Source organism: Helicoverpa zea, chromosome 1 (assembly GCF_022581195.2).
Source record: "Helicoverpa zea isolate HzStark_Cry1AcR chromosome 1, ilHelZeax1.1, whole genome shotgun sequence".
Lineage (NCBI taxonomy): Eukaryota > Metazoa > Arthropoda > Insecta > Lepidoptera > Noctuidae > Helicoverpa > Helicoverpa zea.
Genome location: NC_061452.1, coordinates 6641053 through 6692258, shown reverse-complemented (window position 1 = coordinate 6692258; position 51206 = coordinate 6641053). Strand labels below are relative to the sequence as shown.

General features: G+C 33.6%; 1 protein-coding gene and 1 non-coding gene across 3 annotated transcripts; one reads left to right on the top strand and one right to left on the bottom strand.

The window, feature by feature from the left end:
• Positions 1–12565: 12565 nt before the first annotated feature.
• Positions 12566–29176, bottom strand: LOC124630263 (monocarboxylate transporter 2-like). 2 transcript variants are annotated; one of them, XM_047164061.1, is made up of 8 exons: positions 29019–29176; positions 18801–18989; positions 17433–17703; positions 16936–17138; positions 16384–16633; positions 15437–15603; positions 13809–13974; positions 12566–13620 (listed from the first exon to the last, which is right to left on the bottom strand). In XM_047164061.1, the coding sequence occupies exons 2-8, from the start codon at positions 18915–18917 to the stop codon at positions 13271–13273; spliced, it is 1524 nt and encodes a 507-aa protein (XP_047020017.1). In that variant the 5' UTR covers positions 18918–18989; positions 29019–29176; the 3' UTR covers positions 12566–13270. The 2 variants fall into 2 exon arrangements, with proteins under 2 accessions (XP_047020017.1, XP_047020024.1); XM_047164068.1 differs by having other exon boundaries at positions 29023–29169.
• A 12822-nt stretch (positions 29177–41998) lies between these two features.
• On the top strand, positions 41999–42072 carry Trnai-aau. The gene has a single exon. It is a non-coding gene; the product is annotated as a tRNA-Ile (tRNA).
• Positions 42073–51206: the final 9134 nt, after the last annotated feature.

Genomic DNA, 51206 nt, shown 5'->3' with positions numbered 1-51206 from the left:
AACTTTAAAGGGATCCAAATGGGCCTTATTTTAAACTTTATCTGCGTATAAAATGACGAAAAAGACATGACGCGACGCTTTTTATTTCTTGAGGCTTGTTAGCAGACATACAAAACTTTGTGCTGAAATGGGTCACGTTGTACTTAACCTATATTGCCGCTAATGAATTTATTATTATTATTAAAAGCAGTTCCAATTAGTTCGAACCTAATGGTGCGAATAGAATTATTAGTTACCTATAAAGCTACGATTCCACCATTACATAATTTTGTGAGCTTGCACAATTGAATGGAGATACATTTTATTCACATGTGTTTATTTTAAAACGAAAACATATTTTATTTTCATTTTAATAATGCCAGTTCGTACGTCACTTGTGAACTTGATCTTGCTTCTACTGAAGTTTAGCTTATTAACAACTGAAGACGGAGGATTTTGACCAGTACACATACACACTACTGGGGAGCAGCATAGAATGTATGTAAATATACGTTGCGCACAATACCATGTTGGTGGAATCGTACCGTAACTTACTTAGTAACTCCATTTCATATTCTGGCCGAAAATCAATGTCAAATTTAATATATTTAGTAAATAAATTAAATGAGAAATTCTTCAGGAGCCTCTGACAAGGAGTTAATTTATATTATCTACTTATTAGATATCACCTTTATTTATATTTCGTAATATATAACTGAAGGCTTATTTCGTTTACAAATCCCAGCTTTAAATTAAACCTTCTATTTGCTAGCTTGGAAATACGGCACTAACAGTTATCACTTTTTACCTACCTGAACGAATTTGCATAAGTTAGGGCTATCATTTTAAAGTCACTTTTTAAGCTTAGTACTTGCTTAAAATAATATTCTCACAGCAAGGAAGATGAGCTATTCTTAGCCAGAAACACGGTGCGCTCGATAATAATTAATAGTTAGATTCTAAATGGGATTGTGGAGATAAGGCTTTAAATTATAAATTAAGCTTCCACACCCACGATGGTAATGCTGGCTCGAATAAGTACTTACTGACAGCCGTTTCGCAAAATTATGATGCTGCAGTTCCGGATAGAAAAGAGTTTCTATTGTTTAAATAATCTAAATCGGATAAAAAGGATTTCCTTAAAATACCTTTTGGTAATGTAGGTTACCTATTTTCTAAACATAAATAAATTGAAACAAACGTGGATCAATAAACAGCTTTTAGAAATAACTCCATTAATTACTTAAAGACGTTTCAAATGGAAGTGGAAATTTTAAAATGTAACAACATTTTCTGTTGCATCTGGAATGTTTGCGTCTGATTGGATTTGTTTCGCTTTCCATTCAGAAGCTCCTGAGTTCCAATGGTTGGCGAATACTCGTTCTCAGTAAAACACTACGGTTAACCATTGACTGCGAACGTTTCACAATATGCAGCTCTTTTTATTTCCTTCCTTTTATTTGTTCCTTTTAAGCACTCATTTATTTAGGGCCGTGCTGGATCCACGTTTCTTTTTGGCGTAGTAATTAATTTTTATCTTTTCTCAATTTGCGCGAGTTTCGTGGTTAATGAACGGTGGGGGGTTGATTATGTAAACGGTTACTGATTTATTGCTGGGTAATAAATGTTTGGTTGTTGTACTCGGCAACTAATTCCCTGTAGATATAAAGCAATGATATATACCTCGTTTAATTACTCAGCCCTTAGCGCAACAGGGAGGAGCCGTAAAAAATAAAAATAACCTGACCTACATTTTAAAATGCCTCCTATTCGCAAAGATACAAACATCTAAGATGTTTATAAAATACTGCATTGCATTCAAGCAGTTTATTTTTAGTTAGGTAGGTGATGATAGGTGTAAAATGTTACATTTCTACATCCTTACGCCGAGTAAATTACTATGCTTTTGTGATTAACGGAAAATCTATATTTAATTTTAATTATTTCTATTTCATCTCGCAAAAAATACTTTTCAACCCTTATTAAAAAGAAAGTGAATTAATGATCCATACTGGAATGTAATTAAAACATATCTCAGCAGCTAGTACGATAAATAATTAATTTCATCGCACGCCAGTGTCCGTCCACAAAAATCGTATCTCTAAGCATTTCAATTAAATCTTGTAAGGTTTCTTTAGGAATGCTCCCCGTTTAGACAAAGGAGTTACAAAGCCGTTTCAGGTAATTAATCCTGGTGGAATTCTTTCAGCGGCAACCAGTCAAGGAAAATAATCACAATTCACTACTTACTTTGACAAAAGATTAAACATTTCTCGTCTCGTTAAGAAATTGCGTAATATTAATTACTTGCCTTTGTTATTATTTATTTTTAGGTATTTTAGCAAATGCTCTCTGCTTGATTGGCTATTTATTTTTAAATCTTCTTATTAAATAATATTTGTGCTGGTTGGACATAAAACCATAGTTAAACCATAGACAACTAGGTAGGGTAAACCGAGGTATAACTGGCCACTTTCAATTATTAGCCACTATTCACTTTGACTGTATAAATTAAGAACTATTCTCATAGAACGCCATCTATTATTTATTTTTAGTATTACCTACTCAACTAGCTTTCATTATAGTGACAGTTTTTTCCTCTATGAACACTAGCGCCAAAAATATCGGTCATTTTGTGACAGCACGCGTACGAGTTCCGACGTGAACGGTAAATCCTTAAATTTTTTTTAAGGTAATGATTGAATTTAAAAGTGAATTTTGTAATACTTCGTGTAGTAAACGTGAGTTGATTGTGTGTGTTGTATTGTATAGATGGTAAACGATCGTTTTTTAAGGTTTTATTCTGTCAGTATCTATAATAAAGCGAGATTAGTTGGGTGGCCAGTTATTGATTTTCATTTTTGTGTATTTTCATTTATTGGCCACTCATGCCAGTTACTGAATTATACGCTAATGTCCGAATTTTACGAAAAAATAAACATATTTAGAATGAGTATAAGGCACACTATCGTGTAAAAAAAATCCAGATAAAAATATACACGTTTATCAGTAACTGGCATGGGTGGCCAATTACTGATAGTTGTATGGCCAGTTACTGACGGATTTTTTTTTGTTGGACAGATTTTCTGAAATGTCTCTAAAAAAACGCCAATACTCTAAAGAGGCAATAGAAAATGCTATCAAATTTATTGAAAACAATGAAGGTATCCAATCCAAATAAAACAATTTCTGTTGTCTCAAATATACCTTTCTCGGAATACCTGAAACAAAATCATCATAATCCTGCCCTTATCCCAATTTTATTTGGGGTCGGCGCAGCATGTTTTCTCCTTCTATACTCTTCTATCTGCCGTCATCTCACAAGTAACATTCTTTCTACTTTCACACAATCCATCCATCGTTTCTTTGGTCTTCCTTTTCCACTATATCCGTCCACATTCATACTCATCATGTTCCTCACAACATGATTCCCATTCCTCCGCATCACATGCCCATACCATGACAGCCGGTTTCCACGCAGTTTTTCTGATACCGGCGCTACTTTCAAACTTCCTCTTATATACTCATTCCTCACTCTATCCATTTGCGTAACACCACACATATGTACCTCTTAACATTCTCATCTCTGCCGCATGCAATTGTCTTTCATTCGTCGCTTTTGTGGGCCAGCACTCTGATCCATACAAGACAGCAGGTCTGACAATACTCTTGTAAATTTTCCCCTACCTGAAACAAAATACCTGAATACCTGAAACAAAAGTTGCCCGATTTTCCCAAACGACAACGAAAGCGCCAAATTGAGCGAAACATCCAATCAATATGTTGACAAGATAAGAGAAAAACAATTAAAAAAAGCAAGAAGAAGATGCCGCAAAAGAAGAAAGGAAGAGATTACGAGAAGAGAAAAAAAGTCAAAAAGAGAATGATGTACCAAATAAAAAACTAAAGAATAAAACAAAAAAGACTGCTACTAACAAAATTATAAATAGTCAAGACGAGTCCAAGAAACTGTTGGAAAATAAGAAAAACTAGACTATTGTTTGAATCTAATAACAAGAAGGGTGATCCTATGTAGGCTCTGTAACAAACAATTTCATGAGAATACCATTGTCTCACAGGATTCATATTCCTGAGGCTGAATGTGCCATAATTGTTACAAAGAGAGAGATTACTCTACATCTGATGATGATGATGATGATGTAATTAATTAATTTAAGCACGTCAATAACTACAAATGATAAGTTCCTCGTTACCATACTATGATTTAAGTGCAAACGAACTGTGGTATACTGATCTCATTAAATTAAGCTAAGTTGTAGTTTTTTTTTACGAATTAAGAACCACCTTGTTAGAATTTGTTTTATTATGTTTTTTAAGTTTTTAATTTCTAATATAGTTGCTTTATTCTATATATTTTAATTGATTTTAAATATTATTTTTGCATGGCCAGTTATTGGTATTATGGTGGCTAATATCTAATTTTAAATGGCCAGTTACTACTAAAAAATACTACTTTTTCATTCTGTTAAAATATTACTACATAATTCTATGTTGTTTCATTTTTTACTCACTAATAACGATAAATGGATACTTGCTTTAACTAAAGTTGATACAAGAATATTAATTTCTGGACACATTTCTCCATGGCACTTAAATGAACAACTCGCTGTCCTTAAGTGGCCAGTTACTGGTGAGTTTACCCTATAATATAATTAAAAAGTTTGATAAGAGTAATGAAGCTCGCAAACTTTATGGTTCTAGTCTCTGGACAGTCGTAAACTTTAGAATGGAATACGGTAATGGCACACATTTGAAATAGTTCTGCAAACATAAGATTGTGTTATCTTATAGATATTGTTTACTATCTCTTTATTGCCATATTGTTCGAGTGTTTGTAGCAGGACTTTCTAAAAATGAATTGTTTCATTGCTTTTCCGTGCAGTGTTAAATTTTAATGTTGTCAGTTGATGTTAACCAGCCCACTTTGTACTTCTTTTAAATTCGCTTTTATTCAATGTAGGTACATATTAGATCTATTACTCGAAGAAGAAAAGAACACTATAAAAATCAAGTGGGGCTTACGTCGAAAGAAGTATAAAGTTCGCAAGGACCGCACGATACCCCGCCTGTGCAAATTTAAACAGACAACTACGATAGTCGACTGGACGAGCAAGAGAATTCCATTTACCTGACCAAAACGTCTAGGTCTTAGCCTTTAAACACTGTGGTCACAAAACAAAAGCTATATTTTTCTGCTAGAAGACTTAGTAAGGCGGAGCTTACAAGTATGATGTTGCGAGTGGGTGCTTGGAAATTAATATTGTATTTCCTGAGTTATTTGCTGAGGAAGTAATTGAAGCTAACATTATTTATTTGATATAGTTTTATTTTATGTCGGCTTGTAGGTGTTATGTAATAAGAACTGTTGGACAGTCGTTATTCAATCAAGCTAAGATTAGATATCGGATACTTAAATAAAATTATGTGCTTCTAGCTTACGCCAGTTGCTTCACGAAATTAAAAATACACTGATAAAAAGTTACTTCTTTTTAATTTGCTATCTAACACTCAGTATTTCAAACGGTCCAATAGTTACTGAGGTTAACACATTTAAGTAAACAAATGTAGCTTTATAACATTATTGGCAATGTTTTTCATCAAAACGGCTCAAACAAATAAGTAGTAGGTATCCAAAAAGAGTTTCCAATCCTCACAGCACACAATACATTCGGCACCTATCTCCCACGGCTATAACTCGCCAAGTATTTTACGTCCGAGTACTAACATCGAGTAATACCAACTGTTTTCACGTCGCCACTCAGTAGCTACCTTTTAAACCAGAAAATGGATGGCACAGAGAAGTTATAAAAAGAAATACGACATTCCTCCGTCTCTGTTTATTACTGTACATTAGTTATACAGCTTCCGTAGTGTCGTCGCGGCATGAAATGGAACTAATGAGATTTTGATGTTTTTTTGACTATGCTTTTATTTTTCTTGGTAACGTTAAGATGTTGTTTGGGGCCACGTGAGGACACTAGTTGCGAATTTAACTTTTTGAAATGTTGGCTATTGTTTGGGAATGATTTGTTGTTGCATTTGCAAGTTGCAAGAGCTGTTTGATGTCTTAAGTATTTCTACCCTCAATGGATGGCAGAAAGTAGATTGTGAAGTCAATTAGCAAGTTAATAATATTATTTTGGAAAATCTTTTTCTTTGACTTTTTATAAGATTCATATAAATACTACAAATAAATATAATAAGGAAGTATAATAGCTCTCCAATTATACTGAAGTCTCCTTAATCCAAACTTTTTTTTTATTATACATGTAGCTTTTATTAGTACCTACTAATATATTTTAACAAATAGGTCATTGACCCAGAAAGTACTTACAAAATATCTAGTGCATGTAAGCAGAGGGTAATAACACTAATAACCCACATACAAGCCAATATAGTAATTCTGAGTATTCTACTTTCATTGTTCAAAATTATTTTCAAAACAGATTTCGCTTTGTTTCTCATTTATTACAAGAGAATTTACCGTCATAATGTTCCTGAAATTTTCTTATAATATTTTTATGAATTAACTATACTTTTTGATTAAAAACTGGGTCATACTCAATATTATTATATCGATAAAGTACTAAAATATCTAAAAGGTATTGAAAATCTTAATTATAAAATTATAATTTTAACCCTACTTCTGAAGGCGGATTTTGTTGTAAATTTTGTAAATCCAAAATAACACTAAATTCGCAATTCAGCTACAGTTTCATTTGATAAATGATTGATTGACTGATCTCAATTACTGCGTGCCAGATAGCCAAATATTTTTTTCGATATGAATAAATAATGTTATAGGGGATTTAAATAGCACGGCATTTGAAAGATTTTATTTTTTGTAAATTAGTTTTAAAACACCATCACTCCTTTATCATACACAGATACTTATAGGTTATATTCATAGTTAAGCAATCAATAGTTACTAAGTTGAATGGATATATGTATAGTGCATACTTTAGTTTGAAGCAGTGTTAATGGCCTAATAATTACAAATTAAAGTAAGTAATTAAAGTCAAACATATGCATAGAAAATCCATTACTACATACTCTCAAATATTTGTAGAATATTATCATGCATATTTTTAGTGCGACACTACAGGTAATTACTTTCAAACTTGCATATAATATAGCAATTTATATTCTGTTGCACTCGACGTGTTTTGTTTTAGTCAGTGCAAAAGCTTTAAATAATTTAGAACTCTCAATGAAATTATTAAAATGCTGCACAGTGCTTGGAAATATGTTAGTTTCGTACCCACGTGTCAGCGCTCCGAACTAATATTATGCTTTTTAATCAAAAACTTTTTACTTCTGTTTATTTTTCATTGTTTTTAAATTTTGCTTTACATATTTGTAAATTGCATCGAAATAAAGCTGTTTTTAATTCGCTATATTTATAAAAAGCGTCATTTCTTCATAAAAGTCAACACAATCAAAGATTTTGTGACAAATACAAAATAAATGAGTATTTATTTGAAGAGTAACCTTTTTACATCAAAGTACACAATTATTCAGAATACTATAATAAAATAGATTGCAGTTTGTGAAACCTGTTTGTTTTAGGAAAAGTTAATGTATGCAGGTATCTAACAGCGAAAGTTTGGGGCAGACAACAACAGAATATCATGCAATTATCATACAACTTGGATTTCTCGGATTGTTTATATTTTGATGTTTGTAACTCACATGTTGCGGTTAAATTATGTAACATCATAAAAGTCAAAAACATACTAGAAGGAATACTTAGTACAAATAGACGTTGGATGAAAACAATTGAGGAAAAATAAAATTCTAAGCAAAAACAACTTGCCATAAAAATCTCTTCTGACTTACTGAGACAGTGTTCTTTGATAACGCTATTAATTATGATTACTGAAATCATAAAAAATAGTAGCACAGTGGTCACTAACATCTTTATTTAAAGAAAAAAATACTTATTAACAATTAAACAAAACAACACTCTAGTCGAATCTATCCACTTATTCCCACAATTTTCTATACGTTTCAACTGTCTAACGTAACCTAAAGCTGCCTGAGCGTATTCTAGCATTGTGGACGAAGAAACAATATACCCGTTGTTTGCAAACCGCCGGCTTATTTCGTGTGATCCACCCTATGTCTAACACAATACTTTACTGGGGAAACAGTTACGTCATGTGCACGAATATGTTCTACATGAGTGCATGTTGTACATAATATGTTATTCTGTAACTAGATCGATAGTTTTGTGTTTTGTCGCGTGAATTATTTATTGTTAATGTTCTTTAATTTTTTTACAGCTAAGCAACAAATCATCTTGTGCGTCGGCGAACATAAAGAAAACAAACGCAACGAAAGAAAAAATATGTGTCACTAATTAAACTAATAACTAATTATTACTATTTTCCAAGCCTTTTTTCAAATACCTATTTACGATTGAGTGTCGGCTTCTCTCCATTTGAGTAATAAATAATGTATTACATGGACAGACTGCATATCTGATTCCCTCATGAAAGTAACCTGGGCAGAATAGTAAGACCGTCAAAGATATAAACCAAATAATACAAATTAAAACCAGCATTTGAACGAAAACATCACAAGGCATGTAGTAACAAAGAGCAAAATACATAAAATTCTTTACGTTGAGAGTAATCCCAGTATCTTAGCGGTAAATAGGAAAAGGACCCTCCTGATTCACGGTAGCACGAAATGAATTTATTTTCCCACGGCAAAATTAAACACAAATATATTCATAATGCACACTGAAAGTAAGCGGGTTTTGCTGTTACTGTTCATAAGTTTTTTTTTTTATGAGGTCGGAATGCACGATTGTGGAATGCTGAACAAAAAAAAAAAACATTAAAGACAAAGGTTTTTACGTTCGTTTAGAACAATTATAGGTTCTTATAAAACATGAAAAGCTAGTTGCACTTTTTCAAATATTTAGGAACTTACATAACCGGCATTTAAGTTTATTGTCAAAAAGGCGAAACTGCTGTTTTATTATGCATGGTCTACCTTTTCCATAGGACAAATGATATTTTATAAAACAGTGCCATTGTTCTAACTTCGCATAAAAGCTTGTGAAGGCCTAGTTAAAAAATGTATACCTATATTATTTGTCTAAATCTTTGTTAATTACTTCATGTTACGGGTCAACCAGTAGTCAAACTTGAGTGGCCTAGAGTTATATGCCTTGATTAAAGCCCCCACTTTGATTACACACGCTTAGCCAAACGTCAAAAGGTAACCAATGAAGATACGCGTATTCAAGTTTCTATACGGTTGACCTAAAATTGATCTTAGTACTATATGAACAATATTATTTAAAGTGAAATTGAAAAGCCAAACAACCATTATTTTTAATTAACCTAATAAACTAAAAATCGTTTAACCGTCACATAAGTACGTAATAATAAATAGTTTGTTACATAATTCGAACGCTTATCATAAACTGTTTAGGAATAGTTTTATCGTACTTTGACGTTGATAGCTCTAATGTAATCTCAAGGATTTCTACTATCTAACGATTAACAAATTAGATAAATATTTACCATGCAAGCGATTACGCTAGATCAGATACTAATTTGGTAAAATATCTTTAGATATGTGCTACTGTAATAGGCGATGTTTGAATCATTTACAGTGGATTGTACCAATTAAAACCGTAACCGAAGCATTTTCAGCTGTCAAATTGTCGATTTGACCAATGCGCGGCCAGTATACGGCTGGTTTTGGTTTGGTTATCGTTATAGTTGAATGGTGTAACTCATCTTTAGAGTTCATTGATTGTTAATACTTACAAAAATGCAAAACCGACAAAAGGTTATTGCTTATTTGTAATCCCTACGGAAGTAACTCAGTCTATCTGTCCATTTTTTACCATTAAGTTAATAACTTACTTTTTTGAGAGGTGAAAAAATTATGACATTACTAAGATCCATCCAAAAGACTTGATTCACTAGTATTATGTGAGCGTGAACTAAAACCCGTCGTTACCCATTAACAAGAGGCAACTGAGCAAAATGGGTTGTTATGCTTCTCGAGGAGCAATAGAACTCGGGAATTATCGTGACTTTACTCTATATGGGGCTGTGTCGCCATAAGGAATTGGTACCTCGTTTAGTACGTATCATTAAATATTGGAATGACCTAGCGTTTATGATTATTGACGAAATAGAGTTAAGTAAATGGCAGCAGAAAATCGGGTTTTAACATTTTCTTTTTTAATCCCCAATTTCTAGCAAAAAAACATCTTTATTTTATTAAAAATCTCTATTAAAAAGAAACCAAAGTCACTATGGCAGAATCAAAAATTCCTAGAACATTTATGAAAAATTGCTTCAAAAAATCCTTTTCAAATATTATGAAATTCTTTGTAAAAGGCTGAGGTGTTTACAAGACAAATCTTTTCATCGCGTATGCGTGTCGGTGACCGTCTGGCTGCGACGCGAAGGGACGCGGCGTGACGCACGCACGATGCTGTATTTGCATTATGCATGACGTGGTTTTGGGATGTCGCAGGTATCTACTACATTTTGGCAAAAAAGGTACTTACAATATTATACGTCTCTACTGACAGGTTAAAAACAGAAGTAAAATTGCATTTATTGAAAAAAATATTAAGCAAAAAGTTTTTATCTAAATCATATAATACAAGTAAGTTGAATGATGATTTGAAGATGGAAAAATCAACTTTACTTTAAATCCAAAATTTTTAGCCAGGACGTATTTTTTTTTTAAATAATAATCTCACGTATGTAAACGATCTACGCAATTATGACGTACACAATCATCTTAATATACGTTTCATATTTTTACAGCTGTATGGAAAAGAATTTCCTTATTTCGAAGATTAATTTAATCTAATCCCCGTCTTAACAGCTCCTATCTACTTACTTTATATCTGTTTCAAATAAGCCGACATTTTTCCTCATTTCTAATTCACTTAATTTAATATATCATTCAAACACGGAACATAGCACTGTAGACAAGGATTTTGTTTACAATACAAGGTGTTGATTTGCATTTGTGCCATAGTTCAGGAGGAGGGCATACAATACGTAAATAATCGATTGGAATTACAGTAGATGGGAAATAACTAATATGCACTGCTTTTTTTGTCATTGTAATGTCGTGGTATTTCCAAAGTAATCCAATTTTATGAATGAAATTTATGAGTGATTGTTGCGTATGCTTTGTGTTTGCGTTTGTGTGAGGGTGCAGCACGGTTTTAATGCCAGTAACATACGCGCCAAGTTTAAATAAGGCTAGATGACATTTACGGAATTCCGAAAAAAATTAAAGAAAAAAAATTACGTACCAAATTTTTTATTGATTTGGGTCGAGAATCATTAGCATAATTATCTCCTTGAATATGGCACGGATGCAAATCAACAGCTTGTATAATTACGTTTATTGCATTTCTGCTTGAAAATCCAACGACAAGATGGTACATTTTTGTTTATTTTTTTCCGTCGAACGTGTCTGTTCTGTGTCATCATCATCATAATCATCTCATCCATAGGACGTCCACTGCTGAACATAAGCCTTCCCCTTAGATCTCCACAGTGTTCTGTGTACATCCGATCAAGTTTGAACGCTTTTCAGAATTATAGTGACCTTGTATACCTTTCATAATAATGTATACCTAATAAAGATTGATATGCATATTTAAGTCTGATTTTAAATCCATAAAATCATTTGGAACATTAGGAACTGGCAACTAACTGGTATTACCAGAATATTCGAACACCAAATCTATCGATACCCAATAAATGCCTCTCCATTTAGGCTATAATACGCATTGTATTTAAGCTCTTTTGTTACCATCGACGTCAGAATTCATCGCTTTTCAGGATATATCTGCCATGGGAGTATGGGAGGTTCGCTAATTAGCACTTGTATTATCTTACATTAGTCGCACCACGTATATAAGCTATTAATTATATGTCGCTTAGTATTGGATAGGCAACTAGAAACAGATTAAAAACTGTAATTTCAGTTACCTAGTTAGGTATTTCTATATTCATTATACAGTTAACTGTGAAGCTTTATACTTGCATCCGCTAGAATATGAGGTCTGCAGTCACTTGTTTAAAGTATGAAATTAAGCTAAAGTTTGAAAGGCTATTTAAATACCTTAGCTATGTCTACAAATGAGGATCTCTGTGCTATCAACCTAGCCGCGAACAGTTGTCGATTCTTAAATTGAAAACTCACATTATAGTAGTTTTTACGGGATCTCGCAAGAGTATATTCGTAATACAATGTCAGTCTTAAATACGAACTCAACGTGTAAAAGGTTCACTGAAACGAACAGAATATGTCAGCTCACTAAAACTCAGTTTAAATTATCACACCAGCGCCAGTTATTTTTGTACCTTCAGTTTGCTGAAACTGCGGTCAGTGCCGTAAGCGTAATGTCTGCTGTAGACTCGTCTCATGTTCTCATTTGCATAGACGTCGTCTGAAATACGTGAAATTTAAGGAACATCGCCAAAGCGCCTCTTGTCACTGCGGCTACCTCCATCTGAACCCAACCTTACAAAGTGCCATTTTAATTTAATTACAACAAAACTTTAAACATAACGATATTTATTTGTTAGACTAGAAATTTAAATGTACCTATCTATACAAAACTTACAATGATGATCTAAAATTAAGTCTTATTTTAAGCATGGCTAGTTAAGGTATTCATATTCATTTTGCATTTATTTTCTCTTACAAACTAACTCTTCACAATTTGTTGTCACATAATTCACTGTCAAAATAGTCATTGGAATGTAAATCGTAACTTTATTAACATAATAACCTAAGTGTTCCACTCTTCTTTCATCACTAAGTACAAATTGATCAACTTCAAGCATTCTCTATAAATATAAACGTGTTTTCACAGCCGTTACACTAAATTCTTCAGGTACTTTGGTCATATTATCAAAAGAAAAATGTCCTATGACCACTGAACTTTGAAGCTCCTATTCGAAATCAGAATCACTATTAAAAGGCCTCAGTTTTGTTCACGTTTCCTTGTCTGTTTAGTAAATACATTCTTTGTAGAAGGCACAACTCATAGTATTATTATAAGTAGGAACTATTTCTGTCATACGTCAATCAATTGTGTCTTTATCTTATACTGTATGCTTATCTTGACTACGGAACTCTTGATCGTTTCTGCTCATCTTATGAAACTAAACTCCTGTCTGTCATGACAGAATAGTGCACTGCACTAGAGAGTATTTCCAAATATTAAGTAATTTAACTCCAACTATACAATAGTCAGTTCCTATGTTTGGGCTTGTTCCGCTTCTAACTTCTTTTGTCTTCTCTCTTTCATTACTAAGTACAACATATCAGGGATCCATGTTACCAGGAGTATTACAAGAAGAACGTTTTGTGCTGTTATGCACGTTATGTAGCTTCCCGAGTAGTCTCGTACCCAACCTAGGAAGTAGCCAACTGGGGGTACTATAATGCCCATTGTCAACATTCCAAGGCCGACGGCAGCGGGCACTTGATCCATCCTCACTTGCTCCGATATCGCGATGTTCCTCGCAACAATGATCATACTCCTACCAACACCATAAAGGCAGGACATGAAGATCAACACTTCAATGTTAGTCTGATACGCCAAAACTGAAACAAATAAGATTTATTTTAAGTAATCGATCAACTATTCGATAATACGACGACCTTAAAGGTGAACGCTTATCGAGTAACAAATTCCAATCGATAATAGTTTTATCATGGTCGTATAATTTTTCCATTATTCTTCGTATCCTAAGTGCTAAAGATTATGGATTGACAGTGAATATGTTACGTACTTTGCCTGACGACGATGAGCCAGGTGCTTGTCATGATGAGCATCCACCTGGCCTTGATTTTGTACTTGTCTTGGAAGATTGGCAGGATCAGTCGGCCGGCTATGTCGGCGCCAGCGACTGCTGACATACAGTTGGCAGTTTGCTGTTTGTCCATGGATGCTACATGCTGTAACATTCGAAAAGTCATTTTAAAGACATTAATCTACATGTTTTTTTTCTAGTTTGTTTTCAAATTGTACGTGTGTATTTTGTAAAGTGAATCACACAATGCTTGCTATCTGTAGACTTTGAATTATGATATCAAATACTTAGGAACCCACTTCTACTTTACCCTACTGGACTTTGCTCCAGTTATTGAGATGACTGAATTTTAGAGTTTTATCATGATGATGATGATGATGATGATGATTGGTCTATCATTAAACGCGTGTATGTTGTAAAGAAAACGAGTTGGATAAATAATACTATCAAAACAAGCATCAAGTATATAAATTATAGTTTATTTACGGCAATTGTCTCACGGCCGATAACGCATAAAACAACTATGTTATCAACTACAGCTGAACTAGTGAGTTTCTTATTGCATGTGCTAAACGACCAGGAAGCGTGGTTTTGTATGTTTCTTGTGTCTTTGGTAGATTTAAATGAAAACATGCCCTATAGATTTAATAAATTACGGAAAAATTACGGAGATATAATTTTATTTTGTGAAAATAAATAGTATCAGCGTGTGGTACCAGTGCGTTCAAGGTGTTTCTTCTGCGAGTAATGCAGTTTATGAAATATTTGTCGGCAGTGAGACAAATTCTTCAGTATTGTAGTAAAATGATTCACAACTTTATTGACATAGTGATCATCACAGACCCACTGAATGATCAGAAAGTAGATAAAACATAAAGGAGTCTATAAATATTGGTAGAACAGTGATCAAATAAGGATTACTTATCACAGTTATTATCGAATTACCTACATTTGCACGTGCATGGTGAAAACACTTGAATTTCACGCAGTAAGGTACTGAGTTGCATGCCGATATTGTTCTCGTTGATAAATGAAGCTTACATTTTTAAACCTTCGAATGGTAAATGTCCGTTTAACATGACAGAGTTCGAGGTGTGAAAAAAATAAAGATGTTACTAGAGATATTCCGAAAAACAATTGCCATCATTAAAACTATGATTAGTTATTTTTACTGTAGCTATGTGTTATTTTTTATATGTAACTTTTGTGCCTAGAAGTTTTAACAATTTTATAACCCAATAAATATTGAATTCCAACAATTGAATTTCAATGAATTGACTGTTGATTTTAGCTCGGTATCAATAATAAAAATGCTAAAAGTGTTGTCATGCGCTTCTGATTTGTCAATGTTTTTGTATTGTGAAAAATTACATTGTTAATTCATAGGTTATCATTTGTTGTTAAAACGTTATAGAGAGCCATGTTGTAAAGTAATACGAACGTGTTTTTTTTGTCTGATATAATAGCATTTGCTATATTTTAACGTTTTATTGTTAATTTGTAATGTTATAGGTAAACACAATGCACTGAAGTTTTTCAGATATCCATATCAATTCTCTTAATTTTTTGGCTTATTAAAAATATGTATATTGTGGTCAATGACTTACCTGCAAAAAGAATGGGTACAGCATACTGAAGTTTTGTATCGAAGTTACAGCTAAGGCTGTACCAATCACGATGTTCAGGAACCTCGTGTTTGACAGTAGAGAGATACCAAAGAGATCGTATAATTTTTGCAGTACGGTCGGTTTTTGTGCTGGCTTAAATAATACTCCTGAAAAAAAATAGATTGAAAATAAATACAATATTCATAAAAAAATATCAGGAGCTAAGTCGTTCAATGGGATGGTAATTCGATTTTTGTGATCCACTTATAATAACAGATGTTATTTTTTGAAATACAATTACTAGAATTAAACCAACTTCAGACTTGTACCTATCAGTTATGTCAGTTTTATACGTAGGTAACTAAATATTATTATCAATGAGGTAAAAATAAATATTATCAATGAGACCAAGTAATATGAGTAAATCCTTTTGATCACTACTGAATAAATTTAATTTAATTGGCAATGAATACAGTTCTTAGTACCAAAATTATGTGAAAATAAATTATCGTTTACGCCTAAATTCTTAGACTCTCTATAGTAGAATTATCATAATAAGAACATTATATTTTAATAATAATTGAATTTGAAGACTAGAAAATGCTAGTACTGATTGACGTTAACAAAAAAAATCTTGGAAAAATTTATGAATACCTCTGCAAATAATTAATTGGAGTAAAACTTAACAGGTCCCGAATAAAATAAAAATACATGTTTTATTTCGTATATCTGGAAGCCTACCACAACACGATTGGGTAAAGTCTAGGCAGAGGACACGCATTATTTCGTAATGGTTAATGAGTGAAAATTAAGATAGCATAAAATAGACAGATCAACAATGAAATAAAATCTCGAGGTTTTCTAAAAACACCTCAAATGGCAGTTGACCTCAAAAAAACTTTTCTAAGACTTTCTAAAAATTAAAACAAAAACATAGCGTTCCTTACCATTTGCACCATTCGCGTCTGATTTATTTACGTTTCCACCGTTTAATTCTTTATTGCTCGTTTTGCTTCCCCAGTTAGATTTTTCACTTCCATTTGCCTGATTTTGAGCATCACCGTTGGTCTGTGATGATTTTCTTACTCCGTCCTTTGGTTTGTCTTGTAATAAGTGTAGATTCTCGTCTATTGCTACTTCTTCTTCTACTTTCTTCATGTGCCATTCTACTGGTTGTATAAGCATGGTACCGGCAATCTAAATAAATAAGAGTAATATGAATACTAATACTTATTCAAAACTTGTTTTATGCGAATAAGTTTTGGTATGATATCGATTAACAAGAAAATGGTAAGCATTACCTATTAGTCACACCAAAGATACGAGTACATCTTACAATCTGTGGTTAATCATAAATTATTAAGGCTTCTAAAAAGTTACATAATGTTGCTGTATGATAAATATTAGGAACTGTAACGATAAACATCAAGACGATGCAACCAGCTAATTAGACGAAACCAAAGTTTTGGACATAAACGAGTAATAAAAAAGGCAGTTACCCCGTGCAAACTCAGAGACGACAGCAGCAAGCAAGCGCCACGGAACCCGTAATGTTCTAGAAGGTACCTCACTAAGTGAGGCATTAAGGTCTGTCCCACACCTGTGCCCACGTTCGCAAGACCCACTGCACGGCTTTTCTTCAGCTTAAAATAGCTATTTATAGCCACAAATGATGAGTTCTGGATAAAACCCAAACCCAAACCTGTAATAAGCATAATAGATTCGTTGTTTTACCAAACATTTCGAATATGGGTTGAAATTACCAACGCTCGTGGTTTGATTTGGGCCCATTTAGAATATTAATAATTTCATTTGTTTTGTTATAATGTATTGTTATGTAGGTCATTAAAAGTTCCATACATCATAATCGTTAACCTCCAAAATCATGAAAATAACATAATTGATTACGAAAATGTACGCATTTTAACCCGTCAACATCAATAGTACCGCATTATGCTAAACAATAAACATTGAAGAACAAACAAGACAGGCTTACCTAATAGGACGCCGTAAGTTAACACCAAATGGAAGATATTTGTTGAAAATCCGCTGAAGAAAATTCCGGCTGTACAGAAACACGCTCCGGTTACCGCTACAAATCTTGTTGATGTCAACTTAACTACGGCCCCGGCTATTGGGCCGCCGAAATTTGTGATGAACAACATCGTGCTCATTACAATGGCGGCGCCTTGGGTCCTGTGCCCCATTGCCTCTAACGCGTCTCCGTATAGCAAACTGAATAGTGACAGCATTGATTGGTTGAAAATCTGTAAAGGACAACCAGTTTTTGAATGCAGAACAACGTACAGCGTGCGAGTATGATATAAATACACTTCAACCCCGTTCAAAAAATGGCTGATCCAAAAACTGTTACTGTGACTTTCATATGTTATTTTTTATGGTTTCTCTGACGAGAATATGTGACCCAGTTATACAAATACTTCTAACAATAGTAACGAGTTTGAAGCTATGACAGACGCTATGAATGTGAAACCTTCCAGAATTGATCGTAAAGCGATTGAGGTCAAATGGCACTTATGAATAGCCTGTCTGAGACTCGCACTAGATAGATATTTTGTTAAAAGTCTACCCTAGATGGTTGTATGAATTTCGCGAGTCATTTGGGACTTTATTTACTGTACGTATTACCCAGATTCTTGACCCTATGTCGGCTATTACAACTGAAAGTCAAAGAAAGATTTAGGAAAAAAAAATATTTTACTAAAGACTAGCTTCTGCCAGCGGTTTCACCCGCATCCCGTGGGAACTACTTCCCGTACCGTAAAAAGTAGCCTATAGCCTTCTTCGATAAATGGGCTATCTAACACTGAAAGAAATTTTAAAATCAGACCGGTAGTTCCTGAGATTAGCGCGTTCAAACAAACAAACAAACTCTTCTGCTTTATAATATTAGTATAGATTAATATTTGAGTGCTTGGTAGGTATGTTTTCTAAATTAAAGTGAAGTGTTACAATGTTTTCGGCGTTATCTCGTTTAGTGCGCAAATTTCGTTAAGTACTACAATACATTCCGAATATTGTTGTTTTATCAACTAGCCAATCGATATCGGTTACTGATAAATTGGTAGCTTCCCTAATGTGGGGTTATGTTATAAATTAAGCGGCCTTGTAGTTGGCAAGCCAGAGATAATGCGCACTATATCCTGTTGTTGTTATTGTCATTTCATTTTGGTAATGAACTGTGAGTGTGAACAAATGCCTACCTACACGTGATTATTTCGAAAAGCTGCTGATTTGAAAAATATTTCATTCAAGGGAAAGCTGTAGTCTACTTTTTATAGAAAAAAGTAGAAGTTAGAACTCAGGTTTTTTACATAGATAACATATAAAAATATGTACTTACATTACTCATTGCTGTCCCTACTAAAACCATCCACCCCCATCCGCCATCGGGCGGTACCAATTTGATTACTTTCTGTGTCTTTGGAGTTAGCACCAAAGAGTTTTTTTCAGTCGCCATTTTTTATTTTGTTTTATTTTCCTTTCTTGTATCAGCTTAACATACTTTGATTTGCAGATGTTTCTCTTCACCCTGAAACAAAAAAGTTAGAAATAAATATTTTTCGTTTGGATCTAAAACGAGCAAAAATAGGAAAATTGATAATTGTGGCTTCGAGTGCAATGTGTGTCACTTAATATACGTAGATTGAATTATAAGATAACGATAATATTATTAAAATATGCAATAGTATTCTCTGATAACAATCTATTCACTTAAACGTAAATGTAAACAACTTGAAAATAATTTCCCACGTGGGCTGATTATCAATATAACTTCTTGGTTCATCTCATCATGCATTTCGTGTACATAAAAGTAATAAAAAGATTTTACGTTGTAGGCTGTTACGTCGTTTTACGACTGGGGTGTGTCCGATTGTATATCGCCTGTATAATTAGACCAGAGTTCGCGACTTACGACCTTTTATCTCTCGTCAATAGTAATAACGGAATTATACCGATTTTTACCCTATTTGTGTGTATAATGAAAACAAAAGTAAATCGTTGTTGTTGTAGTTCTTTTCTGAAGTACTTTGTGTTCGTGGGGGGTCGTTGGTTAGTGATAGATAAAGGTATCTTCCGAACATTGTATAAACAAAGCTATTGAGTGAGAGTTAATTAATGCAATGCAAATGCAATTGAAATATTTCCACAGCGTTATTTTCTTTGTAACCTTTGGAAAGAGTTTCAACTCCTTTGCTGTAAATTGATTCAAACGCTAACAAAAACCTATTGCAATATTAGCACGGTGCTATTTTCATTATTTGGGTATTGTAAGTTATAGAGAATATAATTTGTCTTTTGTTAATATGATGACATTTCAAATAATTAAAGAAAAAAATGTCATCATAAATAAAATGAAACAAAAGAAATCGAACAAAAGATTTACTAACGCCGTACACTAACCCACAAATAAACATAACTAACGAGAGTGAAACTTTCACACTCCAGCAAATAAAGATAAAATGATCAAGCGAATGATCCCATCAGTGAACCCTGTCGCTTAATACGATATGCATACATTATATTATACTTAATTATAATAATAAATATAAGGTCAAAGCCCGTTCACACGTTCTCAGCTTGACGTAACAATACCGAAGTGTGGAGCAACTTCTTGCGAGTCTGGATTTATAAATAACTTAAGCGACTTTCCCCGTGGTTTTTTGCACACTTCCTCTAAAGATAGTGCATTTTAAATGTTGATGATTTTCCTAATAGGAAATGGCTCATTTGAATAAAAAAGAAGTTATTAAGTGTAACAATATTTTGTGAGAGTAAATAATTATTTTCTAGTCTAATACTGTTTACTTTAAAACGATAATCTAAAAAAAAAAAACAATAAAAAAAAGGTTTAAGATGTTTAGGTGTAGGTGGGTGTAGGTGTTTTTATCCGCGTACTCAAGTAGATAGCCACTTTCCCACGGAATACTATTGATACCGCTGGCAGAAGTCAGATTTTAAATATTTAACATCAACATTAAATATAGTTTATGTGTTATTGTGTTAGCCATTTATTTAGCTTTGTATTCATACAATGATTGTTATATTTTTGTATAAATATAGATCTCGTTAATTAAGTAACATATTTATGTAATATACTTACTACGTGTGTAATCTGTATCTAAGAACCAATGTTCAGTGTCATATTCCATGATGTTAAAGTAAACAATTATTTCTAACAGATTCTAAATATTTTGCTATGTGACCTTTCCTTAGAGATAAGGTAACCCTCCGAATAAACTGATAATATTTTTTTTGAACCATCATGGTATACCGGGTCTCGTGACTAACATACGCGCGAGTTAGTCCAATCTAAGTTACTGTTTAAATAAAACTACTTTTACGGATTTTATCGCGTTATATTAATAATATAATACGATAAAATCCGTAAAAGTTGTTTTATTTAAATGTCTAATATTCGCGTAAGTGTCAGAAATCAATAAGTTACTGTTTTTTTTTTTCAATCTCTGTTGATCTTCAGCAATTATCAAAAGTTGAGTTTGAGAGTTGAATTCTGATAACATGTTAGCATTTAAAGTTTTGGGTTACAACTACAATATAAGTGTACCAACTTCTGATAGGTTGTAGCAGGTAGTAAACAACGGAATCTAAGAAGTGGCCATGAAATATTTTTTCTATTATCTCAATCTACTTAGATATTTTCCAAAAAAGTGTAAATTCGGCACATTTCTATAAACACGATTAAATAAAGAAGTTCAACGCTAGCTTTTGACCACGACAAATCTCATCTAAGACTTCTTAAGAAGCCGAAAGACTTTGTCGAACGAAAAGAAAAAGGGAAAATATGAAAATGTTATTCTTCTTACGGCCCAGAAAATGTAAAATATCCGGTAGGGATAAAGTAGAAAGATTTTTTGTTTTTTTTTCTCTCTGAACTGTGTCGTACATTGATAACGCGGTATCTACATATTTTGTGTTCATATGCGTATGACGCATTTCAATGTTTTTTTTTTTTACGTTTACTGGTAGAATTCCCTCGTATTTAGATCAAAGTATTAGTACTTTGATCTGTGATGATGCAATATCTTGATGCCTGGTTTTGTTTTTTTTATTTTTATGTTGAAGTGTATTCTTGATTCATTAAGTAATTTAAATATGTGTAATTTTTTGTTATTTACTTTTTACCCTTTTTTTTAAATTATAGTTTGAGTACCTAACTATTAATTGGATAATTCCGAAATCATCCTTTCATGTGAAAAATAGAGTATTATGGTGTTTCACCCATCGTCTCACCAGTGCCGTAACTAGCCTTTTATGCGCCCGGTGCGAGCTTTCAAAACTGCGCCCTTGAAAAATATTCTAACCAGGCTCTGACAATAAAGTGGACAAATGTGCATAAAAATAAATCTATCTATTTTTTGTTTACGAAGGTATAGGTACTTAGTAGATTTCTTTAAGATAAAAATTGTTTATTCAAAATCTATCTCTCGCACGCTAGTGCGTCAGTAACGCCGCACGCGTAGTTAATGAATAAAATCAAAGATAAAGGGAGGACCAATGAATGTGGCTGACCCATACCCATAAGAAAAACAGAGACATAATATATGTAGTTACCGATTGCGCGAGCGAAGCGAGCGCGAATTTTTTTTTTTCGTTGTTCACAAGTCCATGCAAAAATTACCTAAAATGTAGCCCAATCGTACATAAGTTATTGCTGGTTGGTGAATGCAAAAACACGGGAACACAGGTTCTGATTGCGCGAGCGAAACGAGCGCGAAATTTTTTGTTATATTTTAGAACTCAAAACAAAAATGACTTAAAATGTTGCCCAAACGTAGATAACTCTTTGTTGGTGTTGGCGCCTATGAATTAAAATTTTGGGACTTAAAGTAGTACCATAAATAGAAACTAGAAGTTACTTTCTAATTAATAAAAGGACTTAAAAACGACGCTACCTTTTTGCTAGGGTAGACAAAAAATGTTGAAAAATAAAAACAACTATAAAGTGAAGCAAGCCCGAAAAAGCTTTTTTGAGATTTGGATCACTAAAAGTCCTTAACGTATATAATAAAAGGCGACTGTGAAGAAGCCCCGAGCGAAGGGAGCGCGAATTTTGTTGAGTATTGGGATATTAAATTCAAAGTAGCTATATGTGAAAAAAACGTAAGTGTAAAGAAAACCGCGAGCGAAGCGAGCGCGAAAATTTTTGAGTTTTCGGACATAAAAGTAGTGTATCTAACGCGCCGGGCATTGTATGACAATACATTAATTTAATTGAAATTTCTTGGTCCAGGAGCGTACCGCGGTGCCCCTGAGCCCGCGGCGCCCGGGTTATTCGCCCACCCTGCATCATAGGTTAAGGCGGCCCTGATGCTATCCATACATTTGGATACAGTTCTTGTAAGCTGCGATCTTTGATGAAAATTAAAACAAAAATAGGAGTAAAATTCTGATCAAGGATTGGTTGGGGGCGCCTGCGGCGCCCCTTATGTCCGGCGCTGTGGGCCGTCGCCCAGCCGCGCCCTACCCTAAAGCCGCTACTGGCTACAATTTATAAACATATTGTTCGAAATACTAATCCTGCGCAGACGAAGTCGCGGGCACCAGCTAGTACTAAATGTATGAAACCGATACCGTTCTGACGCGTCACGTCACGACACATCAGACAAATATAAGACCACCTTCACAAGTGTTGTTGTTTCAAGATATCTTGAAAAATTCCATATAGATATAAATAGTACAGAGGGCGCGTCTACACCATATTCGCAATAAAACAAAATGTACCTACTAACTACCATGCATGAAACAAAACTAGACACTGGTCTGGTCATTTCTGCGCCCCTCCAGGGTCTGCGCCCTGTGACTGGGCACCGCTGGCACCGCCCTAGTTACGGCACTGCGTCTCACCAATGACTAACGTCAAACAGTAATTTGTACTGTAAAAATATTCCATCTTTTTTACTTAACGTAATCACGTGTGCTACTGAGAAACAAACACTACTACTTAGTGTTTTTATATAAAGTTAATGATACCTATAGTATCAACAAATAAAAGAAATAATCATCAATCATTTATTTTTGTTTGATTGGTTGCTAACCAATCTGACGTGACGTAATCGTACACCGCATAAAAAGATAAATTGGAAAAAGTAAATAATCATACTTAGTAGTGGTTTTATAACTTCGATTTCTTAGCTTCAATAGTTTTTTTTTTTTTACTGAAACTAGCGGTTTTCCCGCGGTTTACCCGCGTCTTGTGCGAACTTCTTCCCTTACCAGGACTCGGAAATATTGTAACTTTCCAACAGTGAAATAATTTTTCAAATCTGTTTAGAAGTTTCGGTGTCTTTTCCGTGCAAACCAAAAGACAAAAAAGTAATACAAGTTCAAGGCTTAAAAACCATGACCTTCGAGACATAAGCCCAATCTATATAAATATCTAAGGTAAGCCGACCTGTTATAACATAAACAGATTATACCCACTGGGGAGAAAGCATTTTTGCATCGAAAAATATAAAGAATATCGTAAACAAACCCACAGATATGTAATACTAGTTCCTGCAAGCGGCTTCACCCGCGTCCCATCGAAACTGCTCTACGCAGACTTATAACTTTCCACGTCAAAGCCATATTTAACTCTAAAATATTGTCTTTCAAATCGATCAAGTATTTTCTGAGATTACCATGTTCAAGCAAACAAACCAACTCTTCACTTTTATAAAATTAGTAGGTACAGTAATATTACTGTCTCAATTAAATTTATGATAGTGTGAAGTGATAATTATTCATTGTCTTTCAAACAGCTCAGGGTAAGTGTTGAACAATTAATTATGTATAATTTTCCCTCAATTAACTCAAAAAAGAAAAATATTAATTCGATTTTCCTCACGAATGTCTCTATGGGCTATTCAATGGTCTCGAAGCCGTGCCTATGACAATAATTATCGTTACTGAAAACCGTAATGAGAAAAAAAAATTCTAAGTATAATAATATGATTTATTAAATTATAGATAGTAATAATTTAGAGAGTAAGAACCTAATTTTATAGATTCTTGAATATATCATATCTCTGTAAATTATTATACAGGTGCTAATGGTGTGTTGATATTGTATATCACCTACTTACATACCAAATATCAACCAAATCAGTGCAGCCGTTTTTGCGTGGAAGAATAGCAAACATATACATCCATACATTGTCACAAACTTTCACATTTATAATATTAGTCGGATAGTAGGATTCACATAATTTTAATCAACTTTAAATAAAGTAAATCATAGGAACTTCCAAAATATAGAAGAAATGTGAAAATTAATGGAATTTGTCTTCTTTTATCATCATCACAGATATTGAAGCGCGGAACCACAAACGAGGAAATCTGCTAATAAATTGGAAAAGGTTTTTCAATTCGTTCTGCCTGTTCTGAACGTGTTATATAATTATAAAGGAATTATTGTAATTTAATTAAGAGTTATTTTATAAATGCCATGCTTATAATTGTTCCGTGGATTAAGATAAGCCCGCTTACGTCATATTTCTAACGAGCGTGATTCATGATTCGCATGCTTAGGCTGAAACAAAAACTAGCATGTATAATAAGTTATTATTACGTACACGCTTTTTTAGTGATCCACAGATTACTCTGTGTCTAAAGTACAGTGACATAACAATAACAAATTATCTGATTATTTTCAACATTAAGAATCGCGTGATGTGTTTTTAGCACCATGAAATAATGATTATTATAACTGCAATATGTTTGCAGTGTGCAAGTAGTATGCTCGTGGCGACATAAGGTGCGCTTACGGCGGTCCTGACGCTACTATTGATCATCTACATATTCGATAGAGAAAGGGGCAACTCTATGTCCCGAAAAGCAGGTAAATTAATTCGTTGCTCCATTTCATATTCATTCATCACATTCATTGAAATTGAATATGACAAATTAAGAAATGCACATTTTCGACAACCTTTATCATGATATCGATAAGTCTGTCTGCGATAAGTTTGTACACGAATTGCACTCGTGCAGTAAGAATGCATAAGATTATAAAAATCCTTACTAATATTATGAAAGTAACTCTGTCTGTTTGATAGATTTTCACGCAAGTTATTTGATAAACATACAGTACATATAGTGTAGAGCCTGAGAAAGGACATAGGCTACTTTTTTATTCGGGTACAGGAGGAAGCATAAGTGGTTTCCTACGAACGCGAGTGGAACTGCGGGGAAAAGCCAGTGCAACTCATAGTGCAATTAAACCTTGACCATGAATTAATGTTATTACACGTGCTAATGATATAGTATGTTTTGATTAAGAAATTGATAAAGAACGGCCTTGACTTGGCGGTCTAGTGGATTCAAAGCTATTGTAAAGGTGCTAGGTTTACCTATTTCCCGGTGAAGAAAAAGGTGCAAAGAATAACATTGTAAAGTTTTGTGATTTTGAGTGCGAAAATATTTTCATTAGTAGATAGGTGCAGTTTGCAGCCGACTTCCCAAAACAAGGAAACTCTCAATTCGAATATTTATTAGTTACTATTTTTAGCTATAAATTTTGATGTTAGCTATAAACCATGATAATCAATATTTTTTTTTATTTAGGTACTAAAGAATATATAATATGCAATAAAATTATATGTATATCTCACGCATTGATCTTGGTAAAATGGTTGATTAGAAATTAATGTGAATTGCCCATTGTGTCTCGCTATTGAGTAAATATAGGTATAGCAAATCCTTTTATATTTTATAGTCCCACACTAAGTTTTATTTTTAAAATAATACACGTGATTTTCTTAATAATGCATAAGTTGAATATTGCGCCCATCGTGGGTGAATCGACACGTGAACGCGAAGCGATCCGAAGCAAATTTAAATATGTAGGTACGCTCTGTACGCGCCTTACCGCGCAACGTCACACCGTCCACTTCAAAAGACATCAGGCATCAGACCAAAGATCGTGTGAGAGGCACACAAAAAACCACTGCTCTTTAAATGAATAATCTAGATATGCTAAGCGATAGGCCACGAAATGACGTAACGGGACGCAGTGTGAAACAATCGAAGGTTACTGGCATAAACGAAATTTCGGTCTGCGTCATATCCTGTGACTTAGTATCTGTGACAATGGAGAACACCAAAAAACTGCTGTTTAAAATATTCTGATTTATTCACGGTGTTTTGCACTTTTAAGGACAATGATTTAAATAAAAAAGAAGTATAACATAACTATAGTATGTCCTGTTTAAGAAAAGACGTTACATTTAAATTTTTCTGAGAAAATATTTTTTCCCCTAGGCAGTTAGGTACTTCCTAAACGTAGAATACTTTATGACAGCTTCATATCTACACGAGTCTAATAATACCGGAATCTTCACAATACGTCACTACACACACATGCATTCACTACACATGTATTCAACAAAAAATCCATTCTAATATTCGGTTTTTATCTCGGAGGTCACTGTCAAAAGTTATACAACAAAGCGATTTAATGATTACTTATCATCTTTAATATTACGAAGACAAGTTCAAAAAGGAAAGTTTTTTACTAGGTAACTTAATTAGGCATATGTGCATAGAATATTTTTTTGTTGTTGTAAATAACCCATTGGATGCGAGCAGCCGAAAATCGATCTCAGTGGCGTGCACTTGGAGAGGCCTATGTCCAGCAGTGGACTGCTATAGGCTGATGATGAATGATGAATGAAATAACCCATTTAGAGGTTACAATCCATATTTTTTCAAAAAAGTTATGCAACCTCATCATCATTATACCTCATTTTATTTTGCTAGGTCTAGTAAACGGACATAGCCATTTGTAGTACAACTAATAATACCCTAGATAGTATCACTAAGAGAATTGAACCACCAGACCATGGTTCCTGCGGCTAATGTTGGCACTATTGTGTGTACCAACTTTATTATTAAAAATATATGGCGTCCTGTTTGCCAGTGTAATGTATTTGCGGAGTTTATCCATGGTCGGGGAAAATAGAAAACTAAAAATGAAAATAGTTATGGTGGAGTAAGTAGTTAGTGTTTTTATAAAATTATAGAGTACACTGCAAATTAAAGTTTAATATTTATTTGGGAACGCATAAACGTCACCGCTGAATCTGTATACGCTCCTAATAAAAACTAACAATAATAACAATAGTGCTCGAATCTATTTACTATTTACGTTATCTTGTGATGCTGTGTGAAAAATTCATAAATTGGTCATTTCTTGTTACAAAATGCGTTAACAAGATTTTTCAGCAGCACGGTAATGGTAATTGTTCAGTAGCGATTTGCAGACGCTAGTTAAAATAATGCGTGGAGATGAACTTCAAGAGTAATAAGCATACTTATAACGCTGCTTACATCTAGCTAATGGCGCCAGCCGATAAAACGTAATCCAATCTATTATTAAAATCAATAAAAAGAATTCACGAGTCATTAATTAAACACTCATTGTAAAAGTGCTTATCGGATTGATATAGCTGTTGTCATCTACGCGGACCTAGGTAAGTACCTATATGAATGTTCCGCAATATGAACAATTGCAATATGATTTGTCAAAGGCCGTAGAAATGCGCTCGCGTCATTTTTCCGACATCACGATAAATTAGGTGAGAACGGTATTGTGAGAAAGTGTTCGTATTTATAAAATAATCTTTCGCTTGCTGGATGATTTTAGGTAAGTAGAGTTCTTTCGGTATCATGAAGTTAATTTTGAATAATTATATGGTTAAGTAGTTATGGTAATTCCGATTCCGTAATGGGTAAGATATTCATAACTAACAAAAATACCGATTACATTTCTTTTACCTTTCGATAAGATACGTTTAAATTCGCACGCTAGTTCGGTAAATCCATATCAAAACGTGAAATTAGTTAATCTGCTCAAGAATATAGATACCTAAAAAAAATACAGAGTTCCTGATAACCGTATGTAGCCTAAGCATATAATCTTTTGCGTCACCTTTTACAAAAGAAAACACATGTGTCACGTTTTGGTTACTTAATTGATTCAATTAAAGGATTGCCCTCCGTTGCTAACGAAATTATTGGGCAAAGGAAACAAGCCAATATAGCCTTTGTGATAGTAGGAACTTACATGACGTCACAGTCCACATGTTAAGTACAGTTAGCGCCAATTTTCGAGTATGAAATAATTGTTACAAATGTTTCGTCATGATTTTTTTATTTGGGAGCTAAATAGTCAAAGTTTTTTTTGTATGTAGGTATGAGTAACTAGAACTCTGTATTTCATAATCCTTGCACAATAATGTAACTTACTAGTTTTAATAATAGTAACATTTTTATTTACATTTTATAACATTTTGACGCATGTATTCAATAGTTTTGTCGAATTCATATCAATGTAATCCAAGGTATGCATGTTATGTGCAAATATTGTTATCGAATTTAGGTCAATTTGTTTGTTTACTTTTTGCAGTCCGCACAATAAATATTTAAACGCTGATTAATACAGTCGGTGCATTTATATATAAAAAAATTAACGTTCTTTTTTTAAACATTATCATTTCCCGCGTAAAATTTAAAAAATAAAACAAAAAAGAACATAAAAATAAAGAAGGTCCCTTACCTACTCTCACAGTAAGTTCTATATTCAAAATCGTATCACGTATAACAATGGCGCGATCGAGTCAACTCGTTACACACTGACTCATCAGTTGTTCTTCATGCGTCTGTACACTGCGGCTTCACTAACATCAATGAACGTTGACATCGGGTATCATTAAGCCAGGCGAACGCGATAAAACACGACGCTAACTTTTATAATTTATTAGGGACTGTTGCTAAGTATAAACTGGTCAGTATTGAGCTAGACTTGTTTACAGTGTCTCATTAAAAAGTGGAATTAATCTATGGTCTTGTGTGGCATGAACTTACGAGACTTGCAATGCAATGAAGATTTTTCTAAAAGCGGAGCAAGAGATCACTCGGAATTTACTTTAAATTATCCTGCAACATAAATGTCTACCTTTACCTATGTGTGAAGTCTTGGACCAACGAAATCACACTTCAATACCCATGTCTCATTTTTCTTGTGCTTAAGCTCATTTAAATTTTTTGCCCAACCTCTCGTGTTACCAAGTAATTCTACCCAAAAAAAAAAAAACTAAAAAACACGCTTTTTATAGAAAACCGAACTAAAAAATAGCAAATAAATTTTAATGAATTTAAATTAAGAAAATAGTGTTCAAAATTTCAATGAATATAAATTAATAATAGTGTGAATACAAAAAAAAATATTTAAAAAAGCGTGGGGTGCATGGTGTCAATAGTTATAAATATTTTATTGACAGATATGAGTAGAGTGATTTTCATTTCGATATGACCTTAAAAAGCACCCCACGCTTTTTTAAATATTTTTTTTTGTATTCACACTATTATTAATTTATATTCATTGAAATTTTGAACACTATTTTCTTAATTTAAATTCATTAAAATTTATTTGCTATTTTTTAGTTCGGTTTTCTATAAAAAGCGTGTTTTTTAGTTTTTTTTTAAACTATTATTTATTTTCTACTTTTTAGTTTGGATTATTTATAATAGCTTTTTAATTTTAAACTATTGCACGACTCGTGATGCGAAGCATCAGAGAGTGCTTTACGATCGAAAAAAAATTTTCGCCTTATTTTGGCAACTATTTTTAGTATTATAGCCTTGTTAGTTAAAGGAATCAAGATATTTTGCATTTTCTGTTTTTTAGTTTGTTTTTTTTTTTAAAGTAGGTTTAGTTTTTTTTTAAACTATTATTTGTTTTGTAGAATTAAAATTCTCTTTAGTATACAAAAATTTGACAATATTAGAGAAAACGGCTAAAGATAATTATTGGAAATAAAAATTAACAACGAGTCCTGCCCTATCGACTGTTGTTTCCTAGCTAAGCTACTAGGTGATCTGCTGACCTACTAGTACACAAGATGGGGTGATGATAAATAAAACCTCCTCTGTGCACTAGAGATGGGTAACTCAGGAGTGATAGATACAAATGATATGAATCATTCCATTTGAATCAATCACTCTTCATATCTTTACATATCCGAATGTGTCAGTAGTTCAGTATATCTTTCTTTACACCTCACTCACTCGTCGGTCATCGCGTCGGGTACTAACTGATCTGTGGCGTCGGATAGCTTCGTCGCGCGCCATTGGTTGAACGTCAAGCGAGCCGTCTCGCTCGCACCCATACGATTACGAATGTCGTTACTTTGACCACAATAAGTTGACACCCAATAATAAGTTGTTAACTCTATTGCTCACGCATAAGGCTTATAATTGTTTGTCCTTAGTGAATATTTCGGTATTATAATATTGTCAAATGTATTGAAAACTTACCGAACAAAAATGTTTTGACTCGAAATACACATTTTGAACTAAAATTTAATTTTCACGTAAATAATTTCGTAGGTCAAAGACAGTCCTAAGCCTGTGTAAAGTATGAAAGGAAATCAGAAGGCTATTTCTATTTTTATTTTCTAATACTTACTAAACTAATGCTTATACTCAATACTAGATTGCGATTGACTATTCATTGAACTAATTAACATAAAAGAAGTAGGTTGTACCTACAGTCATAAGAATAGTATTTTTTTTTAATTAGAAAAAAGTTGTTCAATCGCAACCGCTCAATATATCAGAAAGATGCAAACAACAACCAACCTATCACTATATCTGAATGATCTATTTGAATGAGTGAGCCGCACACGAGTTGCGAGTTAAACGAGCTACTGAGTTATACTGAGCTACTGATATAAAGATATGAAAGAGTGATTCATATCCCAGTGATTGAAAGATGCATATCTATCTTTTCTTTTCAATGACACATTTTGCCCATGTCTACTGTGCACTGTTCTAAGCTGGTATATTAAAGTCTTACAAAAAAAACATTTTGTCTTAGAGTATCGCTTGTAACGAAACCATAGCGCGCATTTAAACGCGACAACGCCATCTATCGAGCGAGTAGGAAGCATTCAAATGTTAGTCGCAAACATACCGTTCCTTCAGTAACGTCCTTGGTGGGCGAAAATGAACTAAGGATGAACTATACTTAAAAACATTTGATCTACATAATTTGCACTTGTACTGTATACATTAAATTCGAACAAAATTTACACATTATGAATATATACATAATAAATATAACAATTTGACCTTATACTAACAAAGTTTAAATATGAATAACAATATTATCTTAAAATAATTAACATAGATATGGAAAGACAATTTAACAATATTGTGATTTTGTACATTTGATCTAAAAGTAAAGTAGTAAATATTTGTTGTATACTTACTTGATTTTAAAAATATGTAAAGTGTAAATTTCTTCTAAAATAACATGCGTAAAACATAAAACTTATGCAACTACGGGTAAAATACATATTTTGGATGTTGGTCTCTTGATGGTTGAGGATTTGGTGCGTAACGTGACGACACGGGTGATATTACGAATAGTTGTCACTATCCATACAAGTGGGAAGTTCTCATCAATACAAAGAATATAAGTCCAAACGAGGTATTTTACATATTCAGTTTATTTGTTTATTTACTCAGTTGTCGAGTTCCCTCGACTTTCTCTGGTCTCCATCATCAGGTCAGCTCCCAACCTTCACTGTTGCATAGGTTTTGTCAATACAAATAATTTAAGCCCAAACACGAGGTTTACATATTCAGTTGTCGAGTTCCCTAGACTTTCTCTGGTCTCCATCATCAGGTCAGCTCCAAACCTTCACTGTTGCAAAGGTCTTGTCAATACAAATAATTTAAGCCCAAACACGAGGTAGTTTACATATTCAGTTGTCGAGTTCCCTGGACCCTCTCTGGTCTCCATCATCAGGTCAGCTCCAAATCTTCACAGTTGAATAGTGCTTTTAGGCGTACACCTGAGTGTCAAGTTTTTACCCTATGTATGCCTACAACTTTCGAAGGTTGCCCTCGATTTCTCAGGGTTTCCATCATCAGATCCTGACCTGATGACTATGGGACCAACTGGCAGCTATTCCGAGTCGAACAAAAAAAGAATCACGTAGATCGGTCTATAAACCTCGGAGTAATCGATGTGTATGTGTAACCTCCTCCTTTTTGGGAAGTCGGTTAAAAATGGAATAATTTTATCAAATTAGTGTATTGTCATCGGTCCTCAATAAATCTACAAAGTTTGAACGAAATCTGGCCGTTTAAAGTGGGTCAAAATCGCGCCCAAAGAAGTCGGTTACAAACATACAAACATACAGGTGAAGCTAATAAAAAGCGTGTAAAATGGCTACCCGTAATTTGAACGAGTTTTTGTGGGCATAAAGTGCCGCAAGTTGAAGCCGGTTTCCCCATACATTTGGCAGGTGAGGTTTTATAGATAGGTACAATGTTTATATGTCAACATATCCACGTGGATTGGCGGGTGAATGGAGTTCATTGGTACATTGTTTCACGTTTTCAACGGAATTTACGTAATATTGTGTTGATATCATAATTAATTACATGTTTCGAGCTGTTAATACATAATACTGATATGTATACTTGCTGTAAAATTTGCATTTACGTAGGTATTTTTATCCATATTACCTCATTGGTCTATGATGAGCAAATAGTGTTTTCTATTTCGTTCAGTAATTTCTCAGTAACAGAGTGAAGTCATATCTAGATTTGTTGAAGAGGAAACTGTGGGTGTACTTCTCTGAAAGGTGCCGATAGTCTTCTTAGTAATTTTCCCATGGGTTAATACGTATTATAAAAATAACTGGCTATTTTAACAGTTATAGTAGTCTACAGTTATGTCTTTGTAAATCCTTAGTCGCACAAAGGAACGTATTCTCCCAGACTCAAGTAAGATTCTCAAGCATATACAATGAAACAAAATTATGATAAAACTGTAGTATTGTACCATGTTTTAATTACATAAGACAGTAGTGTGCAACGATTGATATGGGCCCAGCTGTTTATAACAGGAAGGCGTAATTATGAAATGTGTAGTAATAAATACTATCGGTAGTGATAAGGTTTTTATGATGCGTCAATGTTCAATTGATAGTTTAATTTACGTAAAAGTGAAGTTGACTTGCCAAATGTTACAGCTATCTTTTGTTTTTTCACTACTTGGTAGAGATTGCTTACCTATATATTTTTTTTATACTTCACACTATGTTATTTGGGATCCTGCTCTGTAATAGTCGTTATGTGAAAACACGTAACAAGTAAATTATACTTTGTTACTGCAATAAAGACACGAAATGATGTTCCGACACTATAAATATGTATAATATTATTGTCCTTTGACTTTTGAGAACACAATAATTTACCTTTCTATAAGCTATTTTTAGTCTTAAATTATTTTTAGGAATACACAAAATAAGATGCAACAAAAGAAAATGTAACGCGTATCGACTGCTTAGCATTCAGCTCAAGTCGTAAGGGTCAACCGAGAGAAATGGGCCAGAATGGTGCCCTTGAGTGGAGGCTTATACTACTTACCTACCAACAGTTTATCACCTTGCCCAGGTCGTGTTGATCGTCATTTGTTAGAGTTCCATTATCACGCCATCATCTATAAAGTTGTAATGATTGTCATGTCAATCTTAAGGAATTTGATAAACGTTGCTTCATTTGTGTAGACATTTAACTTACTGAAACTTTCATTTATTATACATACTTTCTTTTATTATTTAACTATCAGCATGAAGGGTTTTGTGATCCAAATTGGTCGATCTATGATGATAACTAACAAAAGCGTTCAAAACAGCGTTAACAATGCGTTCTTTTAAACCATGTCTTTCTCCTAGGAATTGTTCGTGAGCTACATCGACGGTAAAAAGGTAGTCCTGTAATTTAAAAATTCTAAAAGAATACGACTTCACAACAAAATAAAACTAAGTTTAAGTATTAGGTGTACTCTGGGTTTACAGAGAACCTACTGTGTGCACCAGACGAACTTTGTGATCATGGGTAGTGGTCACGAAAGCCGTAAAAGACAGGAAAACTTCCAAACATTTCAACAGTAGAATTTTTAAAATCTTTGCTGCATCATGTTCCTTTTTTTGTCAAACTTTGTGTAGTTGGAACCACCTTTTGTTGGACAGGTGATGATATTCGTTAGGCAGACAGCGATTACAGAATTTACGCCAAAGAATCAGATCATGTAGTATGGTTGTAGAGGTAATAATGAGGTAATGGATTCAATTTCTAAACAGGAATTTGTGTATTTTTCATGTTTGCATTTATTTAGTTTTTGTTGTTGTGATTAATTTGTATCATAGAAAATGAACACTACTCCTCAACTAGATATTACAACGTAAACTCGAATTTCGAAGAGTACAGATGCGCACAATATATTCTACAACTAGTAAATACAATTGTGTACAAAGCTTTCATCACAATAAAACAGCACTTATCAATTCCGACTAGACATATCACATAGACAATGATTACAAAATATACCGCAACGTATGAATCACTTTGAATTCTTAGTATATTTATCCATGTTTGAGAACATACATAGTTTACTCGATGACGAAGGTGTTACACATGAACAAGATCAAGGTAATTTCAACGTAGACTGTATTATAGACTTGTTTGTTCTTTAGTGTACTGCTTAGAAGATAATGGGTGGTTCTATAGATTTTACATGTACTATAACAATTGTTATGTATTTGAGAGTGAGTAATGTAAGCAGATCAGTGGATTGCGTTAAGTGAATTTTGCGAATCAATATGATTTTAGCTGCTGATTTCATAAAATTTATCTAAACTTTAGCTAAGTCAAAAGGATTCCCCGTCTGGGAAAAACATAAATAAAATGATACACGAATTACTATCAGTTATTACGGGTATTTTAAGTACTTGGGATTCTCAGTATTACCCAGTGATTTACCCATAATACTGTAGCGGAGAGGTTTCACTTCAAAAAGTGATGAATAAACAAATGAATATTGGTGGAAAAGTGGTTTAAGTATACGAGTAAGTATCTAAGGATAAGTTGCACCATTTAACAATATAATTAGCCTTGCACTTGCCGGCCATTGGTCAAATCGGCGATACCGCTATAGTTAAATGATGCAACTCACCGTAAATATAATATAGCTTCACACAGATTTCACTGAAATACGAGAATACGCCGATCTTCACGGTTTTACTTGCATTTTCCTTTAAGGTGTAAGTGTAATGCCATGTTCTATCTCTACACCGTCGTACATGTTATCTAAATCTGTTTAGTCATTAAATAGTGTTACAACTTCCTCGTTTCAAATATTTGACTGAAACCCAATCTTTCAGAGTTATAATAATCGTGTTTTTGTAGGTATTTAGTATTAAGTGAAACTACTACGTTTAACGATGAAAAACATTAAGTTTCGTCCGATTTTTGCAGTCAGAAATTATATTCAGTAAGTATTTTTATAATCAAACGAGTTGGTGATTAGAGTTTGGTCTCACCAGATTCTAACGACTGATTGCACACCTGTAATTTTTCTCTTCCTTATAAAACAAGAAAATATAAGTGACACTATCTAATTTATTATTTTTATGTTATAGTTCGGCCATTCAGAGAATGCGTTCCTGACACGTCGCGATTGAACTGACGACGTAATAACATTCATTGATTATTGATATAATAATGTTGTTTTAATGCTCCTCAATTGTTAAAACGGTAAACAACCAGCAAAAATATTTTTATCGTAACTGCAACGCCATTGCAAAGTTACGTCGTCAGTTCAATCGCGACGTGTCAGGAACGCATTCTCTGAATGGCCGAACTATAATCTGTGATATTGATTTAATGATTAATTATTAAACGGGCCATGAACAAGGCTCGTGATATCGGCCCGAAGAAAAAAATAAGTTGTTTTGACATAAATATTATGATAACTATGTCCATTATCATCGCTTGTAATTATTGTGCAGGCCTAGTAATCTACAAAACAATACAACTGACTGTTTGTCATTTACCGAAAAAAAAATATATAAAAAGCATAATATAATGGTCTCATAAAGCTTTCCAGAGTATTGTAAAATTATTTGGGTTGTTTTTTTAATGGTAGGTAGGTATTTTATTTTGTAAACGTATAATTCTACACCAAAAAAGGTATTTTTTGTAAAAAATCTTTAACTTTTGGACAGCCAGCTTCCCGAGTACCATTGGCTATACTTTATCCTAGTACGGGCAGTAGTTCCGATGAAGTAGTAAAATGTAGAGAGTTATTACACTAATTGTTTCTCTTATCGATGAAACCATCTGCTGTGACCTAATATCGATCATTGATTGTTTAAAATACATATGTCATATCAACAACCAGTGCAGCCCACGTTCTGTCTTGTTATTTTCCACTGCAGAAGATTTTTTCCTAAACTACATTTATTTTTATTAGTTTCACAGATATGTACACAGTTTATATAACAAGAAAAAAAATGAACAATAAAGTACGAAGGCACTACTTATTTCTCTTTCAGCTTTTTTAGTTCTTTACCCGAAATTAATTTGGAATCATAAAAACCACTGACCAGACGGTCTTTCTTAATTTAATGGAATTATATAGGTAAATAGGTACGAAGGTGATACCGTCATTTCCACTTTTCATTAATTTCCTTTTTTTATTGTCAAAAGAAAGTAAATTTATTAAAGTTCGGCCATTCAGAGAATGCGTTCCTGACACGTCGCGATTGAACTGACGACGTAACTTTGCAATGGCGTTGCAGTTACGATAAAAATATTTTTGCTGGTTGTTTACCGTTTTAACAATTGAGGAGCATTAAAACAACATTATTATATCAATAATCAATGAATGTAGTTACGTCGTCAGTTCAATCGCGACGTGTCAGGAACGCATTCTCTGAATGGCCGAACTATAACATAGGTTTTAATGCAACTGTGAACAAATTCCACACACGTTCCTCTCATTCATTGCCATATCAATATAAAAACAGCTGTCGATTTCTATATTTTGCCCTTGACCAGCTATTGTTCTTTAAAAATATCGATAAGAAGATAAAGAATAAACAAATTAACGGCAACTCTATAAGAAATGAAGTTCAGTAGGTATCTACATACGTTGAAAAACAATTGTGATAAAAAAGTAGTTTATCGGAAATCAGACCATCGATTTGGATTTTTCCATAGCGACTGAATTTGTTTTGACGGTTTCAGGATACATTTTAGACCCAGCCAATTAGACTTAAATAAATCCTGGTACTATGCGTGAACTGGAATGTGGAATGTAAAAAAAATGGCGGCTGTTCTTTTTTTAAATATAGAACTGAATCTATACTACCTATGTATATTGTTATTTTTATGTTGCTTAAACACTTTTTCAATAAGTGTTAATATTTCATACTCTCTAATATCACGAACTAAAGCCGTGCACAGATTAAGAAAAACAAAAAGAATGCGGCTATAATTAATCCAGTATCAAGTTAATCGTAAAAATATTGAATTATCTAAAGATAGCGAAATATCGCCGGACAAAAGTCACTAGTTTAATAAAAGTAAACATTCCTAAAATATAAGAAATAGCTACATTTCTGCTAATTTGTCTTGTTAGGGTTTGCACTACGTGCATACCAAATTCGGATTTTAGCTCCACGGTTAAAACTGGTACATCGGTTACGAGAACAATTTTATGCCGTCCCGAAACGATCTATTTAACATTTTGTGGTATGTGTTGAAATTTTGGGCAACCCTATTTCTAATTCTGACTGTCTTCCCTTATTTAACGATATGTGCCAGGAACGTAAATGTATGACTTTATCTTATCTGTTAATTGTAATGTGTGAAAGTATTTTTAATTAGTTCAGTAAAATTATCATAATTAAAGTTTACCTAATCGGGAAACACTGCATCTAAGAAGCTGATTATACCTCGACTTTATATTGCCATCAATCATTAGTTACCATGTGCAGATACCTACATATTATAAAAACACAAACGAAATATGTACACACATTTTAAGTGTCTCAATTTTTGGTGAGACACTGGCCTAAAACATGGTCTTGAGATCTTGTCAAACCTTATTGACAATGGACGCATGACGTCAAAGCATACATTATTATAGAGAACCACTAAGTGTGAGGCTTTACAATTTTGTATTAGGCTCTTCCGTTGAGTAATTACAATACTAATCTATTTATATTTCTTCCTAAAAAGGAGTGCAAATGATTGTGGTCTATTATTTAAATTATTAGCAGTACAAGCCGTATTTATGAGCAGTAAGTATTTGTTCTAGACAAAGTAGTGTTTTAATATTATTCTTAAGTTTCGTGCAAAAATCATGTGGTTTGGAATGTGGATTAGATTTTTCAGTTGCAGTTACAATTAATTTACTCTATTTTGGATTGAATTAACATTGACATCGCTAAAAACCACCAATAAAATTAAAGAGATTTAATCAAAATCACTAAAGCAAATCTTGCAATCGTAAAGATAAATAAAAGGGGTATTCCTGAGTACAGGAAAGCGAATTTGTGAAACATTTATTCAGAATGTGTTCAGGGTCGATAGTACGAAGATAAACCGAGGCAATTTCGAGCAGCCAAGGAGCCGTTAGCTGGTGAAAGCACAGCGACGCAGCGGCTACAGAGTTACTAAGAAAGGGATGTGCCTCGTGACAAGACCCAAATTAACGAGGCCCGCTCCGCTTGAAATTTACATGGGTATGCATGTTGCGCTCCTAGATAGTGCTGTACTGGCAACTGGATTTAGTGCCACAAATAGTTTCGGAACTCCGGATCTAAGCGAGCTACTCGTATAAGGAACTGTAATTAAAGAAGACTCGAATGAACTGTGACCGGGCCTTAATTGTATAGAACGCTTTCCTTAATTTGAACAAGCAATGTTCTTACAAACAACCGTTTTATTTATTCTGTAAATAGTCTGTAACTGTTCTAGTTATTTGTTGCGTTGTTAGGCGCAGCAATAATGGGATTGCTTTAATTACTGTCGTGTTTGGAAATGATTTTGGGGTAATTAAATGTAACAATTAAAATACATAACACACTGCTAAATAGAAAATAACATGAAATATTCTAAAGCTTTTACAACATTAAAATCGAGAATTTAATGCAATCAAAAACTTGGCTACTAAAATATGGACAAGACAAAAAAAAAAACGGATAGCAAAAAGTATACTTTGAATCCATGACAGTTTTCCCGACTATTGAAATAAAAGTTGCTAAACCAGACATAAACTTCAATATATTGAAATGGCAATATCTATATTTCTGTAACGCAGCCAATGATCATGAACGAACATTTTCTTAGCGTCGAAACAAGCCGGCTGCGGTCACGTTCAAGGAACCGATAAAAATAAGTTACATCTATCTGTTAGCAACAAACTTCGTTGCGGACCATTTAGCAATTCAGCAGGATGCGCAAATCGTCGAAGTTTAATTAAAATTTAGTTAAGTCGCGATTTAAGTTGGTATCAGGACGAATCAATAATTTATTCCTTCGGTGGTGAGTGTGTACTGTGTAGGCCATTGCAGTGCAGTTACAGGATCCGTTCTCGCATACTGTAACACATAGCTCCGCAGAGCGCTTAGCACGGAATTCGATTCAACTAATGCCGCCTAATCCTGGCCGGTGGCACACAAATGGCACAGGGTGCAGTCCGAAAGGCTATGTGCAATTTGCAGTTGGTGATTGATGATAATCCTCGGCGCATCTGCGACAAAACAATGCACTCGCCGCGTCTGCACTGCTAATACTATTTTTCCGGTGCGCATCGATTGTCGCCCTATCAATTTTGTTTGACGTTTACACGGATACTGATACTTGTGATGTGTTTGTAGCTTACTTTTTTCAATGTTGAAAAAGTAAATTAATCCGTACTGCAATATTTAATTGGTACTGAGTAAAGAACTTTTTTAAAACCTACTTCAGAACTTAAGAAATAAGTATTGACTTCAGAAACGAGAATTCAAAAAACCTCAAAAAATATCTTCAAAAACGCCCTGATTCATATTTCGGAGCATTTAAATAATGCGCAATAAAACTGGTCTGTCTTATTCTAAATAAATCCCCGTCAGTTCCGTTGTATAGTGCGGCGAGGCGGAACGAGGAGCGGAAGGTACGCCTTCGGAAACAGGATGGTGTAAGATAAAGAGAACATTTCCTATGGCACGTCTTGCGAGATTTAGCAACATTCCAAGACGCCTCTTTTAATGTGCCGCTAAGTGTAATTCAGTTTTTTGTATGCTGGTTATACGAATTTAGTTTTGAATATGGTAATTTTAATGGCGTTTTGAATGCCCGTATTCTTTTAAGATGATTTATAAAGGAAGGGCGTTTGTATTGTATTTTTATTCCATTTGAAATGCAGGGCATCTTGGAGGGTTCTGCGTTTTATCACCCTTAACTAAACCTCTACTATTATTTTATAAGTTGGAAAGAAACGGTTCAAGACTTTCCGTTCAAGGTTTTAATTAAGTAGTTCTACCTACAGATTGATTAGTTACACCATTCCACATCCACTTAACCAATATTACAAACAATAATCAAATTACTCTAAATCCATATCGTATATTCGGATCCAAATCGGCAATTACATCAAAAATCAGGTCATAATCCGTCGCTTTGTATAATTAGGTTATATCATTCAGCATCAATCTAAGATATCTATTACTTAAGATGAATTAGTACATAGCTCGACAGTCTTTACCAATATAGAACGTTATTCATAGATGTATCAAGTACAAGGAATTGTTACTTTTCTCGTCTTTTCATCTCTCGTTCGTTTTTCCTTTGTTTTTTGCTTGCAATTTGTTGTTAAAATAGGTAAGGGCATGTAAGGGCATCGGCCTGTCTGGCAATCCTTCGTCGTATTTCTAAATACTTTCTAAATGTAGCAATTAAATTGTTACACAGAATTATTAATTGTATCGAAACAATACTTAGGTACTTGGTACTAGTAATGGAAATTTTAATGCAATTTTGAACGAAACAAAACAATTTTGAATAATATATTTGAATTTTAAGCGAAATCTGAAGTTGGATAGTTATACCAACTGGTGTTGACGAGTTATTCAAGGAACAATTGAATGCTAAAATTTATAAATGTCGGTTTTTGAAAAGTGTTAGGAGTTATTGCTCTTTCACCTTTATTTTGAATATATTTTCCTTTTATAGAACCCATCTCATTGTCTGGCTCGAGCGGTATATTAATATAGCTTCTAATTTCCGCTTGCCTTGTTTATTTTCAGCAAAACATTTTCCGTGAAAATGCATCTAAATGTGTAGAACTTTCTAAAATGCGGTAGCGGTGTTATGAGATCTGAAAAATAATTTTATATGTAACATTTTTTTTTATACATATACACATTAACAATTTTATAGGACAATGAAACTCAAATTAAAGAGGTAAGTTTGACAAACATTAACAAACAACGCATTCACCATGGTATTGCTGACGTATCTTCATTATTGATAACTTTGTATCTTGAGCTGAAGTTGTATAGTCTTTATCGAAATTCGCAGATACTATTATACTAGATTGTATAAGTCATAAGATAGGTAATAAATACAGCTGCATCATCTTAAAGCTTGCAGTTAGGGACTTGAAATTCAGCTGCTCCGACCATCGGCCCATTAGCTCAGTTGGTTAGAGCGTCGTGCTAATAACGCGAAGGTCGCGGGTTCGATCCCCTCATGGGCCACTTCAAGTTTTTTGGCTTACCAATGTTTTTCATTAATGATGCATTTTAGTTAAATAACTTTAATAATTTCGGTAGATAATACATACCTGCTTACAACAGTTTATTTTGTTTTTATTTATTAAATTATACTTTTATGTAAATCTTAAGTCGTTGTATCAATAGGTATGTTTTCTGATTCATATAACATCATGTTTGGGCGATTGACAGTTACTGATAAGTCTCTACTTACGTACTTTGCTATCGGTCGCCTTTCTATCAAACCTATTACCTAAAGATGAGATAATTTATCTCAAGTAGAGGACATAAAAACACACAAACAAAAATATCTCATCATATCGACATTGATTGTCTTCCTTCAGTGATATAGAGATGAAAGTTATCACAAAACTTTTTCCTTTTTTGCCGGATGGGCAGAGTGTATATATAATGGTACAAATTTTATAAAGTTGTTACTGCATGATCTGTCTACTGAATAGATTTACATGAAACTTAGGTTATATCTCTATCTATCTTAGCTTAGCTTATATACATATACCTACCAGATGTAGTTTCTTCAGGACGCGGACTTAAACTACATAGTTAAAGATTTAGCTTAGAACTCTTTTTCTAAGAATACTTACTTAAAAGTATTTTCCCAGTAATTTGTCTTCAGTACTTAGTAGGTAGCGGAGTCTAACAGCCAGAATTACATCGGCAGCTGGCCATTAGAGATAGCCCGACATTGAATTGCCAGTCATCAACAAGCGATCCGTCGGTCTTAGGAACTACTGATCTAATTTACCAGCTACTTCACAGTGATCGATGCTTCCCGATTCAGTGGTTCTGTTCTGCATATGCCTTGAATTTAACTAGAGACTTTTTTAGGTAAGTAGGTATATTAAATCTCAGTCATAAGTGATTTTTATTAGATTTTTTATAACTCATTCTCTAGACTCTACATTGTTGTAGGTCCTTCCTTTCCTAATACATATAATTATTGTGTATATTTTGAACACGTTTTAATTCTGCCAGTACTGCACTACATAAAGTGTATTATCGAGATGAAGATAATTGCATACATGCACTGATGTTGATAACTGTTTTTCTCGTATGTTCTGATATGTATGATGTACCTGCGCTTTTATCACCCGACACATAGCAGGTGTTTTGAGTGGCACAGTATAGATGATCAGCAATTTCAAGTTTCTTGTTCTTTGTTCCTTGATTAATGTTCAATCTCAACACTTTTTGGTATTGATCAAAACACAATTCTGGAGTAAAGCCTCATCTTGCCTCTTAGTTCTTAGCAATATCCTGAACTAAAAAGAATAAAAAGTGCTAATAACACGTAAAAAAATAATATTTCAAGTAGGTATAAGTGACCACTGCCTTGCATACAATATTACTTGTAACTTGCACACATGCAAAAACAACAGTATAGGTTACTATAAAAAATCCCTGAAAACCGTTCAGTGGCATAACATTATCATACGTATTTATTACCTCTTGGTCACACAACCCGTTCATATTAAGCTAGTTAGAAAGTATAGTGTATTCACCTGCACTCCGGTGTAAACACCCAAAAGAGCCGGAGCTCTTTAGGCGCCTATTGACGCAGACAGGTGCGTTGTTCACTTGTTCGCCAACTTTTTCAAAGAAAAACTTTGCAGACGGGGTATAGTATCAGTGCGTCTCACTTTTTCGCAAAACCTTCATTTGCATTTTCATTGCAAAAGTGAATACCTTTGTGTTACTGAAATTTGAATACTGTTTTTTTTTTTTTTTTTTTGTTATTTTGGTAATTTGAATCAATGAAATGTTTAGGTTGTACTTAGAATTTAAATCTTAAATAATATTGAAAATTATGTTTATTAAATGCGTACATTTTGATATTTGTATGCTTTCTTTGATGATTTTCAATGTGGCTGCAACAGTCTTTGTTAGAAAATTTGTTTGATGTCAGACTAAGATTTTATCTGAAATATTTCTAAAAAATCATAAGTATTAGATAACTACTGAAACATCAAAGATGCGGTTAAATATAAAACGTAGGTATTAGGTACATATCAGATATCTCAATAATGTGGTGTTCAAGTGACAGAAAAATATTATGACAAACATGAAGATTTATCGTACATAAACGTCATTGTTATACTTAATATTGTTCAGAATATTATCAAAATGTACTGTTTTTGTTATTTGTATAATAGGTACAAGGATATCCGAAGATTGCGAATAGTTTATCATAAAGTGACATTCAACACAATGGCTCGATGGTGAAGAAAATAAAATGTTGCAATGTTGTTCATTTTACAGTTATACAGTTATGGAATTGGCTATTTTATTACGATTGGAGTTATACGTTCAATCTTTCATTTATTTATGACACACTAATGCTGAAAATTTTGTTTGTTTGAAAATTGAAAAGTCGTGGTGGCCTAGTGGGTAAAGAACTAACCTCTCGTGTATGAGGGTGTGGGTTGGATTCCAGGTCAGGCAAGTACCAATGCAACTTTTCTAAGTTTGTATGTACTTTCTAAGTAATCTTGGACACCAATGGCTGATTTAAATTAAAAAAAGGTGAAGGAAAACATCTTGAGGAAACCTGGACTATGATGTTATAAAGTCAGAAATCACCAACCCGCATTGAGCAAGCGTGGTGATTAATGCTCAATCCTTCTCCGTGTGAGAGGAGGCCTGTGCCCAGCAGTGGGGCGATAAAAAGGCTGTAACAGTAATACTCAAAATAAAATAGGTTAACAAGATTGCCACTAAAATCAACCTCAATCACATCTAAAACTTCACTCAAGTTTTGGTCACGTCTGTTATTTCACAATTTTAATTCTCAACAATATTTTTATTCGTATCGTTCATTTCTTCATAACATAGCCCCGAATTCTTAGAACCGTTACCATTGTAACTTGGAACAATGAAGAGTGCTCAAAAAAAGTTTACAATCAACCGTGATGTGATTGTTTAAGTAGGCGATAGGAACTTTTTTTCTCACTCAATTTTATCGCAGACCGAAAAATCTCAAAACCTTTTTTAAGAACGGTAAAAAAAAAAACATTTTTATTTCATTTCTCAGTTGTATTCTTTTTCAAATTTTTAGTCTACGCCAGCTTTTGTAAGCAATAAAAGATGTGAGGTCTTTATTGTGAAGGTGTTGCGTATTGCGTGAAAAATAGTTTTTAGTGATATTAAAAAAAACTCTGGTCACATCACTCGTATAAGGTGAGTAAAATCGTGGAATTGTGATTTCGTTTTAAAGAAGTTTTCCATCCATATTTTCTATTAGTCAGCATTCACTCGTGCCTATTCAAATTAAACATTTTAAAGTTCGTTATTTTATGCCAAAAAGGAACCTCAAAAATAATCGATTAGTCTTTTTCAAAGCATCAACTAGACACATTAGTCCTTAACTCGTTTTCAATTACCTACCTATATTTTTTATCTGTCCATACCACTATCCCATTAACCTTTCTTAAGTCTTAAACAAATCGTTTGTAGTGTATTGGCAGTAGTAATCTTAGCTCCTTCGAGTTTCGCTGTCAGCTGCACAGCACCACTCTTGATTAGTGCTAGTGTACTGAAGCTATAATGGCAACACATTCCGAAATTTACTACCAGCGTTACGGTATTACGGTATTTGTTATGGTGTCTTGAAAAGGGTGGCTTAAGTTATGGGTTGCGTAATTTGACATGGTATTTTTGCATAGGCATACACATTAGGTAGCGTTCTTCAAGAAATTAAAGTTATTTTTTTAAATTGCAATTTTCATAACGCCTCATAGTAAATATGATAATATAATCACCTTTTGCCATTCAAATAAAAGTTGTTTAAAAATACAAATATTATATCAACTAAAAAATACTTAACTACCTACTCTCAGATACTTAACTAATATTTTTCAAAATTTTACTCATTAATACGCTGGTTCTGAAACTATTGTCAATGATATAGTCTTTGTAACTACGTACCACGCCAGACTACACCCTCCATCCCTTACCAATAATTGTACATCAACGGACGGTCAAGCTCAGGATCGCTGACGTCACAGCCCGTCCCGGCGAGTGTAGGCTGTTGACACACTGGTGCTGAGTCGAGTCGTCTTGTGCACTTACTCGGTAATTTATGTCGGCTTCGTGTGCAGCCTGCATTAATACAAGGTGATAGTATAGGGATAGTCTTCAGCTTGTAGGTTTTGGATATGTAAATTCGTTGCCTTGCCGTGAGTTTTGGTAAAGGTTTTGTAAGAGAAGGCTTGTAGAGAAAAAAATAGTAATAGATTTAAATTAGGATTAAAGTATGTAGATTAAGATACCAGTCAGCAAGATTGTTTGCGTTATTTTTGATTGTAACGATATTGTTTGCGCTGTCGTTGTGTTCTATGTTTATAAAGATACACGAGGTAAAAACATGAATGGAACACAATGATGGACAATGCATTCTTGTTCTTCATTTAACAATTTGATATAATATTTATTAATAGGCTTAACAAAGTATCACTTCAAACCAACATAATATCCAATAAACAATCTCCAAGATTAAACTTATCAAAGAAACCAAGTCTTTCACAACACATTTCCCTTGAAGTCTGAAGTGCGTCTATTATAAAGATTTCTCTTATCGCTTTAAGACAATATTTAGGCATAACCACTTATTAAAGTTTGTTGATATACTTTTTTAAAATGCTAGTTATCTGTGTACAGTGTACGGTAAAACTTGGTCCTTTTATACGTGGAACAAAAGCACCGGTAATAACTCCTCCTTGGTACCGTCGTGGACAACTGAAACAACTCTATGGACTTGGCGCGAAGTACATTGACGGCCAGAAAGGTGTGTAGTTTGGGAAACTTTTTAAAGAAAAACTTTTGTGTACCCGCTTCGAAACAAGTCCTTCGTTGTAAAAAATCCTTTGATGTAGTCATGCCTTTATATTTTAATAAGTACGCGCTGTTTGTCTGAGATAATGCAAGAAAGTATCTTTAGGTAAATGTTTGGTAAGTTACTGTCTACTGTTTTGAATTTGATAATATTATGACAGTTAGATTTAATAGTATTGATTAAGTGATACATCATATTTATTTTGTGCTTAAGCAAAAAAATATAGAGGCTGCAAATAATTAGGTGACAAGAGTGTTGAGTCTTTGCATGGACTTCCCCGAGGTTATTGTGTGAGTATGTGAAATAAAGACGGTATAAAATTAATCGATAATTGAAATGTAAAACTATATTGCATGAATGCCAGATGCTCAATAATTACACCTACACATATTTACTTTTATTCAATTCTACTTAATTTAGAACTAAGTAGGATAGTATATTATCCTGCCTCTCACGTGTTTTCTATGAAATTGAAACGGAGATAAAAGCCATGGCGTGGTCACGAGGCGAGTTCGCGACTCCAACTTCGCGTTCATATTATTAATTCCCATGTGAATAAAACTATACAGAAACACACTCTAATTATGAACGTCAGTCACGATCTCTGAGGTTTAAATCTGAATTATTACTGGAAATATTACGTAGGTACATAGGTTTTAGGAACTAGTAACTAGTGTATGAAAGATAAATCTAACTAATTCGTAACTAAATAATGGATAAAGGATAGGAATGAATGATGGATAGTTGAAGTTGGTTTAGAGCAAGCTGTGTTTGCTGCTAACAGAAAAGAGTTACGTGACCGTTTTCTCACCTTAATCAGACTACCGTTCTTTAAATTCAAGTTTCCAGCCGCCTTTTTATGCTGTCGATACTTAAGCCCACATTTAGCCCATATTTCAAGTTCCTTTTGAAGATTGGTGTCTATGATCACATGCGGTCTAACAATCACAACAATACATACTACTTTTTCTGTCTAGCCATCTAACAACACAATTCTCGAAACATCTCAACAACATCAATGCATTTTAACAATTCAATGTATCATAAAGTAGTACAATGAAAGTTAGGAACAGTAATATCCTTGTGCGGGAAGACGTAACGTTATTGCGTTATAAAACTATAAGAATCCCCCGCGAGTGCACTTGGAGTTCAGTTTAACTTGTGAACGATCCGCAAATATGAACCGGACTGTACCACCTTTTGAGTACTTCGCCAACTACATATGAATTTTATTGGATACCCTGTAATAGATCTGTTTCAATTTAATTTATCGAGTAGGTAAATACGTGTAGATCGATGACAATAAATACAAAAAAAATATATTCATAATTAATTCTCCGTTTATTGTTGGCTATATAGAACGAGGTTATTAATCCCTGATCCCTAGCTCCGTAAGTAAGAAAGACCCCGCTACAAGATGATCGGTACAATTTTATTTCTTTTATCTATAAATACAAGTAATCTTGCTAATTCTTTAATAGATATCTTAATAAAAGATGGGAAGTTTACCTTGGTCATATACAAAAATGATTTATTTTCATTTGATGCGAAAATCAACACTTGGCAAATGTCGAAACTTGAAAGGTCAGGGTTACTAAAGGATACAAACCTACACTACACTATTTCTTATGTGGGAAGAGAAATTTAATAAACAACTCTCAGCAAAAAGATTTTCCGAGAAAATCTCATAAAGTCAAAATATCAGGGCACTAATGTAAAAAACAAAAAATGTCCAGCGTTGGCGGAGTGATTCCACATTTGACCCTTAGGTACTGCACACCTGATCGCGACCGGGTGACGTTCACAAAACTGATTAATTTGATCGATTAATTTGTATCGATCATAAGATGTAGGTATTGAGTATTAGTGTTCCTTCTTACATACAAAAGAGAACCAGTAGGTTCTAAGTTAGTTTGGTACGTTAGTTAACAAATCGATTACATCAATAGGTACAAATTGTATGAACTAAGACGACTGACTCGCCAAACACACTCGAATCTGCATAGCTACCTCAAAAGGGAGGGAGTTAACTGAATCTTGTTGATCGGGCTATTAGAACCAATGTACACGACTTGAGTGTTCGATAATGTTTGTTACTGACGGTGAAACTTATCGAATCTAACTATGAAAATATATTTTTTTCTGTTACTTACCTGAAGATTTTGTTGTTATTTTTATGATTACATTAAGTAATTTTATAGGTATATATGTAGTAGATTAGTTTCTTTGAAAAAATTGAGTAATATGTAAAATGTGCTCATTCTTATAATTGGATTATTTATTCAGTCTAACCCCTATAATCGTGTAATTGGCCCAAAACACTTACAGGTACTGCATTTACGCTTCAATCCTGATCCAAGGGATTAACAATAGTCTATTAATTTAGTGCAACGCCGGTCTCAGATGGTGTGAACCGGCCGTCCATTACGCGCAAAGCTCAGGATAACTCTATAATATTGCGTTGCATTGCAGTAATGTACTGCATATTACTTGTCATTAGGCACAAGCCAGGTAGATCCGGTAATTAGTTTGCCCAATGACGGTATAATTGTCCGTAGAACATTAGCTATGGGCGATTAAATAAATACGGGAATATTAGGTGTTTGCGGCGTGAGTTGATTCAATTATCGAGGTTGTGTTGGATAGGGCGATACTCTTGGATAACTGACTATGATACCGGTTGTAATGTGAACCTTACTTTATAAACGTTACTTCCTTAAACATAATTTATATGTTTCGAGTTGGGTTCAGTTACCAAAGCATCACCAAACTTCGCCATTTGTGTACGATTTATAATATACGTTTAGATAATAGTCTGTTTAATTACGAAATAACACACCGATAACACACAAAAATTTTTCTTGAAGATTTTTGTAAAGAGTACAAAAATCTTCAAGAAAAAGTCTAGCTCAAAAACTTCAAACGACAAAAAGAAAAGAGATAATTTCGCAGCAAAGATTCAGCTGTGGATACTTATTCTTCGGGACTGCAGTGCGGTGAAACGTAGGCAAACTTCGTACTTTATGCCTCTGATTTGATATGTTACCTAGTTTCCAAACAAATCTTTTTCTACATCTTGTTTAGTGATATGGATACTGGTTTTTGCGTCCTTTTTTATTTAACGTGTGTCATTTATTGGAATGAAAGTATGTAAATTATACGGAAGATCGAAGGTTCATACATCTATCTAGGTAGGTAATTATTATGATAATTGAGCATATAAATAACCAAGTTATATACCAACTTAAACAATAATGTATGCACTGGACTTGTAACTTTCTAACAATAAATAATGTTTAAATTGGAATAGTAAAATGCATAAAATTCATAACAAGTCATATGCATGCAAAAAATATGAATTCATAATTCAAATTAGTTTATCAGTCTCTTTTTAAAATGCGCGGTCTGAGCTCATTGTTATGTATTCACTGGGAACACAACTAGAAATGCTTTACACAGAACTGCATCTTAATCAACCAAGACAAAACAGATTAAATTAAGTATGCACACAATTTGTTCGAGAAAATCCAACTCGTACACTGAGCAACTCTTTTACTAAGTAATACGTTAAAATGTCAAGTGAGCAAAGTAGACACATATTTTATATTGTTGAAATAAAAAAAAAAACTTCTTTCAAGTACCTACTTCTTTACGGGGGAGTCTCGTGGCCTATCAGTATTCCGTACACAGTTCGACGGGGGAAACAAATTTTCAAAATTGAATTTTCGGAAACGAGTTGAATGCGACACGGAGGGGTACACAAACTCGAAAACGAAACGAGATTTTTGTCATCTTAACAATGACTTTTATGATTGTTTTAAGACAATTCTGGCTTTTAAGAAGTTTCATTGGTTTGCTAATTGATTTTCTAATTTATTTTGTTTATTTCGCCTCAATAATATGCCTAAGGGATACCGTAGTCTACCCATAGAACAGAAATTATTTACGATCTTATTAACTTTGTAATTTTTTTTTTGTTTCTTTAAAGAAAATAAATTGAGACTAAATAATTTAACTGACAATGTTTACTATATTTGGGTCACACCGCAAGGTTGACATGTTGATACAATTAACGTACTAAGCCGAAGCTTTTCATATTTCTTTGAGCATATTATCCGATAAGTTCAAAACAATGGATTAACAAAAAAAAACATAAATAACATAATTGTGTAACATTACGGAATGGAACACTTAAGTATGTGAATGTACAACTCGCACTTAATCATGTGTTTTTGTTTTGATTCAACAATGGTATTATCATTTTTCT

Bases quoted from the DNA above. Each gene is read 5' to 3' on its own strand.
- LOC124630263 (XM_047164061.1), bottom strand. From the start codon at position 18,917: ATGGCGACTGAAAAAAACTCTTTGGTGCTAACTCCAAAGACACAGAAA. The intron at 17,704-18,800 runs GTAAGTACATAT...TGTCCTTTACAG, and splicing joins TAGGGACAGCAATGAGTAAT to ATTTTCAACCAATCAATGCT. The intron at 13,621-13,808 runs GTACGTAACATA...TATTTGTTTCAG, and splicing joins GCTCATCGTCGTCAGGCAAA to TTTTGGCGTATCAGACTAAC.